General features: G+C 41.4%; 3 protein-coding genes across 4 annotated transcripts in view; 1 reads left to right on the top strand and 2 right to left on the bottom strand.

The window, feature by feature from the left end:
- AHCY (adenosylhomocysteinase) overlaps positions 1-6,788 on the top strand; it is a 14,946-nt gene extending 8,158 nt beyond the window's left edge. Inside the window, exons 5-10 of the mRNA XM_072631313.1 lie at positions 1,382-1,494; positions 2,467-2,674; positions 2,771-2,858; positions 3,164-3,281; positions 4,595-4,789; positions 6,556-6,788. Of these exons, the coding sequence (XP_072487414.1) occupies positions 1,382-1,494; positions 2,467-2,674; positions 2,771-2,858; positions 3,164-3,281; positions 4,595-4,789; positions 6,556-6,687 (854 nt within the window). The 3' untranslated portion in view covers positions 6,688-6,788. The remainder of the gene's footprint in view (positions 1-1,381; positions 1,495-2,466; positions 2,675-2,770; positions 2,859-3,163; positions 3,282-4,594; positions 4,790-6,555) is intronic.
- A 5,968-nt stretch (positions 6,789-12,756) lies between these two features.
- Positions 12,757-68,558, bottom strand: ASIP (agouti signaling protein). 2 transcript variants are annotated; one of them, XM_072631301.1, is made up of 4 exons: positions 68,481-68,558; positions 17,478-17,647; positions 16,247-16,308; positions 12,757-13,853 (listed from the first exon to the last, which is right to left on the bottom strand). In XM_072631301.1, the coding sequence occupies exons 2-4, from the start codon at positions 17,635-17,637 to the stop codon at positions 13,683-13,685; spliced, it is 393 nt and encodes a 130-aa protein (XP_072487402.1). In that variant the 5' UTR covers positions 17,638-17,647; positions 68,481-68,558; the 3' UTR covers positions 12,757-13,682. The 2 variants fall into 2 exon arrangements, with proteins under 2 accessions (XP_072487402.1, XP_072487403.1); XM_072631302.1 differs by lacking the exon at positions 68,481-68,558 and adding an exon at positions 67,145-67,910.
- Positions 37,169-38,435, bottom strand: LOC140518840 (COP9 signalosome complex subunit 5). Its single transcript, XM_072631300.1, has one exon. It carries the CDS (start codon positions 38,387-38,389, stop codon positions 37,385-37,387), a length of 1,005 nt encoding a protein of 334 aa, XP_072487401.1. The 5' UTR covers positions 38,390-38,435; the 3' UTR covers positions 37,169-37,384.
- Positions 68,559-71,548: the final 2,990 nt, after the last annotated feature.

Below are 71,548 nucleotides of genomic sequence, written 5' to 3'. Positions count from 1 at the left end.
TATTTTTTTTCCTGCAGAGTTTAGTATGGTCAGGCTTTGCCCACCTGGGGAGCAGGCTGGTCCAGGATGGTGAACTGATAGCTCGTAGCGGAGCACTGGGGGTACTTTCTCTAGGGAGCCTCCTCCAGCCCAGAATCATGTTCATGCTAAGCTTCCCCTGAGATTAGAGTGGGAGGGAGAAAGGGAGGAATCCTCCTACTGGCCTTGGGATCTTTTTTCTGGACATTGCTATTATCTCAAATTCTGAGGACCTAGAGGAGAGAGGGAGGAAAGACACCCCTCTTTCTGGCTCAACTTCAGTTTGGAGCCTGGGTCTCCATTCTGGAATAGGGGTCTCCCTTTTTTTCCGGAGTTTGTCCAGGAAGATTTGAAAGAGGAAATATCTAAGATATAGTCCAGTCTGGGATGCAATGGTAGGAACCCTATGTGTAGGAATGCTGGAATCCTGGATTCCTTTTCCCAGATAGCTCTGATACAGGCCCCTTTCCTCAGCCTCAGTACTGAGAGACTGGGTGAGGCCATATACAATAAAAATGATTCTTAGATTGAGGGACTAGGGAGAAAAATCTGATGACTTGGAGCTTAAGTAGGTATTTCTCCTGTTTCTGTCATCTGGGTCATATATCAGAGGTTTACTGCTTTTTGGGGCCAGAAAGTGTTCCAGCCCCAGGAGCCTGTACCTCACCCCATGTGCCTCACCACTACCTGAAAGTTCACTCTTAGAGTCATGTCTTTGGGTAAGACCTTATTCCCTGTTAATAAAGAGATACCCTGTGGAAAGGAAAAAGCATTAAGCCTTTGTTAAACTGATTGCTGCTGAGATGTAGGTGTGGGGGCAGGGAGAATGAGGTGAAAAGACAATGGATTTGGAATCTGGGTAGCAGGGGTCTAAGTCTTGACTGTGCCAATAATCTGTGTGACTCGTGGGCCTCAGTTTCCTCCTTTTTAAAACTAGGGTGCTGGACGAGATCATCTCAAAGCTCCCTCCCAGTCTCATTTCCAAAGTCTGAAAAAAATGAGAATATATGACTCCAAGCAGTGGTTTCCTGGCAGCATTGTGAATGGGGTAGCTGAAGGGGAGATAGAAGGGCCTGAGATTTCCTTCACCCACCCTAGTACCACCTGAAATGACTTCCCTTGGGGGAAAAAGTGGGAGGGTGGGGAAAGTAGTGTTGACTTACCTCACTGCTGGTCTTTTCCTTCTTCCCCTTCCCTCAGGGGTGTGCTATAATGGTGGGAGGACTGGAGGGAGTTCATTTTCCACCACCCTCCCAAGCTGCAGGCTATGAGCAAGGTGACACCTGTTAAATATTGAAGGGGTTTTAATTCAGAGGACTTGAAATGTAGGGGACTGGTTCTAATGGAGCATCCCTTGGCTCAGGTATCAGAGGCATCTCAGAGGAAACCACCACAGGCGTCCATAATTTATACAAGATGAAACTCAATGGAGTTCTGAAAGTGCCAGCTATCAATGTGAACGATTCTGTTACCAAGGTATTACTGTCCTCTTCTGAATTCCAGATCCCCTCTTCTCCAGGGCTTCAGCTGCCTCCCCTATAACTCCAGATTATAGCATTTGCCTGGCTCAGGTAACCACACTCACTGGGCAAGATATAGTTTACAGTGCCCTTCTGCGGTTTTCAGGGTGGTTACATGTACATATACACACATACACACATATTCACATAGTCACATGTACACATGTACATGTGTGTATGTATGTGTATGTATGTATATAATGCACTATATATTATATAATTCTATATTTATATTTATTCTCATTTGAGCCTCACAGACAGCCCTGTCGGCAGACCAGGTGAGGTGGTAGCCCCTAGGGACCAGCATGATGTAGTGGACATTGTGGGACTTGGAGTCCATGAGACTTGAATTTATATACAGGTTCCTACTCTGTCACATTCAGGTAAGTCACTTAACCACTATGGGCCTTAGTTCCTTGGGCTGGACTCAATGACTTCTAAGGTTCCTTCCAGCTCTGTCTATGATCTTACGATCCTGTGATTTGTTAGCTCTGTCAGCAGAGACAAGGCACATGAGCCCTATGTTTCCATATCTGTAAAATAGGGATCAAAATCCTTGTGCTTTCTGCCTCACAGCACTGTTGTGATGAAGTGTTTTGTAAATCTTGAAGTGCTTTAGGATGTATGTTGTTAGTTCTTGATGTTCTTATTTTACAGATGAGGAAATTAGACCTTCAGAGATTCATAGAGTCACAGAATGTTTGAGTTGGAAGGGACCTTAGAAATGAGGAAAACTGAGGCCCAGGAGGGACGGTGACTTACCAAAGGCCATATCATGTTAATAGTAAAACTGGAACTAGAATCTAGGGCTCCTGGATCTGGGGGGCAATAGGGAGTCATTCTGAGTTCTTGAGCTGGGAAGGAGCGCAGTGAAAGCTTCCTGGTGTCTGTGGGATGATTGCCTCCTCTTTTCTTTACCTCCCTTCAGAGCAAGTTTGACAACCTATATGGCTGCCGCGAGTCCCTCATTGATGGCATCAAACGAGCCACAGATGTGATGATTGCAGGCAAGGTGGCTGTGGTAGCAGGCTATGGGGATGTGGGCAAGGGCTGCGCTCAGGCCCTTCGGGGCTTTGGTGCCCGAGTCATCATCACAGAGATAGACCCCATCAATGCACTGCAGGCCTCTATGGAGGGTGAGTAAGAGGCCAGAACAGGCTATGAGGGTCATGACTTAAGGTCCTCAGGGGTGGTCACAGGACTGATGTCTGTATGTGTGTGTCTGTGCTCAGGCTATGAGGTGACTACCATGGATGAGGCCTGCAAAGAGGGAAACATCTTTGTCACCACCACAGGATGCGTGGACATCATCTTGGGCAGGTGGGGCCCAGCTCCTTGGGGGGGTGGGGAGGCCTCCATCTGTCCTCTCAGTGTCCTTGCCCGTCTCCTTGTACATTCCCCTGCCTCTTCCTGCTATACTCTGTATTTTACTTCTGGCCCAACACTTCTGTGTTCTTCCCTTACTACTCCCTCCCTTCCATCTGTCCTTCCTTGAGTCCTCAGGCTTCCCCTTAGCCTTGTTGTTCCTCTTCCCTTGCAGCCAAGAGTTCTTGCCTGCTTTGTTCCCTAGTTCCTGCTCCCCTCACCCTCACCCCCATGGCCCCTGTTTCGTACCTCCACCACAGGCACTTTGAGCAGATGAAGGACGACGCCATAGTATGTAACATTGGCCACTTTGACGTGGAAATAGATGTTAAGTGGCTGAATCAAAATTCTGTGGAGAAGGTGAACGTGAAACCTCAGGTGAGGACTCGTTGTTGAGGGCCTGGGTGTGGGGATTCAGCGGGTTCTTTTTATAGTCTCTGTGATCATAGATGGGTGAACCAGCTCTGGAGCGTCTGTAGGATTCTGGTCTAAGGCATGGCACAGTGGAGCTATCATGGGCTCTGGAGTCGAGGGTCTGAATTTGAGTCCCATTTCTGATATATTACTCCTTATGGTCTCCTGGGCAAGTCACTTGTTCTCCTTGGACCTCAGTTTCCTCATTTGTAAAATGAGAGCTTGGATCCAATGGCCCCTGAGATCTCTTCCAGCTCTAGACCTGGTATCCCATGACATTACACTCTGGAGAAAAGGGATGGAAGGACCCTCCCACAGCACTCTGGTTGGGGTAGGGGCAGGGGTGACCTTGGCTAGCATTAAGGGAACTGGGTTTGGATGGAGGCTGGGGGGAGGTTTCAGGTGGGATAAGAGTAGAGCTGTGTGTGTGTGCTGTGAAGCTTCTTTGCAAGCTCTCGTTTCCTGTTGGGGCATGTACAGAAATACACACAGCCACAGAGAATTACTTTCTCTGCCCTCTGGTCCACTTTAAAGAGACACAGACAGAAGGGGTCACAGTTCTTAATGGGTGCATTAGTTGAAGGAAGGGAGGCAAGGAGCACACAGTGTTGAGCCTGGTTGCTGACATTTATTAGAGCACATTTCTTCAACTGCTTTGAACAGTCACAGCCCCCAAGACCCCCTGGATCTTTCTTGGGTTGGAGTGGAACAGATCAATACCTTCTCCCATCCTCCAAAATCTGATACACAACTTTGCATATAGTGGTATGCATGTGCATACACGAGCAGTAGTCGAGGCAAACTGGTGATTATTAATGAATGGCAGAAATCCAGGGACCCACAGTACTTGGCTCTGCCCTCAGCCCACCCAAACTTCCCTCTGGCCTGGCACCATCCATTGGACTACCTCCTTTTTTTGTGGGGTAATTTTAGCCCTGGGGTATCTTGGCACTGGCCCTTACCACCTCTGCCTATCCTTGGGAGACTGAGCCAGGGTGAGGGAAGAAGGGAGAATGTGGCATTTATGTGGGCAGAGACAGGGCCAGAGTAGGAGGTACTTGGCTAGACAAGTGGCTAGATGGCCATTTGTTGACTAGTCTGTAGTTGGATTCTTATTTAAGTATGGTTAGGCTTAGATGATCTTTGGGGTCCTTTCTAGTCTTAAGTTCCTGTGATTTTCAGAGGGTAGAGGATCCAGAGGGATTGTTGGGGAGGGGAAGGAAGAGGGAGGTCCATTCCTGGCCTCCAGCTCTCCCCTCTCTTGCCCACTTGGCCAGGTGGACCGTTACAAGCTGAAGAATGGGCGGCGGATCATCCTGCTGGCAGAAGGCCGCCTAGTCAACCTGGGCTGTGCTATGGGCCATCCCAGCTTCGTGATGAGCAATTCTTTCAGCAACCAGGTGCTGGCGCAGATTGAGCTGTGGAGCCACCCGGACAAGTACCCTGTGGGAGTGCACTTCCTTCCCAAGAAGGTCAGTGGCTTCTGCTTCTCCCTCCCGTTGCCTTCTTGCTCAGTAGCTGCCAAGGTGGCTTGGGTGTGGATGGGCCCAGGGACACATCTGGACCACACTGAATAGCTTCCTGTCCCTTCTCTCATTGATCTTTCCCCTGTCATGTTTCTGAGCATCAAGATTTCCAAATTCTAGTCCTGACTTCTGTGGTGTAACCTTGACCTAATCCCTTCTTCTATATGGGTTTTAGTGTGCTCTTATTCACTGAGGAGGAGGCTACTCTGTGAGGAACAGATGAGATGAAAGTTAGGGAAGGCTAGTGATGAATGCACATGTCATGCAGATGCTTGCTCATAAAGAGAAACAGGCAAGATTATGGCCCAGGGCAGCCCCATGCTCAGGCTTCCCTGGGTGACTCTTTACTATGGATTGTTCTCCTGCCCCCAGCAAGATAATTCTGATGGAGCTGAAAGGGACCTTTGACACCCTGTGGTCTTCATCCACTGTCCTCCCTAGTGGGTATTCAAGCCCAGTGTTATAGAAGAGGAAACCAGGCTCAGATAGGGTGAGAGACTTACCTTAGGTCAAAAGGTAGGGGCAGATTTTGGAGAAGAGTGCAAAGCTCTTGGCCTACTTCAGGCCTTGGGATCTTTGTACCTCAAATCCTGAATTCAGCATGAATTTGTTAAGTGCCTGCAGTAGGCTTGGACTGGTGTATTTAATTAATTTGAATAATTTGGTTTTGAGAAAAGTCTTTTTGGTACTTGTCCCTGCCCAACCTTACCCTGAATGGAACCAGGCCAGCTGCCTTCTTGTCTGCAGCTAGCTGTCTCCTGTCCCTGGTTTGGCTGACTGCCCCCAGCAGCTTTTTCATTTTGGGTATTGGGAAGGCTTGTCTTCCCCTTTAATTTCTACCCAGTTCTCTGGAGAACAAGACTGTGTCTTTGAAGTAGTTGAGCCAGGCCTTTCTCAGTCAGCAAGCATTAGCCAGCACCTGTTCCATGCCTGGCATTGTGCTGGGTGCTATGTATGCATAAAGAAAAGAAAAAGAAACAGTTCCCTCTCCCAAGGAACTTATGCCCACCCCATGCCCATACATAAAAAGTATATGCAAAATATTTTTTTTTTTTTTGGTTGAGAGGGGCGAGCTAGGTAGCACAGTGGATATAGTGCTGGACCTGGAGTCAGAAAATACTGAGTTCAAACCCAGTCTTAAATATTTATTACCTATGTGACCCTGGGCAATTCACTTAACCCTGTTTGCCTCAGTTTCTTCATCTTTAAATGAGCTGGAGAAGGAAATGACAAACCACTCCATATCTTTGCCAAGAAAACCCCAAATAGGGTCATGAAGAGTTGAACACAACTAAAATGACTGAATGACAACAAATATAATGTAATATAAGGATGGAAATAATATAAAAAGAGGGAAAGGTAGGTTGAGCCAGGTTGCGAAGGGCTTTTAATGCTAAACTGAGGAATTTATGTTTGATTCTGATGAGCTGCTGAAGTTTTTATTGAATGGGCATGTGGCATGATCAGATCTGTCCTTTCACAGCAGTAGGGAGGGTGGAATGGAGAAAGGAGAGACTTGAGGCAAGGAGTCCTATTAGGAGACTACTGCAGTTGTCCAGGTAAGAGATGAGAAGAGGCTGGATTAGGGTGGTAGCTGTGTGGAGAGAAGGGGCTGGATCTCTTCCAGCCTAGTCAAGGAGCCCAAACTTTGGGCTCCCCAAACTTTGGGTTCTGGTACTTGGGGCTCACATTCTCTTGTTCTCCCCTTACAGTTGGATGAAGCTGTGGCTGAGGCCCACCTTGGCAAACTGAATGTGAAGCTAACCAAACTGACGGAAAAACAGTCCCAGTACCTGGGCCTCCCCAGAGAGGGCCCCTTCAAACCTGACCACTACCGGTACTGAGTCCTGCCCAGCTCAAAGACTCCACATGACCAACCACATTTTCTTGCCTTTCCAACCCTTCCTGCACAGAGTAATAAATAGTATCTAAGTTTGGTTGGGCATCTCTGCTGTGTCATCCTTGTATCTGCCAGCCATCCTGACTTTTATTTGGATCATATTTGTGTCTTAACATGGTACCAGGTGTTGGGCTTGGGGAGATGAGGAGGAGGAGGAAGCAACCAGTTCCCCCATGAGCCCAGCCTGGCATCCTTGCCCTGAACTGTGAAGAGACCAAGTTCTATATTATCCCCTATAACATGGGCCCCATAATCCTCTGTCCTTAGACCTCTGACTTGTAAATAGTTTGCACTATGGCAGTATATAGAATGTTAGCTCTGAAAAGGACATGGAAAATATCCATTATAACTTTATCCTCTTGTGGATGGAGAAACAGACTTGGAGAAGAAATGACATGCCATCTCATGCCCCATTAGTGGCAGAACCCAAGTCTCCTTACTTTTAGGTCAGTGTTTTCCACAGCCCACACAGTTATCGATGTGCTTGGTTTTCCCAGCCCTTGAAGTCAGCTTATCATTCAATCAGCAAACATTTATTAAATGCCTACTGTGCCAGATGCTGCTAAGCGCTGAGTATACAAAAAGAGGCTCGAGGAACTCATAGTCTGATGGAGGTGACAACGTGCTAATAAATACATACCAAACAAGCTATGTATGGGATAAATAGGAAATAATTAGCAGAGGGAAGGCAGTGGGATTATCCCTGCTTGCATCCTGTGTACTACCAGCTGGGTGCTGTGGCAGTTTGGGCTTGGGCAATTGAGAAAAGAGGGTGAGAGGTCAGTGCTGGGCATAGCTAGAGGTCAATGTAAGTGCAAATAAGCCATCAGAATAGCCTTTTATAAGCCAGAGTGAAGGTAGGCTCCTTGTCCTCTGTTTGAGGAAGCAGGGTGGGAGTTATCAAAGTAAGGCAGATTATCCCCTCCCTGTGATTAAAGTGAATTGGACTGAGCTTCCAAGTATCTGGGAAGTTGACTTTATTCTGAAACAGTTAACACTTCTGTTAAAGTATTCTAAAAGCTCTTTCCCCCATTTTTTTTTTTTTTGGGAGGGAAGCAGGGTTTAAGGTCAGATCCCTCCCTGATTTAATGTTCTATTTTTAAGGACCTTCCTGGCCCTGATCTCTCCTGTGATCGGGATGCCCAATTCATATTGAATTTCTCTCTGCTCCAACTCCTGAAATCATACTCAAGCAGGTCAGAAGTGGCAGCATTATCTGTGTGAGTGAAAGGGAAGGGAGGGAGCCCAGAACAAGTGGCAGATCTCTTTTGTTTTAGTTCATTTGAGTTGGTTCAGATACAAAAGCAACTGGATGCCACCAACTCGTGCTTTGGTGCGGCTGACCCCTCCCCCTTTAGTTTTCCCATGGGCTCCATAAGTGAGGTAGACTGGAAGGTCTGTTACACTCTTGATCTTGCATAAAGGGAGGGTTGGTCTAGGGGCCTTGCTAGCCCTCCCATTCTGTAGACTACCACTTAAGCCATCTCAAAGGCTACTCTGGCCTCTGGAGGGGAGTCTGCACCATCTAATCCTGGTCTTATCTTCCATAGTTGGGACAGGGGCTTCCCTTTTCTTATTAGTACAGGAGGAAAGCACTTTCTCAGCACTCAGTTCCAATGCTGGAAGGCTGGAGAAGGGGATGGTGAGGGGCAGTTTATTGTAAAGGACAGAGCACTAAATATGGAATATGGAGACCAGGATTTGAATCCCAGCTTTGATGCTGAAGGGCAGCCAGGTGGCCAGTAGAAAGAGTGCTGGGCCTGGAATTAGGAAGACCTGAGTTCAAATCCAACCTCAGACACTTAGCTGTGTGACCCTGGGCAAGTCACTTAAGCCTGTTGCCCTCAGTTTCCTCATCTGTAAAATGAGCTGGAGAAGGAAATGGCAAACCACTCCAGTATCTCTACTAAGAAAACCCCAAATGGGTTTTGTAAGACAAAGAGTCTGACAGGACTGAGATTGAAATGTGATCCTGAGATATTCCTAAAATTAACCATTCAAATGCCTTCTTCCCAGCTGAATTGTGAGGGCCACTTGAGAGGAGAGGAGGGCTGCATTGTGTGCCTATTGTCAATTGTGGGGTGAGGTATGCTGCCAAATCAGGTAAGGTGAGGAAAGAATTTTGCCCTCCCTATCCCATGGGGTCCCAGTCTCTTTGCACTTTGCACTAAGAAGGTCTAGGCTGTGTGCACCTTTTGCCAACCTGAATGATGGGAGTCCTGTGGGCAGTATCAATGCTGTGGGAATTCCAAGGGAAACACTGTGTGGCCCCAGAAGTAGGCCCAGAGGCTAGAATGCCTCGGTTCCTGGAAATTTTGTATTGGCTTGAGGTTGGAAGTGTAAGCTGAGTAAGCCTTTAGATGGGAGGACCAACCTGGCATCATTCAATGCCAACCTGCTAGGTGGCCCAGCCCCTCCCACTCATCTTTATCATCTAGGCTCAAATTTTTGGGATTCTAGGTGTACATAAAGGTTTACCTATAGCTGCTTGTTCCAAGGAGAGGATTCAGAAAAACAATTGCCTTTTTTCAAATGGGGCAATATCATTGTGTTAAAAAAAGACTTTAGAGGTCATCTAGTTAATTGCCTTCACAACAGAACTTCGAGGTGGAGAGGGGGATCATTTAATCCAATATTTTTCCTTCTATTCCCCCCCCCCCCTTTTTAACAGAAGGCTTTTAGAGGTAACATGATTAGCCTAAAGCAGTGACTCTCAAACTTTTTGCTCACAGCAAAGTCTTATTCTTTGTCATGAGAAATGGGAAAGTCAAGAAGCTCTTGAATGTACATGGGCTTTGCAAATCTAAGTTCCATCCAGTTCTCAAAGATTCTGGGAACTGCTGGCCTAAAGACAAAAAGAGGCAGGCTTCACACTTAGGTTGTAAGCACCCAGAGCTCCTTCCATTCCGTCACACTCACCCCTGCTCACACCTGTGCCTTTCCCTATGGCTAGAACCTGGAGATCTTGGCCCTAACCAGGACTGAAGTCAAGGGAATGGAAAAATCCCTGACTTCTCTTGGGAATCAGTAACCTGGGTTAGGCTGTTGGCCCTTCCATGGGTTTACAGTGTTAAGTTAGGTAGATCAATCACTTCCCATTGGGCTTCTCACTTCTTGTTGTTCCCATCTCAATAAAGTGATCACACCATGGCAATATAGGAAGAACCCTTCCCTCAACAACCCTGTGTGGCAGCTGTTGTCTCCATTTTGTGTGAGGCTACCATGACCAAGACATTTAACCTGAGCGTTAGCCAAATGCCTGCAACTTGCCAGGGCCCTTGCCTTGTGACTCCACATTTACCAGTGTTCTCAACAGTCAGGCTGTTGCTGTTTAGTGTGTGCAGAGCAGGAGTTTGGGCCCAAGGCTCCTAACCCCTAGGCCAAGGCTCTATCAATTTAGTTCACTTCAAGAATTTATTAAATGCCTACTATGTGCCAGGCACAGGTCTTGGCCATGGAAATACGCAGGGAGGAGTTGGTGTTTTCTCCTTCAGACAATTCTTTTGACTTTCACATCAACCCTGAAGAGATGCTCTAAATGTTATCCCCATTTTACAGATTGAGGAAACCGAGGCAGGTTACTCAACTCACTTGGCCTGAAGCAAAGACTGAGAAAAATAGTTACTTTGCAAAGGGTTGAACAGAAAGAAGCATTTGAAGGAGGCATCTCTTATCTGGGTTTTCCATCAGTGGGAAACTACTTTCTTCACTAGTGGATAAACCTAGGGAACAGACACTTGGGTTTGAGTTTGTGGCTTTCAGTGTCTCAGACAGATAACACCCAATGAGGTCTCCCCCTTCCCTTTGGGGAGTAGGTTTAGTGGCCACAGCACCAACTATATTCTCACTCCTAATGACATTTTGTCCACAGTGGTTCCCAGAACATGTAGTCCCAACCCTGGGGGCTGGCAGACTAAATGAGAACACCACAGAAGTTCTGGCTGTTGTCTGGTCTTTGTACTGTACAGAGGACATAGTGTATCTTGCATCTGGAAAATGTAAGGCAGATATGTTTTATTATTCTGCAAAGGAAGAAAATTATCTGGGGTGGGGGCGGGGGAGGAAGGGACTTGACCAGGTTTGCAATGTGTTCAAGTTACTGGCAGAGTGGGCACTGTAATCCAGGGCTCCTGATTCCCATCCAGTCTAGCCTTCCTCCAGCCTCGATCTGTTTTTTGTTTCTAACAGATTTTAGAATTGGAAGGAACCCCATCAACCATCTGGTGCAGGAGCTCTGAACTCTAGTAGCTTGCTTTTTGTGTCCCAGACCCCTTTGGCTATCTGCTGAGGCCTGTGAACCCTTCTCAAAGCAGCCTAGACTTCACTTTTAAGCATATAAATTAAAATACAGAGCATTGCAAAGAAAAGTAAAAACTACCGAATACAGTTATGAAGTCCAACCAATACCTAAAAGAACTTCCACTATGACAGACCCAGCACATCCATATTGCTTGAAGATTTCCCATAAGGGTAGAGCTTACTGCTTCCTAAGACAGTTCATTCCACTTTTTTCATAACCAATTGTTAGGAATTTTTCTTCATAAGACAGCCTAAATTTACTTCCTGGTATCTCCTATATGTTGCTCCTCTTTCTGTCCTTTGAGACCAAATAAAACAAATCTAATTAATCCATCTTGTATGTGATAGCCCTTCAAATATTTGAAGGCAAGCCTGAGCCTTTTCTTCAGGCCAAACATCAGTTCCTTCCATAGATCCTCAGATGACATGGACTTGAAGTGCCCTGCCATCTTGCCTGCCCACTTTTGGATGCTATCTAGTTTATCAATGGTCTTTTTAAAAAATGTGCTGCCCGCTATTGCACATCATACTCCAGGTGTTGTCTGGCTAATGCAGAAAAGGTAGCATGACTTATCACGCTATTTCTTCTGGGATCTCACCCCTGCCTTTTCATTCATTAGGAGATTTGGTTGTCAAATCTGGAGGGATTTGAAGAAAGATAGACAGGGAAACTGATAACGTTATGGTTTGAATACTGGCAATTCATCAGACTGCCAGAAATGAAAAGGAACTTGTGTGGTTAGTTCATAGTTAAAAGATTTTAAGCTGAAAGGGGATTTAAAGCTATCTGATCCAAGTCCCCACAGAGGAGGAAACTAAACACAAGAGTGGCTCATAGTCACATAGGTTGTAGGTGGCAGAGCTGGGGTTTGAACGTGGGTTTCCTAAATCGATAGCTAGCATTTTTTCCTACTACATGCTGTAGTTCTGGGTTATAAATGGCAGTCAGAATTTGAATTCAGCTCTCCTACATTCAGATCCAATGCTCTTCTCTAGTCCAAACTTTCCCATGATCAAGAATCCAGGTAAGCATTCCTAACATGATCATCCAGCCTTCAGTGATGAGCTAACTACCTTGTGAGTGAAACTAGTCCACTTATGGGCACCTTGAATAGCTGAGAAAAATTTCCTAAGGCAACATTGTGGGAGTTTTACCTTAACTGACTGCTTGGCTCTTGGACCAACAAACATTAGCTCTGTCTCCTTCTTTGACCAGATTTTTTTTAACAGATTTCATGGAACCATAGACTATCAGAGCTGGGACAAACCTTAGAAAGTATCTCCTTTAACCCTCCCCACCATACTTTTATTGTAAAGGCAGGGAAAGTCAGATTGCCATAATGGGGAGTTGCACTGATAATGCATTTTTGCTTATTGTTAATATAATTTTGCTTCTTAATGGGAAGATCTTCCCCACCCGTTCATGGACCTGCCCATTAAAGGGAGTTTGATTAAGGAAGATTTGTAGGAAGGCCCACATATTTTGTTAGTGAGGCCCTGGTTCTCAAGGCTTGTGATGCCTGGTTCTGAAAAATGTGTAAGTACTCTGAAGAGAGGTTTTACTTTGGGGCTAACTCTTCGGAAGTGTTTGTTTGGCCAGACAAGACTGCACAGACACTAAGGGCCCCCCCTTTTGTAACAGTGCTTACTGTTACAGGAATGACTTTGGATTCCAGTGGATGTCCCTAAACTCTATGGTTAGAGAGTCATTACATTGTCAGTTCAATATAACATTTATTGAAGGAGTGCTATGTATTGGGCATTATGAAAAATGCGTGTGAATAAGATGTAGCCCCTGCCCACAAGGAGCTCACAGTCTAGTAGTGAGATAAACTATATACACAGACAGAACAAGACAGGAAGTGATCCAGGCTGTAGAAGAAATACATTTCTGGGGACAGGAGACCACTTCCAGCTTGGGCAGGGGGTGGACGTGGTGGTGCATAGTATGGTTGAGGGAAATCAAGAAAGGCTTCCTGGAGGGGTGGGCAACCTCAGATGGGACTGGTGAAGGATGAAGAGGCTTTCTAGAGGGGTAAGAGGAAAGGTGTGGGGGGTAGGAAAATGTAGAAAATTGAGTGATTTACTTTGATTAGAGGATAGGAAAAGTGCTGGGGAGCCTCAGACATCTGGAAACTGGGGGATAGATGGGATAAGGCCTTGTAAGACATACTGAGGAGTTGGGACCTCTTCCTATGGGTGGTAGGGAGCTGTTCAGAAGGGGAATGAAATGATCATAAAGTGGGAATCCCACACAGCTCTTGAAACTATCAGCCATACACTTTAGTGGGAATGATAAGATGCCCAATCCTGAATACAAGAGTTTGGGAGGAGGGGGAATGAGGGTGAAAGGAACACAGGCACAAATCTTCAGGCCTGAAGCCAGATGTTGTTACTGTCACAATTTGGGGCAGGATTACTCCCGCTTTCCCAGCCTCTCAGATGAGGCTGAGAGAGTAGCTAAATCCAGGGCGGGAGCCACTTAGAAATGAGCACAGGGGAGGCATTACTGGGCTTCTGGCACTGTGGGATCCTACTTGAGCAGATCAGGATGAAACCGTGAGTGAAGCCTTGGAGGCCATTGGGAGGGGGATCCCCAGTCTCTCCCCTCCTGGGGCACTCAGAGGCTGGACCTGGAGTTTAGCAGCTGGGCCGGAATAGGCGGCAGAAGCAGACGCTGCGGAAGAAGCGGCAGTGGCAGATAGCGCATGGGTGGCAGCAGGGTGATGCCATGGGCTGGCAGTTGGCCCATGTGGCTACGCAGTTGGCTGGAGGTGGGGGCCGTGGATTCTTCTTCACCAGGGTCTTTTTCTGAGAATAGGGAGGTAACCAGTGATTTCAGAGTCCCACTTCTCCTCCGTTCCACTAAGCCTTGAGCTTACATTCTCCTGCTTCCCTTTAGGTAGCCTCCCTACCGTTTACCTCCACTATCCACCCACCACTACTCTTAACCCCAGTGTCTCCAGACTGGAGCTTCCCTGACTCAGCCTGGCTCTAACTGGTGATTTTTTCCAGTTAGCAGCCTAGGTCTTTGTTTTTATTTTTATTATATATCATTATCACTCTTATACAGAGTGCTTCCCTTATACTGTCCAAATGAAATAGATTTTACAAAAATTATTCCACCCTGTTCTCCAACTTTCCTCCCTTGAACAGAGAGGTCAGGTAATTTACTCAAGGTCAAACGGATAGTAAACAGTAGTCAGGACTTAACTGGCATCCTTGGGACTCCAAATCCAGAACTCTACTGTTTCTTTTCCCTCCCACCGTTTTCTTAGGTTAAAATCACAGACCATCAATGCCCTCCTTTGTTATAGATATGCAAGGGGAGACCCCCCCCCCAAAAGGAAGTCACATAAGAGGGGACTAGAACCCAGGTTTTTTAATTCCAGCCTGAGACAATTTACACCAGTCTAAACTACCCATAATGCATGGGGTTTAATAGGCACCTCAAAGCCTTATTCCAAAGAAATGACTTGGGAGGGAAATATTTTGGGAACCAGAGAACATTCTGGCATGCCTTGAACTGTATCACCTGGGTCTCTAAGGGCCTTTGAGATGTTCTCAGGAGCTGTAGGCTAAAGAAGTCATTAGTAGTAGGACTTCCAGACTTGGTGACAAAGGACCAAGATTCAAATCCTGCCTATCCTGTGATACCTTGGGCAAACTATGTAAGTTCTCTAGGCCTTAATTTCCCCATCTGTAAAGTGAAGGAGTCAGACAAGATGATCCCTATAATAAATTTAGATTCCTTCTGCTCCATTACTATTTTGGGTCCAGGACAGCCACTTTCATTGTGAGGAAAGTCACAGCTGTGAAATCAGTAGCTAACTGAGATTTTTCTTAAGACTCCTATTTAGATCAATGATGATAAGAAACCCAGAGAGGGTAAAAGAATTTATGATACCCATTCCATCTTGAAACTTCTTCTATTATCTTTGGAATGTAAATCCCACAAGCATATCTTTGTACTGTAAATCTCTCCTTTTCCTGTCAGAATCTTCTTCATGTCTCTGACGTAATTGGAGGCTATATAGATTTTCAGAAGTCTGTTTGGGGTTCAAAGGTATTTTCTGAAATCTGGTCCTATACTGAAACATAAAATAAACATTGGTTTTGCCTTCTAGGTCTGTGTGTGTTATTAAGTATGATTGGCAGCAATATTTTTCAGTGAATTATTGGATATTTCCATAATATCCTGTGACATATAAAAAGTTCAGAAGACATAGTTTCTGGGTAATCATTTTATTAATCATGCTAGCAATAATTAATAAAAGGGATCAGTGGCACTCTTGAACACCAAAGACCCCTCATGGAAACAACTCAACCCTTATATGTCCTTGGAAGAGTGTGTGTTTCTGGGGGTGGCAATCAACTTTGATTGGTTAATAATTATGAGAGAATGGATATTATGATGAGAGGTGGGCTTATTCTAATGAGGGTCTGGACTGATCATTCAATCTTGGCCAAAGAGACTTATCTATACTCACGTCACCCTGTCCAGAGTAATCTAGACAGAAGGGAGAACTCACTTTTCCCCAAACCTCTTTGAGTAAAACAAAATGGACTAGACTCCATCAGTTCACTGAGACTAAAATGTCTTTACCTTTTGAGCGGATCTGAGCTTTCCCTCTCATTATTAGCCCTGCACTTCAAAGTCTGCCCTCAGTAACCAGCCAGGGCTGATTTCTGAATAAGGAAGTAGAAAAGGGGGAAAACCTTAGTCTTAATTCAACAGTTGATTATTAATATAAGGGAGAAATAATCATTTCAACCCCTAAGATCTTTTCCATCTCTAAAGTAATAATATGTTTCTGAGTTGGAGGTGGAGAGCTGTTATTGTTTGACCCTAATATCGCAGAAAGAATTCTGGACAGAGCAAAGAAACCTTGAGAATATGAGTCTCATATCCAATGCTAAATGGCATTGTGATTTTAGGCAAGTTAATCTCTCTAATCCTCAGTTTTGTATCTGAAAAATGGTAGTGGTCATTCTGGTCTCCCTCCCCTAATCCCATGAAACCTTCCCCTCCCCCTCCTTCATCAGACTGTTGTGGGGATCCAAGGAAGCACTATGCAGAAAGGGTGTTGTAAATGTAGACTCTACACAAGTCAGTCCGTCGTGTTGTAGGGGTGGATGGACGTCTCCCTCTCCCACCTCTCCCCCTTCCATCCTTCTTTCCCCTCTGCTGAAGTCCCACCTACCTCAGAGGATTTCTTGGTTTCTATCTCTTTCCTGATGATCTTCTTGGATTTTTTGTTCAGCGCTTTAAAGGAAACATAATGGAGGATATGTTTGACAGACAGGGCCAGGGGTAGGAAGAGGGAGACCTCTGGGAAGGTGGCCTACTGGAGGCAGGGGTGGGGAGACATTCTGCTTTACCATTTCAGTGCCAGGGGACCTAAAGGAGGGTCAAAGATTGGGGTAAATGCATCACAAACAAAGAGGAGAAAGCCAGAAAACAGAGGAAGTCTAACAGGCTAGGCTGAGAAGAACTTTGTTCTTGCTCACTGGTGGTTTTCCTCCCCAGCCTCACAGGGCCAGAGGGAATTTCTTCAATTTCCCCTTTCCTCTCCTTGGGTTCTGGAACAATTGAGACCAAGAAGTTTGTGGAACACTCAAAACTGTTCCTGGGGAATGCCTCTCCTATTTCCTCAGCCTGTAGCACTATCTAGACCAAGAGTTCTTAACTTTTTGTGTGTCATGGACCCCTTTGGTAGTCTGGTGAAGCCTTTAAATCCTTTTCCAGTGTAATGTTTTTCAATACATAAAATAAAGTACAGGATTACAAAGAAAGCTAATTGTATTGAAATAAAGTTACTTTTCCTGCCACACTCTCTCATCCCCGGCTTTCAAGTTCATAGACCCATTGAAATACCATTGATCTAGACCCTGATTTTCAAGTAAAATCAAAGGCCTCACTACAGACCAGCTCTCATATACTGAACACTGACTATAGAAAGGAATTCGATTCGTCTGACTTTTCCCCAGATTTAATTATTATGGTTCTGTAGGGGACTTGAGGCTGGTAAGGGTCTGAAGGACAGGCAGGGGAGATAGTCATTTAGTAGAAGGGGCCAAAGGGCTTTCAGACCTGAAAAGGACTTTAGAGATAATTTAATTCCCTCCTCCTCATTTTAATAAAGAAGAATTCTAAAATGCTGAGAGTGGATTGCAGAAGAGCTTTCCTCAAGTTCACACAGGTGTTTGAGCTCCAGATCCCCAGACTGAATGGGTAGTGGCCCCCACTATCAAGAACAGCGAAGATCAGAACTTAAGAGAGGCAGCTGCATTTGGAGCAGAGCATTGGAAACCTCAGAGGAAAGAGGAATGAAATCCAAGAAAAAGGGCTCCTAGGCATGCCCCACCTACTCAGTCCCTATGTCAGAGACAAATTGCTCCCCACGCCCTCTGCTGGCCAGCCAGGCTACTCACCCACGATGGAGACTGAAGGAAAGTCAGGCAGGTTCATGGTAGAGTTTCTCCCCAGACCCCTGTCCTTACTCCACTTCTCTTCCTCCGCCAGGTGGCAGTAGACAGCCAGAAACCACAGGCAGGCCAGAAGGAAGGGAAAGAGCAGATGCTTAGCTGTCATCCTGGAACTTCTGAGCAGGACAGAAAACCAGAGGTCAAGAAGGGTTTGGGATGTCTGAGGGTTGGGGAGAAGGAGGAATGGAGGAGATCTGCCCAGGATGGTAACCCCATGAGCCATGAAGGGCCTCAGGCCTAAAACAGAGGAAGAGAGACACAGAGTGGGAGATAAGGAAAAAAGAGAAAAATTGTGGGGGAGACAAGAGGAGGCTGGGAGAGGAAAATGAAAGGATGGAGATGTGTTGAATTGACTTCTGCTTTGCAATATTCACTGCTAGGGACTGGGTAAGTCAGAGCAAGAAATACAAAGATATACCTACTATATCCCATCCAAAGGAAGCTCATAGTCTAGAAGGGAGATGGGGTGCCCATACAGATGACTATGTTACACAATATGTGCATTAAAAAGGACTAAAATAAATAAACCACTGTGGGCGGTGTGGGGAGGGGCAGTCAGTCACCAGGCAATAAGCATTGATTCATTGCTTACAATAGCAGGCACTTAATAAATGTTTATTGATTGATTGATTGATAATATGTGCCAAGCATTGTCTTAAACTGGGGATTCAAGGAAAGGAAAAGGCCTAGTTCCCTGCTTTCAAGGAGTTCACATTCTAAAGGAGGAAGCAACTTGCAAATCATATGAAAATACCAGATATAGACAATATAAAAGGGAAACTGTCTCAGAGAAGTCTTTCTAAAGGGTTTGATAAAGAAACACAGAGAGGATGGGATTCAAACTCACATGAATACAGAGGATTCCACCACCTTAAGCACTCAGCCATCTCATCACCAAGGTGGTGTATGCTGGGGCGTAAGGGGTGTTCTGGGAGGACTAGTACCTCTGGTGTGAGGGTTGCTGAGACCTTTTCTGTTTTTTTTAAAATTTTAATTAATTAATTTATTTTTAATGATCAACATTCACTTTGAAAAGATTTTGAATTTAAAATTCTCTTCTTCTGTCTTTCCTTCCCCTCCCCTTTCCCTGAGATGGTAATTTGATATAGGTTTTATATATATATATATATATATATATATATATATATATATATATATATATATATGTGTGTGTGTGTGTGTGTGTGTGTGTGTGTGTGTGTACATATACATATATGCAATCATATTATGAAAGAAAACACAGACCAAAAAACCCCACAAAAAATAAAGTGAAAATAGTATGCTACTATCTGCATTCATATGCCTTCAGTTCTTTCTGTGGAGGTGGACAGCATTTTTCATCATGAGTCCTTTGGAATTGTCTTAGATCATTGTATTGTTGAGAAGGTCCAAGTCATTCACAGTTGATCACATACAATATTACTGTTACAATGTTCTCCTGGTTCTGCTCACTTCACTCTGCATTGGTTCATGTAAGTTATTCCAGGTTTTTCTGAAATCAATCTGCTCGTCATTTCTCATAGCACAATAGTATTCCATTACAATTACATACCACAACCTGTTCAGCCATTCACCAATTGATGGACATCCCCTCAATTTCCAATTCTTTGCCACCACAGAAAGAGCTGCTATAAATATTTTTGTACAAATAGGTCCTTTTTCCTTTTAAAAAATTTTCTTGGGATATAGACTTAGTGGTATTGTTGGATCAAAGGGTGTGCGGCATAACCCTTTGGGCATAGTTCCAAATTGTTCTCCAGAATGGTTGGATCAGTTCACAACTCCACCAATAATGGAGTGACCCTATAGTGAATAATTAGTGACCCTATAGATGTGTTTCATCAATAGCATATAAACTCCACTTTTCATAGTAGCAAAAAACTGGGGAAAAAAAGAAGAAACCCATCAATTGGTGAACACCTAAACAATTTATGGGCATGAGCATAGAGGAATATTAGTACCTTGTAAGAAACAATGAATATGAAGAATACAGATAAATGTGGAAAGAACAGACGCAAAAGAGAATTAAGCAAGGCCAGGAAAAAAAATACACTACAGAAAAAAATGATTAAAATGTTGTAAACAGAAAGAGCAAAAAAGACAGAACTGACCAAGTTTGGCCTTGATGAAGAGATGAAAAAAAATGTATCTCCCTCCCTTCTTTGCCGAGGTGGGGAATGTACTAAGTGCTTTCTTTGTCCATTCATTCAGGAGTTCAGAGCACTGCATTTATTGTCAGACAGTGGATATGTCGGTTAGTTTTGCTGAACTACTTTTTTATTTCCTCCCTGTCTATTCTTTGTTGGGGGAGTGACTCTCTGGGTAGAGGAACAGGGAGGAATATATTTGTAAATGAAAGTGATATAAAAACTATGTTCTCGTGATATCAATACCTTTTTTTTCTTCAAGAAAATTCTTCAGGAAAAAGAATGTAAACTCTCAGAAGACAGGAGCTAGCTTTATTTATTTATTTTTTTTTTTGTATCCAAGGTGCCTAGCAATGTGTCTTTTGAAATTGTGGGTGATTAATAACAGCTTGTTGGAATAGGGTAGATTGGATGAGGTGCTGTTGATGGGCACTGTAGGAACTCAGAGTAGAGGGAGATCAAAGAGAATTGTAATATTCGGGGAAGGAAGAAGGCAGTAGAAACTGTGATGTCTAGATCCTGAAGGTTGGGTAAGGTTTGAATAAAGAAGGGGTGAGGGGAAGGATTATTAAAGTCAGTGGTGTTTAACTCAAATAGAAACAGGTGCCACTAAACTATATGTAAGGATCTCTGTGGGTAGCATATTGACTAAGAAAACTGCATATTAACATTATCTATGTTCTACTGTATTTTAAAGAACTTTGTTAAATATTTCCCAATTACATTTTAATCTGGTTCAGTGATCTGGAAAGTGTTGCCAGTCACAATATGACCCTTGGGCTTTGTGTTTGACATGTCTGATTTAAGTGATGTTTTGGTGCCATCCCTAACCTGTTGAGGTTGACACCATGCCCTCCTACATATTCATTCATTAAGTGCTTACTACTGATGCACTTCACTTTGCCCACCCAGAGGCTCCTATGACCTACACTTACTTGAGGTTGGATGGTCCTTATGGTCTCAAGTCAATTTTAATGTTGTTATGCTTCCACCATCAGTCCTACCCTTTCATTCCAGTCCTCTTGTTCCTACTCCCCGAACTGTTTCCTCCAGGCTCTTTCCTTTTATCTATCTTTTCTCTTCTCTTCCTATGCCTTTAGTGTGCCAGGCTACCCCCTCCTCAGGGTCTTTGGGTTGTTTATATGCACTTTGAATGCTGTTCTGAATTCCCAGAATCTCCATTTTATTTTCATTACTTCAGTCAACTCCATTGAGCTCATTTTGAGGAATATAATCTTATCTTTGGGAAGACAAGTGTATCTTGTGTGCAACAGAGGAGAGGGCTGGATTATATGGGCGTCAGCTTCCTTCCAGCTCTGGGTTTTTGAACCCCTGAGGTTAAAAGTGCTGAACCATGAATCAGGAAGACCTGAATTAAAATCTGTCTGCCCTTGGGCAAGTCACTTAACTGCTATTTGCCCAAGGTTTCTCAACTATAAAATGAGGATAATAATAGCACCTACCTACCAGCGTTGTTATGAGGATCAAATGAGATAATATTTGTAAAATCCTTAGCAGTGCACGGCACATAGTAGGTGGGTTATACATGCTTCCTTCCTTTTCTTTACTTCTTCCTTCCTATGACCTTAAGTCAAACAAGGCAGCCCTAGGTCTTGCGTGTGTGTGTGTGTGTATGTGTGTGTGTGTGTGTGTGGTGTCATCGTTGTGGCAGGGGGAAGGAGGCTTATGGACCTGGTCTGACAGTCAAATAGGTCTACATTTTTTTATAGTTCTTAGGGGCTTACAAAGACTTCCTTACCAGAGGTAAAAAGCACATGTATTATTATCCCATTTACAGCAGAAGACATTGAGAAGGGGAAACTGACCTCTTGCCCAAAGTTGTCTGGTCAGCATTTAGAACTCATCTCCTTTCTCACTGAGAATATCATTATTCCCTTTCACAAAAGTAGAGAGAGGACTCTTCCCATTTTCCTCTCTGGACGTAGGAGACTGTTCTCAGTGTCCCTGAATGTGATTAGTAGAAAGGCTGAGCTGGTGTACTTAGGAAGCAGGCATCTCTTAGGTGACGGAAGAAACAAAACCTGGGCCCTGGGAACTTGGCCAAAGGTGAAAAGTTCCAATATGGGGGAGGATACTCCCCTCACCTGTGAGATTTCCCAAGTTCCAACCCAGAACACAGGAGGGAGCTCTTTATAGAGAGCTCAGGCAGCTAGTGCTGGGGTTAATTCACTAGAAACATGGCTTCCCAGAATGCCCAGTAAGTGCACTTCCTTAGTACTGTATAGTGGGGTAGCATCACCTTGGGACTGCATGATGAAGGGGCCTTTTTTCCAGCTTCGGAGCAGGCAGTTATCTTCTGACTGCTTCCTGTCTGCCATGAAGACACTTATAGTTGACTGTGGAGCTGAAACTCCATGGATATAATAAAGGCTCAGGAAGAATCCTAGGGAAATCTCCTTCTCAGAAGTCATACAACTCCAAGGGCAACTACAGTGGTAAGAGTACTAGACTTGAAACCAGGAGACCTGGGGTTAAATCCTGGCTCTGACTCTTACTCATTGTGTGACCTTCCCCAAGATCCTTTTCCTCTCTAAGCCTCAGTTTCCCCATATGTAAAATGATAATAATTTACTGCTCACCTCACAGGGTTTATGTTATCACAGATGTAGAGCTAGAAGGACGGGGCCTTAGGAATCCAGTTCCCTCACTGGCTCCAGAGTTAGCGAACCTGGGTTCAAATCCCACCTCAGAAAAATGATACTCCATCTCTGGTCTCCTTTCCTGATAGCCTTTTCCCTTGCTGTTCTCTACACCTAGAATGCTCTTCTTTCTCCACTTACTGATTTCCTTCAAGACAGCTCAAATTCTACTTTCTGCAGGAGGCATTTCCTGGTCCCACAAGCCAAAAGTACCTTTTCTTTTGAGAATTACCTTCAATTTATGCTATTTACTACCTATGAATATAGTTGTTTGCATATTATCTCCTTCAGGTAGGCATATAGGTGATGCAGTGGATTGATTCCTGGAGTTAGGAAAAGTTGAGTTCAAATGCCACCTCAGATACTTACTGGTTGGTTGTGTGACCAAGGGCAAGTAATTTAACTTCTGTCTATCTTATTTTCTTCAACTGTAAAATAGGGATAATAATAGCACCTACTTCCTAGGATTTTTATAAGGACCAAAGGAAATAATGGTTGTAAGGTCCTTAACATAATGCACCTTATATAGTTACATAGCATATAGTTAGTGCTTTGTAAATGTTTATTATTAATGTTGTTGATGACGATGATGATCTTGTCCTGTGTGACTATAGGCACGTCACTTAATTTTCTTGGGCCTCTTTTTCTTTATATGTAAAATGAGGCACTGTTCATTTCACAATAGTCTAGGGGAGCAGAGATTTCCACTCTGCTCAGAAGGCACCTGCTGCTCTGGATTCTAACTTTGTTCATTCCAGATCTACTTTAGTGAAGTATATTCTTAATCATATGTAAATGAGGGAGAGGCAGGGGGAGCGATGTCTGGGGAGCTGACTTCAGAGTCAGGAAACCTGGGCAAAAGCCCCATCTCTGACACATACTGACTCTGTGACCCTGGACAAGCTACTGACCTCTCAGGCCTCAAGGCAGTTCCCTAAGACTCTCCATTGCAGAAAAGGTGCCAATTGGCTTCGGTAAAGGAAGTTAATCAATCACTGGGACCTTCCAACCCCTGTAGAATCATAGTTCTGTCCCTATAGGAGTGAGTAATCCTTTGGACAATGAGAAGTTGGGGAAGAGATTAGAAACTCATTGGAAAGGGAGGCCAAGTCATGAGAGATCTTTAAGTCATTATAATTATTCATATGAGATTGACATATGTGGATAGATCTTGGGTTTCAACATTGAAAGGAAAGGCCATGACATCCAGGCAGGAAGAAAGTGGAATTAAATGGTGAATAAGTGAAAGAGGCTGAAATATCTTAGTAGAGTATCCTTAGAGAGGGAGGATGGCACTAATGTATCTTCTGCCTTGTTCAGTCCATAGGCAGAATATTGTGCTTAGTTCATTTTAGGAAGCATATTGATAACCAGAGGGTCCCAAGGGTAATGAAGGACCTTAAGAGCATGACATATAAGGTTTGGTTGAAGAAACTGGGGATCTTTTTCCTGGAGAAAAGAAGACTTAAGGATGATGAGGACTCTTTTCAGATACGAAGTGCTGTGATATAGAAGAGGAATTAGCTCTGTTCTGTCTGACCTTAAAGGGCAGAATTGGAAGTGGTGTGTAGAAGTTGTAGGGAGATTTAGGCTTTATAAAAGGGAAAACTTTTTTTTTTTAAATAGGGAGAGTTCAAACATGGAATGAGCTGTCATGGGTTCCCAAGTGGAGGTGGACAATTACTTTTTAGGATGAAATGAAGTATTTAGATCTTTAAGGGACTTTATCTAACCTAGATCATATACTCTAACCCCTTCACTTTTATAAATTGGGACACTTGAGGGTCAGAGAAGGTCACACAGGTAGTAATCAACAGAGCTGGAGTTCAAAGCCAGACTTTCTGAATCCAAAGTCACTACTTTTCCCCTCAATGTCATGTATATTTTTTAAAACATCCTGCTTAAGTAAGGAATGGCCCAAATGATCTCCTAGTTTCCTTCCAGCTCTGAGATTCTGTCTTTTCATTCTATGAACACATATGGGTTGAAGATCCAGAGGGAAGCTAGAAAGAACTGGTGGAATTAGGTTAGTTCAAATCCTCTGATTTGTTCTCTACAGCCATCACCTGAGACACGCTTTGGTGATCACCTTCTATCCACACCTGTCCTCATTCTCAACAGTTCACTTTCTTTTGGGTGGCCTCTGCTCATTTCCATAGCCAAGAAGAGTAGCTAGAAGCCAGAAGGAGCAGTTTGTTACTGAATTCAAGAATCATTACAGTAGAAGAAAGGTAACAGATACTATGTAAGAGATTGTCTATAGAAAAGAACTATGAAAGAGGCACGAAAAGATCACGGAAGAGGCCTCAGAATCACAAAATGTCAGAACTGGAATGATCCCTTAAGATAAAAGGGTCCCTCACTTTCTAATCACCCTTATTTTACAAGGGGAGAAAATGAAGCCAAGTGAAAGGGGAGATACTTGTGATAAGGCCAATACTTGACTATTGGTCTTCTGATTCCCAGGCCAAGGCTCTTTTCACCACACTGCCTCACCTGTGTAACCTTTCCTTCTCTACCTACTCCCCTCTCTACCAACTCTCACAAGCACTGGTAATTTGCATCCATGGAGGGTAAAGACTATTATTCTCCTCAGGGTGTTGGAAGTAACTGTGAGGGGATAAAGAATATAGTACTGTTGCTCCAGGGTCCCTACCAGTATGCTTCTCCATTGATTAACAGTCTGTAGACTCAGTTAGGAAAAGGTATTTAGTAAGATGGTATAGTAAGAACATTGATATAAAGAACAATCCCCAGAGAAGTCTGGGGAACCCTTTCCCATAAATCTATACAGAATCCGTGGGGAGAATGGGAACAAACTTAAAGAACAAAGAAGTGGAGGCACCCACACACCCAGTGGGATTTGGTTACTGGAAGGGCTTTTTCACTTTGTGAAATCCTCATGAAGTTTATGCCCGACCCGTGGTAGTCTTCTGAGTTCGTATTGGACTGATTAGCCACAGTCAAACACACAGTAACTGGATTCCAACATCATGATGTCATTGGCCTTCTTTGAGTACAAAGGGCAAAACAACAAAGCCTGCTGTATTTACATTAATTGGGATGCAGGTTAAAACTACTACCCCTATACCTGTCAACACAAAATTTCTCATCCTTTGAATAAAGGATGAGAGATAGACACACATAAAAGGAGATTACATGTAGCTAAAAGTTTCTTTATTTATCTGAGACTCAAAAACAGCCAAAAAGAAATCCTGAGTGATCCAAATACACATTCTCATTGAGTCTAATCAAGGAGCAGACAATGAGTTGCTGAAGAATGGGACACAGGGTAATGATAAGAAAACCAAGTCACTAACAACTGATCACAGGAGCAGCAAGGTGTAAGAGAGAATAAAACAGCACAAGATTTGGTGCTAGAGGACCTGGGTCTTACCCTTCCCAGCTTCAATGAACCACTTTACTTCTCAAAGTCCAAGTTTCTTTCTCAGGAAGATGAGGGGATTACATGAAGTGATCTCAGAAGTCCTTCCCCTCCAGCTCCAAGTTGACAAGCTTAATTGTAAATTGAGAAACCTTAATGGTCTAATGAAGCAAGCATTGGACTTGGAGTCAGAAAAATTGGATTCAGATTCTGGTTTTCAAACTTTCTAGCTAGGGGACCTTGGGCAAATCATTCTACCTCTTTGTGCCTCAGTTTCCTCAAATGTAAAATGAGGGTTATATGATTCTAGGAACATAGATCTAGAGCTGGAAAGACCTCAAAATCCATCTAGTCTGATCTTTTCCTTTCATGGAGAAGAAAAACTGAGGCCCAGAGGGTTGTATCATGAAGTTAAGTGAGCATCAGAGACAATGTTACACTTTCTGCTTCATAGGATTGTTGTCTTCCTCTTCAGTCATTTTTCAGTTGTGTCCAACTCTTCATGACTCCATTTGGGGTTTTCTTGGCAGAGACACTGGAGGTGATAGGGTATATGCCCTAGAAACCCACTTCCTGACATCCTCCAACTTTCGCTGGAATTCTCCTTGAATTTTCCCACTTGGTCAAGTGTCTGGTATTCACCTGAGGCATCTACCCATTCCAGTAATCCTCTCAATTGGCCTTTCCATGTAGCCCACACCCAGTCTCCCAATTCTCAGTCCTCCATTTGCTCTCCAGATTGCCCCAAACTACTTCTTACCCTTGACTCTATCTAAGTCCCATTTTCCCTTGGCCATGTGGTCCAAATTCCTGGCATTCCTGGCCCTTCTCTATTACCTCCCAGTCACCCCAGACTACTTGGCCACTCCTATATCCTTCCCACTGTCTTGCTGTATATAAGATCCATCTTGGCCTCCATTGAGGTATTCAGATTCAATCTGGCCTGCTTGCCAATACAAGCACCCACAAATACTCAGATTCCTTGAGACTAGCCAGATTCAATCTGGTCAATATTGCGAATTTTTAGAATCACGCCCACCCTCTATCAGTATCTTAATAAATCTTGTCTTTGGCTGAAAGTAGGCTTGGGTTGAATTCATCTGGGAGGACTCATGTGTTGCTATTTTGGGGTCCCAGCACCCCTAAACCTCAAAAAGAGTGATACGCTGTTTCCTTCTCCAGCTCATTTTACAGATGAAGAAACTAAGGCAAGCAGGGTGAAGTGACTTGCCCAGGGTCACACAACTAAAGGCCAGATTTAAACTCAGAAAGATAAATCTTCCTGACTCCAGGCCTGACACTCTGTGCCACCTACCTGCCCAGGATTGTTTTCAGGGAAGGAGTTGATAAACATTAAGATGCTATAGAAAGGTAATGCTATCATCATCATTAACAAACTAAAGTAAACACAACTAGAGTTGGTAGGTACCTCAGATAATTTTCTCTAATGACAATTTCTTCCTTTTACAGATGAGGCCCAGAGAAAGTGAAGTGACTTGCCCAAGGTCACACAGGTAGTAACTGACAGTTAACTGTGATTTGAACCCAAATTCTCTGACTCCAGAGCCAGTCCAATGCTCTTACCAGGTAGAGAGGTGGCCTGACTTAACATAGAGCTTTGATCTTTGAGTCAGGAAGACCTAGGTTGAAGTCCCCCTCCTGCCACTATCTGTGTGACCCCAGGGAAGGCCACTAATTTCTCTGTGCCTCAGTTTCCTTATCTTTAAAATGGAAAAGTTTCCAGCTCTAAATTTATAATCCTATGATCCACACTGGGGAAAATAAAAACAACCCCAATACTTTCAAAGAAAATCTAGTTTGAAATGATCATTGTTTGCTATGCTTCTCCCACAGACAGATGTGCCAAAAGCTACCCTGTAGCAACAGCCAAACTGCTAAACCTCACTCCACAGGAGTCCCTGGAAATCTTAAACCAAAAGTGCTTTCCCCCAAACCTCTTAAAAGGGGATAAAATGTGACTGATCAATTGGAGGGCAGGGAGCTGCTGCTGCTGCTTGGGAGACTCCTTGCTCCTTCCTTGAGAGAATCACTGGATCTCAGAGTAAGAAGGGATTTCAGAGCATATCTGGTCTCACCTGTACCTGAATAAGAAATAACCTCGGTAAACAGCCTTCATTTGTGAAGATGTCTCTTGAGGAACTAGAAGTAAAGTGGCAGCCTCATATGTCCAGGCAGAAGATGGCAAAAAACATGCCCTTCCTTCATATTTTCCTTTGAAACTGAAGGGCAACATGTCACTATTCTGAGGCTTGGACAGGAGTGATGGAAGAAGAGGACTCTCAAAAGCATGGAAAGGCAGATGGTGCTCCATTCATTCTGGAGGCAAAGTAAAGTCCCTGATGTTGAAGTCCCCCAGCTCCTCTGGGAGCCTTGAGGACCTCAGTCCTTCTATTGGTTGGAGACAAGGCTGAATGGAAGCTTAGCAGCAGGTTAGAAGAGAAAGAACAGGAAGAGCAGAAGAAAGTTTTTTCAAACATCTCTTAGTCTGTGGGGCAGAACTCCCTGGGGGTCTGTGTTAGGGAATAGACCAGCAGTCCATTGGCAGGACACTTGGGCTAAGTAGGTCCTCTGTGCCCCATATGCTTCCTGGAGAGCCACTCAAAGAGGCACAACCGAGTTTTGCAGTTGGAAGAGAAGCCCAGAAGAAAGAGGTTTGTCTCTGTGTATCTGTCTCCGTCCTTTTCTGTTTCTGTGTTTCTGACTCTCTCTCTCTCTCTCTCTCTCTCTCTCTCTCTCTCTCTCTCTCTCTCTCTCTCTCTCCTCTATATCTCTGTCCCTGACTCTGTTTGTGTTTCCATTTCTGTCTCTGTTTCTGTGTCTCTGAGTGCCTCTATCTTTGTGTGTCTCTCTGTCTCTGTGTTTATATCTCTCTATTTGTGTTTCTCTTTCTCTTTTCTATGTCTCTGCCTCTGTTTATGTTTCTTTCCATTTCTGTCTCTGTTTCTATGTCTCTCACTGTCTCTATCTTTGTGTGTGTGTCTCTGTTTATATCGCTCTATTTCTGTTTCTCTCTCTCTGACTGTCTCTCTCTCTCTGAATGTTCTCTATACCTCTGTCTCTGTCTCTTTGTTTCTGTCCTTCTACGTTTATGTCTCTCCGTTTCTGTCGTCTTCTGTCTGTCTCTGTTTCTGTGTCTCTGACTGTCTCTAATTTTGTGTGTGTGCCTATGTTTGTCTGTCTATTTCTGTTCCTGTCTTTTTCTGCTTCTGTGTCTCTTGCTAGCATTCTCTTTCTCCCCTCTTTCTCTCTTTGTCTCTTTCTCTCTGTTTATGTATCTCTCTTTCTGTCCCTGTTTCTGTTTCTATCTGTTTTGTGTCCCTGAGTGTCTCTATCTTTGTCTGTCTGCACGTCTCTCTGGGTATGTCTCTCTGTCTCTCTCTCTGTCTCTGTCTCTTTGTCTCTGTCCCTTTATATTTATGTCTCTCTGTTTCTGTCTGTATGTTTCTGTGTCTCTCTCTCCATCTCTGTCTCTGTGTGTGTGTCTAAGTTTATGTCTCTCTGTTTCTGTTTCTGTGTCTCTGATTATCTCTCTCTCTCTCTCCCTCTCTCCTCTGTTTCTTTATCACTCCTTATGTTTATGTCTCTCTGTTTCTGCCCCTGTCTATTTCTGTTTCTGTCTCTGGTTCTGTGTCTCTTACTGTCTCTAACTTCGTCTCTCTCTTTCTTTCTATGTTTATGTCTCTATTTCTGTCTGTCTCTCTGAGTTTCTCTCTCTGTTTCTGTCACTCTATTTCCCTCTCTTTCTATTTGTCTGTTTTTTGCTCTGTCTCAGTCTTTCTCTCATCACAAGTCAGAACTAGATGCAAACCTCACAAGGACAAAGAGGACAGGGGACAGAGGACAGGGGATGGGGATAAAGGACAGGGGATGGGGTCCTTCCCTGAAGGTAGATAGAACAAAAGAAGAGAATAGTTTCCCTCCTACTTACAGTACCAAGGACTACGTCACTCTCTGGACCTCTGGCCTGCAGGAGCTCTGCTTCTTCCCTGTCTTTGTGGCTGTGATCCAAGTTATAGTTTGGGGATAGAGCTGGGAACTTTCTCAGAGACCCCCCCCAGTTTACTGCGTCTATCCTTCCCTCTTTCTTTTTCCTCTGTTTCCCTCCCTCTCTCCCTCCTTCCCTCTCTGGCAAAAGTCTAGCTTCCTATAGCCAGCCTGATAGCCACAAGTCTTGAGGTTTAGCCTTGCTATGTTCCCTCCCAGGCTTGGGAGCTGAATTAGGAGCTGGGGACAGTGGTGGGTTTGGGGGGAAGTGGTTACAATGGATCCTCCCCTACCCCAATGTCGTTATTGTGGGTTTATTGGAATCAGGTCTGAAACAGAATGGATGGAACCTTCCTTCTCCTGACAAATTAGCATGGAAAAACCAAGGCTAAAGAGCCCATTCTGTCTGGGGAATACAGACTGGGCATCAGGCAACAAATTTGCTGAAATTGACCATGACTGATTTGTGAAATCTCTTTGGTGACTTTGAATGGAGGTTCATAATTTATTGATTTCAGCTGTAAACCTTTGCTGGTGGGCAAGTCAGTTAACAGACAGAAGGGCAAAAGGTCATCCAGACCCAACTGTAGACTCCCAGAGCAACTGGGTTGGTGCTCTCCATCATGATTTTCTCCTTATTCAGTTTCTTCCCCAAGATTGTGCAAGTTTTTATTTATGACTGTGAAACATAATTTTTGCTACAGTTTTAGGAATGAAAATTTTAAGGCCCTGCCCAATGGAACAGCTTTCTGCATGTTTAAATTATGCTACTTTCTATTTGTGTGACCGTGGATAAATCTTTGACCTGAGTCCATTTCTTCTTCTGTAAAATTTGGGAGTGGGGGTGGAATCATTCCTCTCTAAAGTCCCTTTAAGCTTATCCCTTTTGAAGGTGCAAACTCTACTTTTGTTCCAAATTCTATTTATGGATTAATTCCTCATTGGCGCTGATGACAAAAACAATAACCTTGTAGAATTCTAAAATATGAAAGCTAGAAAGACTCTTAGAGGTCATTTGATCCAATCCTCTTGGATTGGATTGGATCCAACATGGAGTTGGGGTGGGGAACGGCAATTGGAGGGGAACTGAAGTCTAAAAAGGGGAAAAGATTCATGGTTACACAGCAAGTCCATGATAAAGCTGGGACTAAATAAAGATCCAGAATTAGCAGTTTCTTTAGTAGCTTTCATTACTTTTTGAGGGATGAAATCATTATTAAGGCAAGCCAATAAATTATTTACTAGAAGAGATATCTGAATAATTGCAGTCCCCATAATAACAACTATAACGTGTCTGGATTGAGATTTGATTCCCAAACTTTTATTGACTCTATTTGCCCGAGTGGTCTGTAGAATTCTTCCTCAGCAATATTACTTCTGTCTTTTCCTCTGCTGACTATGATTCATCTTTCCTTTATGCATCTTCCTTCTGGTTCCTGAAATTCCTCATTATTATGCATTCTTAATAGTCAAGGCAACTCTTCCTCCCCTCTCCCTGCCCCTCAACTATTCCATTTCTGAATAAGCTATACTTTTTTTTTTGGAGGCAATCAGGGTTAAGTGACTTGCCTAGGATCATATAGCTAGTCAGTGTCTGGGGCTGCATTTGAACTGAGGTCCTTCTGACTCCAGGTCCAGAGTTCTATCTACTGCACCACCTAGCTGCCCCATAAGTTATATTTCTAAGGAACCATAGTCCAGTCATGGGTCCCTTACCATCATTTCCTATATGTGTGTGTGTGTGTGTGTGTGTGTGTATGTATATATGTGTATATGTCTATACGTATGTGTGTATATACACACACATTTATATACATACATTTCATCTTGCTTGTGTAACCCTTGTTTCAAATGAATCATCTTTCCCAAATTACTACACTTGTTACCCATACTTTGTACATTTGTGTAGTTTATAATCTTCAGCAATGGTTTCTATATCATTTCTTAAAAACATGTTATCCTTGGCTACTTGCTGTCCCTCTTCCTACAAATCCATTCAATCACCAAATCTTGTTTCTACCTCCTACAATATCCAACCCTTTCTCTCTCTTCACAATGCTACCACTTTAGCATGTGGTGGCCTTGTGAGGCCTTCATGTTATGGCACAGTATTCAGTACATACTAGGTGCTTACTAAATATTGATTGATTGATTGATTATTGATTGTTTTTCCCTTGAAAACCTGACCTACTACCTATTGCCTCAACCACTCTGTCAGACACAAAACTGGCAAGTTCAGCCAGCCCCAGACCTTGATCAAGCTGGGTCAGCAGTGCCCTGGCAGCCCTCCTTGAGCTGTATTTCTTGAGGAAGAGAGCATAGATGGTAAAATTCTATCTGCTCCACCTACAACTAGAGCAGAAGAAAGAATCAAAGAGGGGACAAGTAAGTTTGGAGCTGGCTGAGCTTGCCAGTATCCATGTCTGAGGGAGCAGGGGCAACAGTTGAGGCAACATGACAGACCTCTTAGTCACAGATTCCCTATGACTATTCACTCTCAAGGTTATCAAGGAGAATTAAGGCTTCTTTTTAAAAAATGCAAAGCAGCTTCTGGCTAAAATGGTTGCCTAAGGGGAAATAGGTTGCTCAGCTGCTACACATCTATTCCAGCTGGTGCAGCTAGATAGTGCGGTGGATAGAACACCAGTGCAGGAGTCAGGAGGATCTGAGTTCAAATTTCACCTCAGACACTTGACACTCACTAGCTGTGTGACCTTGGGCAAGTCACTTAACCCCAATTGCCTCATCCTGGGTCATCTTCAGTCATCCTGATGAATATCTGGTCACTGGACCCAGATGGCTCAGGAGAAGTGAGGCTGGTGACCTGCACAGCCCTCCCTCACTCAAAACAAAGTCAAGTGCAAGTCATGTCATTATTTCTCTGATGGCATGGTCTTCTTCCACAACAAAGGACAAACACTCATCTATTCCAGAAAAATTCTTGGATCTGGAGGCAGCAAGAGCAGAGGACTCCCCTGAGAAAGTCCCAGGATGGTGAGAAAACCCCAGGGTTGAGACCTTCTTTAGAAGCAGCAACAGGCAATGGCTAGTGCAGTGTTCTTAGACCAGAACTGTCCAGGCCTAGTGGCTCTGAAGACTATAATACTCAGGCACTCTGGCAGGAAATATCAGAAGGAACAAGAGATCTGAAACTCAATGATCCAGTTTAAGAATCTAGAGGATTCAGGATAAGAAAAAGCAGTGCCAACTGCCTCACCCAAAAACTGGAACAAGGGCTAGACCCTGGCATGAAGTCCCAATTCAGGGAGAAATCAATGAAAAACATCAGCCAGTTGCTATCTAACTCTACAGAAACTGCAGGCAGAAAATCAAAGGAAAAAAGTATGGATTTTCCATAAGAGTTACAAGAATACCTAGAAGGAATGAAGCAAGACATAAAAAATGAAATAGAGACTTTGGAGATCAAAGTTGGAAGAAGAATCAGCTTAGAAGAGGTACGTGGTAAACCTTCTTCAAGAAATGGATTCCTAAAAACTAAAACAAGACCAAATGGAATTGAATCCATTAGATAGCAAGAAATATTAGAATAAAATCAAAATATTAAAAAAAGAAGAAAGTGTAAAATATTTGATATAAAAAATAACTGACCTGGAAAACAGGTCATGAAGAGATAATCTAAGAATCATTGGACTACCTCAAAACCATGATTTGAAAAAAAAAAAAAGGCCTGGGTACTATGTTTCAAGAAATCATAAGTAGAAACCCTCTAGATCTATTAGAACTAGAGGACAAAGTAAAGATGGAAAGATCCCACTGATACAACTAAAGGAAAAGTCCCATGAATGTCAGCCAAAATTTAGAACTCTTATATTAAAGGAAAAATATTGCAAGTGTCCAGGAAGAAACAGTTCAAGTACCAAGAAACCACAGTCAGAATCATAAAAGATCAGGCAGTTTCTCATAAAAGTGAAAAGACATCTTGGATCACAATATTCCAAAAGGCAAAAGATAAATGATTATAGCCAAGAACAACTTACTCTAGTATAATACTCTAGTGGGGAGGGGGGAGGCAAGAGGAGTGGACTTTAATAGAATAATTTTCAAAAATTTCTGATAAAAAAACCAGAGATAAGTAGGAACTTTGAAATAGAAACAAAAGAATCTAGATAAACCTAGAAAGGTAAATTTATTTGAGTAAGTGGAGGGAGCTATATGATGATGTGCTAACATTCTAATAAGCTAGGGAGAAGCAACAAGTATCAGGAACTTAATGTTAGGAGGCAGAGCCAACATGGCAGAGTGAGAGTCAGCATTTTTGCTTAGCTATTCCAACACACCTCCTCCACAACAACCTAGAAAATATGCCAGACCAAATTCTGATCGGGAAAGTCAAGAAAAGATCACAGTAAGCCATTTTTCTAGCCCAGGGCAGCTTAGGAAGATGGAGAGGTCTCTCTGCATAGCATAGTGGCAGTGGTAATAGCTGTGGGACTAGGAGCATTCCAGCACCTAGGAATGGAAAGGAAATTGAAATAGAGAACCACGATAGGAAGAACTGAGGTAGAAAGAGATCTGAGCTAGGTGGAGGAAGAGGTGCCATCTGATAGCTTTCTCACCAATTACTTAGTTCTATCTAGGTCATAGATCCAGGGTAGAAAGGAGTGACTGTGACTGAGAATGAGACCCTGCTGAGTTCTAAGCACAAAAATGATTCCAGAAACTGAGCTATGTGGTTCTGAGAATAGGAAAATAATGATGACTCAATTTTAACCTTTAGAACAGCACGTAAGCCTACAGTAGAAAAACCAGGGCAGGAAACTAAGACCAAAGGGGAGCCAATAGTTCAGTCACTCTGAATCTTCAAAACCTCACAGCAGGCTAACAGTGACAGAGTCCAGCAACAATCTACTGAAATTTAACTACACACAAACTAACAGACCCAAACCAGGTCAAGAATCTGCAGAGCTCAGACTATAAGGGTTATGAATGACCATGTATCCCTCCTCTCATCAGAAGTGAGCAGAGCCCAATAATAATCTAACTTCCAAAGTCAAGTAGTAGGCTGGAAGAATGAACCAACAAACCAAAAAGAAACCCAACCAGAAAAAACTACTATATAGATTGGAAAGTTCAAACACAAACAGAAGACATCAATGCCCAATACAAGCCCAACAAAAATTCCTATAAGAATTAAAGCAAGAACCAAAGATTTTTTTAAAAGATAGCAAAAACTGGTTTGAAAAGTAAAATGAGTATTAGAAAGAAAAATGGATAAAAAAATGAGAGCTATTCACAAAAAGTTATGAAAAGAGACTTAACAGCTCAGTAAAAGAGGTGCTGAAGAAAGTAATTCCTTAAAAATTAGATTTGGCCAAATGGACACTAATGATCCAATGAGACATCAATAGATAAAACAAAGTCAAGAGACTGAAAAAAACAAAATATGAAACATCTGACAGGAATAACAACTGACCTGGAAAATAGATCATGGAAAGATAATTTAAGAATCATTTGTATAATGATCCAAGACAATTCCAAAGGACCATGATGAAAAATGCCATCTACCTCCAGAAAAAGAACTTATGAAATCTGAATGCAGATTAAAGCTTACTATTTTTTCATTTTCTGTATTTTTTCGTGATTTTTCCCTCTTTTCGTCTGTGTCTTCTTTCACAATATAACTAACATAGTAATATGTTTTGCATGACTGAGCATGCATAACCTTTATTAAATTGCTTATTGTCTCAGTCAGGTGGAGGTGAGGAAAGGAGATAGAAAATTTGGAACTCAACATTTAAAAAATTAATGTTAAAAATTATCTTTACATATAACTGGGAAAAAGTAAATTTTTTTTTTAAAAAAGAATAATTTATATGCCTGAAAGTGAGGAACAAAAAAGAACCTTGACATATTTCAAGAAATTATAAAGGAAAATTGACCAAATATCTTCAAACCAAAGGGCCAAGAAATAGAGTCCACTAGTCATTTCCTGAAAGAAGTCCTAAAATAAAAACTCCCTGGAATATTGTAGCGAAAGTCTAGAATTCCTATATCAAGAAGAAAATATTGCAAGCAGTCAAAGAGAAATAATTTGAGTAACAAGGAATCACAATCAGAATCACATAAGATTTAACAGTAACTACCATTAAGATATGAAGGACTTGGAATATAACATTCCAGAAGGCAAAGGTTCTAGGATTCCATGGAGAGCAACCTATTCAGCAAAACTAAGTATAATCCTGCTCGAGAAAAAGGGATATTTAATGAAATAGAAGACATGTAAAGCATTCCTAATGAAAATTTAATATTCAAACATAGAACTCAAGAGAAGTATAAGAAGATAAATAGGACTGAGAAATTATAAGGTAGTAAAAGAGGCTAAACTGTTTACATTATTATATAGGGAGATGATATATGCAACCCTTTAAAACTTTGCCATCACCAATATATCTGGCGGCATCTAATTAGACAGAAAGCCTAGGTGTGATTTCTGTTATGTTTAAATGCTTTTAAATGTAGAATGAAAGGGTGGGGAAGAGAAATTACCCGGGAGATGGAGGAAGGGAGAGGAAGAATGGGGAAAATGATTTCATATAAATGGATCATGCAAAGAAGAGTTATACAATGGAGAGGGAGGTGAGGAAATGAGCAACACTTGGACTTCACTTTCATCTAAGCTGGCTCAAAGAGGAAAGAATACACATACACACAATTGGGTAAAGAAATGTATCTTTTGTAACATGAAAGGAGAAGGAAAGGGTTTAAGAAAAGGGAGGGAAGGATAAAAAAGGGAGTAGACTAAAGCAGGCAGTGTTCAGAAACAAAACAGACCCTTAAAGAGGGGACAGGGTCAAAAAGAGAAGAACTTAAATGGATGTGAATGAGAATTGGATAAACTCACCCATAAAATGAAAGAGGGTATCAGAATGGATTAGAAACCCTAATCCAACATGTTGTTTATAAGAAACACACTTGAAATAGAAAGATATGGAACATCTAGGTGGTGCAGTGAATAGTGCACTGGCCCTGAAGTCAGAAGGATCTGAATTCAAATCTGGCCACAGATACTTACTAACTATGGAATGATGGGCAACTCAGTTATACTTGTTAGCTTCGAAAGAAAGAAAGAAAGAAAGAAAGAAAGAAAGAAAGAAAAAGAACGATATACACAGAGTTGAAATAAGAGGCTGGTACAGACTCTGTTGTGCTTCAACTGAAGAAAAAAAAGGTGTGGCAACCATAATCTCAGACAGAGCAAAAGCAAAAATAGGCCTAATTAAAGGACACAAATAGGAAAGATATATTTTCTTAAAGGTACTATAGACAATGAATACATATCAATATTGAACATACCAATATACCAAATGGCATGACATCTAAATTCTTTTTTTTTTTTTTTTTTTTTTTTTTTTTTTTTTCATTTTAAAGACACTTTTATTATAGCTCAGTGATCAGTATAAATAACTAAAAGCCAATATCTAAGTGACAATTCTTTAGTTCTTCTTAAGAAGTTTTCCAAAGCAATCTGCAATATTTTTAATACAACTAACAGAATTTCAAAGCACTTTGCTCTGCAAATCAGAATTTTGGTGACCAATTTTAAAGTGTTAACTTGAGTATTTTTCTCATACTAGCTGTCAAACAAAAGAAATACCTCTAAGAAGGCAGAAATGAGTAACTACTTGATGGTATTCTTTAAGAAATATTAATTTGGTTGAAAAGTTTATCCTTAATAACCTGAGACATCAATCCATGGATAGCTTCTATGGTGGTCTTACAGCTGTCTCTTGTTGCTTTAGCAAGTTTGTCTTCTGACTTTCGGTCATGTGTTTCTAAACCCAACATGAAGCTCCCTCGTCCAAGTTGGGCTTCTGACTGTTCTAGTTTTTCAGATAAATCAAAGACTTGTCCAGTGGTATAGTCTGCATTCGTAAGTAAGCTAGAAGAACTCAGAGTATTTACCCAATATTTGTTCCACAGAAGTTCAAGCAATTTGCGATCCAAAGATGATTTAAAGTAAGAGACTTCTAAAGCATAGTACTGTTTGCAATGTACTCCAAAGTCTTCTATTTTATTAAGTGGAATAGTCTGATACTCAGAAGGACCTTCATCTGGTGGTTTATAGCCCTTTGGGTACGTCCTAAAGGCACCAAGATTCACCTTTCCTGCAGATATTGTTCTTGTTGGATCAATAACTACTGCTACAAATGGTTCTTGAAACTGCTGATTGAGCATCTGGGTGCTAACATCAATCCCAGAGAGCCAACAACCATAGCCAGGGTGACTGTGATACCAGCCAATTGCATTTTCAAGTCGACCCACCTGTTTTGCGTTTTCTATATATGCTGCCATATATTCATATGCAGCAGCTTGGGCATTAACTCGAGTTTCAGTGCCCTCTACTGGTAAAGCAAAACTGTCCATAATGATCATAGTTTCACCATCCACTTTCCCAAGCATCAAACCCATCACTTCCAAGTTGCCTCCCGATCGAGCATGCATCACCATTTTCAGTAGGGCTAAGGCTGAGATCTTGCAGTACTTAAAGTAATGGTGGTCCTTAGTCCAGGGCTTGGCCGCCAGGATTTCCTGCTGCTGCTTCTTGTCGTACTTGTAGATCTCGTCGATGCTCTGGGCCTCCTGCATGTTGTTGGCCAGTTCCCAGCTCTTCTGGGCCATGCCGCTCCCCGAAGCCGCCATCGCCGCGGAGACGCCGCCGGCCCTGCCCGCGCCCCCGCCCCCTCAGCCCCCATGACATCTAAATTCTTAAAGGAAAGGTTAAATGAGTTACAGGAGGAAATAGTAAAACTATAATAACAGAGCACCTCAATTTATCTCTCTCAGACCTGAACAAATCTAACTATAAAATGAACAAAAATTTCATTTTAAAAAACATTTTAAAATTTATTTTCCCCCAGTTACATGTAAAAATAATTTTAACATTCGTTTTTAAAACTTTTGAGTTCTCTTCCTCCCTTCCCCTTCACTGAGAAAGTAAGCATTTTGATATGTTATGCATGCACAATCATGCAAAACATATTTCCATATTAGTTAGAACAAAAAGTTCTTAACAAAACATAATACCAACTCTTCTTAAAAATACAAAAAAACCACATTTCCTAAATGATAAGTTGTATCTATCTAAAACAAAGAACATGTACCATCTGTACAGGGGATAAGCTAGAAGCCTTTCCATTATGATGAGGGATGAAGCAAGAATGTACATAATCATCATTACTATTCAATGTTATATTAGAAATGTTATCTAGAACAATAAGACAGGAAGAGCTATTGGAGGAATAAGCATAGGTAATGAGAAAACAAAACTATCTTTCTTTGAAGATGATATTATAGTTTACTTGAAGAATCCTAGAGAGTCAACTAAAAACTAATAAAAACAATAAACAACTTCAACAAATTTGCAGGACATAAAATAAATCCACATCAACCCTAACATTTATGTATATTACCAACAAAACCCAATAGAAAGAGATAGAAAAAGAAATTCCATTTAAAATAACTACCAACAGTGTAAAATACTTGGAAGTCTACCTGCCAAAACTACACATATAAATTATAAAATTCTCTTCCCACAAAGAAAGACAGATATAAATAACTGGAATAATTTTAATTGCTCATGAGTAGGCTAAGGAAATGTAATAAAGATGGCAATGCTACCTAAATTAATTTACTTATTGGGTGCCATAGCAATCAAATTATCAAACAATTATTTTATAAAGCTGGAAAAATCATAACAAAATTCTTCTGGAGGAAAAAAAGGTCAAGAATATCAAGGCAGTTAATGAAAAGAAAAAGAAAGGAAGAAAGGGGCTCTAAGCAGTCTCATATCAACTTATACTACAAAGCTATAATTGTCAAAATAATTTGGTACTGGATAAGAAATAAAGACGTTTATCAGTAGAACAGGTACACAACACAATCTACAGACACAAGTGAGCATGGTATCCTAGTACTGATAAATCCAAATATCTCAGATATTGGGGCAAGAACTCACTATTTTTAAAAAGAACTGAAAAAATTAGAAATTAGTTTGGGACAAAATAGACAGACCAATATATCACACCATGTAACCAGGATAAGATCAATATAGGTATATAACTTACACATAAAGGATGATATCATAAGCAAATCAAGGGAGCATGGAAGAAATTATCTTTCAGATCTGTGGCTAGGGGGAGAGTTCATCACCAAACAAGAGATAGGTTCACAATAAGTAAAATATATATTTTGATTATATAGAATTTAAAAGTTTGCACAAACAAAACCAACGTAATCAAAATTAGAAGAAAAACAGGAAAATGGAGGAGGGATGTTTGCAGCAAGTTTCTCTGATGAAGGTATCATTTATACAATATTAAGAAACTGAGTCAAATTTATAACCATAAGCTCTCTTCCCCAATGAATATGTCAAAGATATGAACAAGCAGTTTTTGGAGGAAGAATTCCAGTAGCCATGTGAAAAAAAATCGATAAATCACTAATAAATAGAGAAATGCACATTGAAATAACTGAGTCATCACCTCACACCCATCAGATTGACTAAGATGAAAAAAAGAAAAATGACAAATACTAGAGGGGATATGGGAAAACAGTACACCAATGCACAGTTGGTGGAATTGTGAATTAGTACAACTGTTCTAGAAAGCAACTTGGAACTATGCCCAAAAAATGATTAAAATGTCCATACCCTTTTACTCAGTCATACTGCTAGTAGACATATACACCAAAGAGATCAAAGAAAGAAGAAAAAGACCCATATGTACAAAATTATTTCTAGTAGTTTGTGTGTGTGTGTGTGTGTGTGTGTGTGTGTGTGTGTGTGTGTATGGCAGCAAGGAACTAGAAACTGAGGGGATGCTCATCAAGTGGGGGAATGGCTACACAAGTTATGGTATATGAATGTGATGCAATACTATTGTGCTGTAAGAAATTATGAAAGGGATGATTTCAGAAAAACCTGGGAAAACTTATCTGAACTGATACAAGGTAAAGTGAGCAGAAACAGAACAATTCATACAATGACAGCAATATTGTAAATATAATCAACTCTGAAAGACTTACTAACTGATTAACACAATTGCCAACGACAATTCCAAAGGACTCATGATGAAACATGATATCCACCTCCAGAAAGAAAACCTATGGACTTAGGGGGCAGGTAGAAACATATTTTCTTATATTTCTTTCTTTTTCTTTCCTCTACCTGCACCTGTAATATAGCTAATGCAGAATTTGTTTTGCATCTCAATACATATTTGTAAGGAGGTCTCTTTTTCCTGTCTTTTCAACAGGCATGTAGTAAGGGAGAGAGATAATTTGTAGCTGAAGATAAAATACAATTGAATTTTTTTCTTTTCTTTTTTCTTTTTAACTTCATTTAAAAAGATTTTGGGCTCCAAATTTTCTTCTTCCTTTCCACCTCCCCATTCACTGAGGAGACAAACAATATGATATCAATTATACATGTGAATATGTATAATATACATTATACATATATACATATATATATTCCATATATATAGAATATATATTTCCATATAGCCATGTTGGAAAGAAAAACAAAAAAGCAACAAAAAATAAAGAATGTGAAAAAAGATATGATTCAGTCTGGACTCAGAGTTCATCAGTTCTCTCTCTGGAGGTTCATAGCATTTTTCATCATGGGTCCTTTGGAACTGTCTTGGATCATTGTCTTGATCAGAGTAGCTTAGTCTTTCACAGTTGATCATCATTACAATGGTGCTGTTATTATGTACAATGATCTCCTAGTTCTGCTCACTTCACTAAAATTGAATTTTTTAAAAAAAACTTAATATCTTCAAAGAGTATTCAGAAATTTAAATAAGAAAAACAAAAGTCTTACGGACTGAAGAGGAGAAAGAATAAAAGGAAGAATATACTGATGCAGAAAGGAGGAAAAAGGGGGTGGAATTTGCTATTTCTTATAATTGGAGCATGTGAGAAGAATATATAGACCTGGAGGAAGGGGTGAGGAAAGTGAGCATCAGATCAATCTCATTGTTACCTGAAACAAAGAAGGGTTGAACACACACACAGGAATATCTGGATGTATAGAAATCCATTAAACTCAACAGGGAAATAATCAGGGGTAAGGAAGGCTAGGGTTAAGAGGGAAGAAATAGTAACAAGCAAAACAGATTTTCTGATTATAAAGGGGAAATTAAATGGGGAGGGATAAAATCAAAGAACTAGAATCTAAGGGAGTGCTTTAGGTTGTCTCTTAGATAATTGTGAAATGGCTGAACAAATTGTAGTATACTAATGTAATGGAATATAGTTCCATAAGAAATGACAGAAGAGAAAATTTCAAAGAATCCTTGGTAGTTTAAATTGATGTTCCTGGAAGAACCAGGAGAAGAATTTCTACAAGGAAAATATAATTGTGAGAAAAACAACTTTGAAAGTCTTAAGAACTCTGATCAAAGTAATGACCAACAATGTCTCCAGAAGAGCTATGTGTGATAAAATATGTTATCTACCTCCTGACAGAGAGATGATGGACAAAAGGTACAGAGACATATACTTTTGGACATGAATACTGTATATATTCATTTTACTTGACTATTCTTACATGTTAAAAAAGGTTTATTTCTCCTTTCTTTCTCTTGGTTAATAGAGAAGAGGAAGGCAAACAATGATCATACTATAAAAAGATCATTATAATATTTTTCATACAGAAAAAAGTGAAAAAGCAAATAATTAGGACAGTTTTTAAAGTAATGTGTAGAATTTAGTATATATTTTTGAAAAAGCAAGCAGTGTGAAATGGAAATTCATGTTTTCATGTAGAATTCTTTTTTTTATGTTTTACTATGTATATGGAAATGCTTTCTTCTTTTGATATTAAGTTCAGAACAAAAAAAATTCTAAACCATTAAGGAGGAAAAAAAATGAAAGTAAAAAACCAGAGGAATCCCCAAAGTCAGAAGAATCATATAGTAAAGGAAGTGACAGAGAAATTTATAATGAAGCAGTGATTGAACCAAACACCAATTCCTTTCAGGAAATGGGAGATGAAATTGTAGAGATGACAGATGAAGTGACAAATTAAATTAATGAAAAGAAGGTGGCAGCCATCGATGCTCTAGATAAAGCCTTCAAGGTATTCATAAAAAGCTAGAAAGATTTATATGAACTGATGCAAAGTGAAGTGAGTTGAAGCAAAAAAACATTGTATGCAGTAATAACAGTATTATAAGATGATCAGCTGTGATTGACTTAGCTCTACAATGATCCAAGACAATTCCAAAAGACTCATGATAGAAAACGCTATCCATTTCTAGTGGAAGAACTGATGGAATCTGAATGCAGATCAAAGCAAACTATTTTCACTTTTATTTTTGCATATGTTTTTGTTCTGTTACTTCTATCACAACATGACTAATATGGAAATATATTTTACATGATGGGACATATATAATATATAACAAATTGCCTACCTTGGGAAGGGGACAGGGGAGGGAGGGAGAAAATTTGGAATTCATTTTTTTCCTGCACTTGACAGTATTTTATTTTTTACAGTTACATGTAAAGGTAGTTTTCAACATTTACTTTTAAGATTTTGAGTTTAAAATGTTTTTCTCCCTCCCTCCCTTCTCTCCCCCTTCTCCAAGATGGGAAGCAATATGATATAGGCTATACATGTACAATCATGTTAACCATATTTCCACCTTAGTCATGTTGTGAAAGAAGAGTCAGAACAAAAGGGGAAAACCATGAAAAAAAACCCAAAACAACAAAAAAAGAGAAAATAGTATTCAGATTTCATAGTTCTTTCTCTGGATGTGGATAGTATCTTTCATCATGAGTCTTTTGGATGTGTGACCCTTTAACTGAATCCAAACTTCACAGAACAAATTCCTTAATAAAAGAATTTGTTCCATAAAACTTAAACTCAGTCAAAAGGCTGCACCCAAGGACCTAGAAGGTGTGTGGCCTCAAGGCTGCAGGTTCCCCACTCGTGTCTTAGATCATTGTATTGCTGAGAAGAACTAAGTCTACCAGATTTGATCATCACACAAGGTTGCTGTTAACTGTGTACAGTGTTATCCTGGTTCTGCTCACTTCATCCATCATCAGTTCATGTAAGTCTTTCCAAGTTTTTCTAAAATCTGTCTGTTTATTATTCCTTATAGTACAATAGTATTGCTGGTTCCAGGAGCCAAGATGGTGGAGTGATCAGTAATTGCTATCTCCCTCCCCTTGTTGACCTTGAAGAGCCCAGAGAATATCTCCCTGGGAAAAACCCTGGAACAGTGGAGCAGCAGAAGGGGTAAATAGTCTCTTAGCCTGTGAGGCTAGAAAAGTCACTAAGGAAGGTCCCTCTTGCTGTGGCTGAAGAGGACCAGTGCAGGACCAGAGCTATCCCAGATAACCCTACCTTAGCAAAGCAGGAGAAGATCCTGAACCCCAGTGGGGTGAAGCCTGAACTGCCAACACCAGTACCCCAGGTGTGCCTCAGCACCCCAGGGGAATCAGGAAAACACTAGTTCAGACAGCATCACCAACCGCTGAGCCTGCCTATGCTCTAGCTCAGCAGAGGAGACCTCCTGTGGCCAGACCACCCCTCCCCCACACTTAACAAGCTAGCTTCAAGGTAACTGCGGGGAAACCCAAAAAGACCTCACCTGGCCTCTGCTTTCCAACACCAGCTAGTTCAGCATCAGATAAGCTGCAGCATTTTAGCTTCTAGCTGAAAAACACCAGAGGCCACAACACACAAAGCCTCAAGTTTTAAGCACAAGAACTGTAGGACAGAGCCCCCTCTGCCCCAGACACAGAGATCTACTTTAAAAACCAGGAAAAGTGTGATCATCATGAGTAAGAAGCAAAGCAGAAAAGAAAAGACCATAGAATCTTTCTATCGGGACAATGACCAAAACACAAATACCAAGGAGCTCAGCATTGAGATTGTACTCCCATCTGAAACTTCAGAAAGGAATATGAACTGGTCTGAAGCACAAAGAGCCTTCTTGGAAGAGCTCAGGAAAGATTTTAAAAGCCGAATTAGAGAAATAGAAGAAAAACTGACCAATGACTTTAAAAATATGAAAAAAAATCACAGAAGAATTTAAAAGGACAGTTGGACAAATGGAAAAGGAAGTACAAAACCTAACTGGAGAAAATAACTCCTTCAAAGGAACAATTAGACAGATGGAAAAGGAGATATAAAAGTTAACTGAAGAAGACAATTTCATAAAAATTAGAATCAGGCAAGTAGAAGCTAATGAATCTATGAGGCATCAAGAATCAGTCAAATAGAATCTAAAGAATGAAAAGACAAAAGACAATGTAAAATATCTAATTGGAAAAACAACTGACCTGGAAAATAGATCTAGGAGAGAAAAATCTAAGGATTATTGGTCTACCAGAAAGCCATGATGAAAAAAAAGAGCCTGGACAATATCATCCAAGAAATCATCAAGGAAAATTGCCCAGAAGTCCTAGATCCAGAGGGAAAATTAGTCATCGAAAGAATCCACCATGCACCTCCTGAAAGGAACCCCAAACTAAAAATACCAAGGAATATCATTGCCAAATAGTACAATAGTATTCTGTTGTAGTCACATACTACAACTTGTTCAGCCATTGCTCAGTTAATGGGCATCCCCTCAATGTCTAATTCTGTGCTACTACAAAAAGAGCTGTTATAAATATTTTTGCCCATGTGGTTTCTTTTCCATTTTTTATGATCTCTTTAGGATACACTCCTAGTAGTGGTATTGCTAGATCATAGGGCATGCACAGTTTCATAGCCTTTTGGGAATAGTTCCAAATTGCTCTCGAGAATGGTGGTTCTATTCACAACTCCAACAATGCATTAGTGTCCCAATTTTCCCATATCTTCTTCAACATTTCTCATTTTTCTTTTTTGTCGTATTATGCATGTTTCCTCAGAGTTGTTTTAATTTGCACTTCTCTAATCAATAGTGATTTAGAGCATTTTTCATATGACTATAGATAACTTTAATTCCTTCTTCTGAAAACTGCCTGAAACTCAAAATTTTATTAAAAAAATATTAAATTGTCTTTGAATATAGTTGGAAAAAATAAAATACTGTTTAAAAGAAAAAAAGAATTACTCGTAGAGGCAATTAAACTGAGTCCCCATTTGAACCTTTTATTTGACAAGAAAGTCAGTATCTTTATAAAAGTTTAGGTGCCAAATGCTGCTATAAAAAATTGCAATGGCACAATTGAAACAAATCCTCACTCAGTTCATACTTACAAGTAGCAAAAGAAAAACACAGACATATAGGCCTTTGGGAGAAAGCAGCCTATGACAGAAGCATGGCATGTAACCTGGACTATGCTGAAGATACCAGTGCTATGTTGAAAGAAACTCATCCAGAAGATTACTGAACATCAGCAAAAAAAAAAAAAAAGTGTACATAGGAAGGAAGCATGAGGAATGAGAGATAAAAAGTATAGAAAGGAGGAAGAGAGAGCTCAAAGACAGGAAAAGGGGTGGTGAAATTTGAGGAGTCACTTTGGCTCCTTCCCAGATTTTCCTGGAAGCATGTCTAGGAACTTTTCTGGAGGTCTGCCTAGTATGGAAGGGGCCATGCTTTGAATATCAGGACTTGAAGGAATGCCAGGGTTCAAAGAACTGAGTGCTTGTAGTCACAAGAGATCCAGAAGTTATGACAGAATTCTAAAATATGGTCCAGAAGCCAGAGAGCTTATCAAGGTACTAGAGCAACCTAAAGGATTCAATGAAGAGCCCAGTGAAAAATCAGAACCTAGTGAGGAGTTAAATCATCCTGGACTGGCTTACACAGCTAAATGATGGATTTGATGAAGTTCCTAGTGAAGATCAGTTTGGAGACACTAGATGAATTTACTGACGACAAGCTTTGGATCATAGGACAGTATCTTTGTTTTGAATATTTGATCAGTAAGAGCAGGGACTCTCTAGTAAATAAGGACCATAAGAGGGAGAAAAGAAAGACAAAAGGTGGCCACTGACATCAACCCTGCTTAAAGGACTAAGTACCATGTCCCTGTTATGCTAGTCATTAACAGCAAAGAATGTCAGATTGCTATGACATTCCACTAGACACTTCCTTCCAGTGAGACATTGACCATTATTTGCTACAACATTCATACATTCATTCATTCATTCATTCATTCATTCAATAAAGGTTTGTATTTGAAGCCATGTGATGGGCATAAGGGAGATAAAAAGTTCAGATAAGACACACTGCCTGCCATTAAAAAGCTTGGAGGGAGTGCAAAAGAGGGTGATAAGACCAAACATACAAACCCAAATAACTATAATTTGCAACATTGTGTGATATAAGGGTACAAAACAGAGGACTATGTGGGAGATATGGCTATTATTGACAAAGGAACAATTGGCAAAAACTACCTGAGGAGGAGGCATTTGACTTGGACTGTAAAGGATGGGTAACAATTCAGCAGTCAAATAGGAGGAAGGAAGGCATGATGGGCAAAGGAAATAGTTGATTTTGGGGGTCTGGTAATTCAACCAGTGCTGAATCCACCTACCTGTGCCATCTCCCAGTGACCATCCCTCCACAAAGGTTACAAAGAGGGCATGAGAGACTTTTCAGAAAAAGTCCAGGCACATTAAGTTAAGTTACCTCTAAGAGGTAACACCACATTTTCCGTGGTCTTTAATTAAAGTTTTTTTCCCTGATGTCTTTTGTTATTATATCACCTTCATTTCCCAATATATTCTCATCCCCACTCAGAGTTACCCCTCATAACACAGAATCAAAAAGAAAAAGCAACAAATCAGCAGAACTAACCCACAAAGCATCCAAGGCTGAGATTATATGGAATATTTCAATGGCCTTCACTATGGCAAGGCAGTCCTTTCCCACCATCCTAATCACTTCACTATTTAACTCACTACAGTGACTTTTCCAAACCTTTTAAAATGTCCTCAAATGATCTCAAATGGTTTCTCTTCTCTCTACCTTTAGTGAAGAACTTTGCCTCATATTTATTTCACTGAAAAAAGTGAGACCATTCATTGAACACTCCCTCTTCTTCCCTATTTTTCATCTTATATCATCCAGATGTCTCTGTCACCATCTCCTCCAGCCCATCTCACAGAAGGAGGTTCCCTTTCCCCTTGCTAAGGCAAACCCATCTACAAACACAAGTGATCCTACTCTATCAAATCTTCTCCAGCAGACTGTCCTCTCTATCATCCCCACTCACACTTATTTTCAATCTCTCCTCTCTACTGGTTGCTTTCCTATTTTGTACAAACATATCCAAGTCTCTCCTATCCTCAAAAACACTCATGATCTGTTCATCCCCCCCAGTTATCATCTTCTCTCTCTTTTATGGTTATACTCCATGAGAAGGCCATCTCTAATCAATATTTCTACTTCCTTTCCTCTTACTTTCTTCTTAAATCTCTGCAGTCTTATTTCCAGCCTTATCACTCAACTGAAACTGCTCTCCAAAGTTACCAGTCATTTCCAAATTGCCAAATTTAAAAGCCTTGTAAAAACCCTCATTCTTTTTGACTTTGCAGCCTTTGATAGTGTCAATCTCCTTCTCTGCTCCCCTCTCCTTTCCTCCTCTCCTCTCCTCTCTCTCTTCTCCTCTCTTCTCCCTTCTGGTGATCTCATCAGCTCCCATAGATTGAATTATTGTTTCTATGGTGATGATTCTCACACTTATTCATCCTGGCCAAACCTTTCTCCTAGCCTCCAGACTCTCATCTCCAACTGCCTATGAACATCTTAAACTGGATATATCATAAGCATTTTAAACATATTCAGAAATGAATCCATTACCTTCCCCACCCCCTCTAAATCCTCCTTCTTCTAGCTTCGCTATTACTGTCAAGGGTACCACCATCCTCTCATTTGCTCCATCCTGAAACCAGGGTGTTGCCCTGAACTTTTTACATTCTTTCACTACTCACTCCTACTCATGTTCCATCTGTTTCCAAGTTCTGTCAAGTTTACCTTGGTAACATCTCTCTCATATAAACTTTCTTTGGTTCTCTGATACTGCCTCCACCCTGGTGCAGGATCTCATCTCCTCACACCTGGACTATTGCAGTAGACTGCTGGTTGATCTCTCTGCCACAAATGTCTCCCCATTCTAGACAATTTTCCACTAGACTCTCAAGTGAATCTTACTAAAGCACAGATCTGAACATGTTACCCAACACTACCTTGCCATTCAATAAAATCCAGTGGTTCCCTATCATCTCCAGGAACAAGTTTACTGTACTTTGTTTGACATTTGAAGCCCTCCACAACATGGTCCCCTTCTATCTTTCCAATCTTCTCACTCTCCTCCAAATATCCCGTGATCCAGTAATGCTGACTTTCTTACTATTCCTCAAATAGTCCACTATATCTCCTAACTCCCAGCATTTCCACTGGCTGTCCCCCATATCTAGAATTCTCTCCTCTGCTCTTCTTCTTTTCCTGGTTTCCTTCATATCCCAGCTAAAATTCTACTTTCTGCAGGAGGCCTTTTCCAATCTCCCTTAATTTGGATGCCTTCCTTCTAAAATGATCTCTAGTATAGCTTGCATGTAGTTTGTCTGCCCATAACCGTCTGCACATTGTCCTCACTCACTGGACTGTGAGCTTCTCAAGGAATCAGCACAGTACCTGACACAGGTTGACACAACATTCAGTTTTGGATTTTTGTTCTTTCCATGGGCATTATTGTAGTCATCATGATGACTGTATTCCTATTTTGGCTGGCTTCATTTTGCATCCATTAATAGGCCTTCTCTCGTGAATCTGTATTTTTCATATTCAAAAAGTCAGTGATAGTCATTGCACTCATATCACAATCTGTTTAGCTTTTTAGCCCAATTTTGTTTCCAGTTCTCTTTTCCTAGAAAAAAAGTCATGTCTTCATTCTTGCAGTGCTTTGTTTATACCCTGTTTCTTAATGGATCAATCAGCAAGCACTGATTAATCACTCACTATAGACTAAGCACTAGGAACTAAACATGAAGACTATAAAGAACATTGCTTGACTTCAGGGAGCTTACATTTCATCAGATACACTTCTTAACTTTTATTTCATATTGTGATTATTCATATTGTTTCTATATCACATGCATGTATATGTTATATACTGAAAGCTCAGTAAAAGAAGAAAACTAGTCTTAACCATCTTTCATCTGCCTTAGTGCCAAACAAAGGGAGGGCTCTGAAGGCCATAAGGGTTTACTAAAAGTTTATTGACTTAAGTTGAATGTTTTCCTCAGGGTCTCCCCACCTCATTAAAATTTTGTGCTTCTTGTCTCAATGTTGTACTTTCCTTAGCCTGCATAGACCAACAAGTCTTTATTGTATCCTTCTGGTGTGTCCTTGTTCAGTTGTTTTTTCAGCCATGTCCAACTCTTCATGACCCCATTTTTGGAGAATTTCTTTTTGGGCAAAGATATTGAAGGGGTTTGCCATTTCCTTCTCCAGCTCATTTTATATATGAGAAAAACAGGTGAACAGGGTTAAGTGACTTGCCCAGGGTCACATACCTAGTAAGTGTCTGAGGCCAGATTTGAACTTAGGAAGATAAGTCTTCCTGACTCCACACCCTGCTCTCTATTCATTGGTCCACCTAGCTGTCCAACCTTATCTAGATCCTATGGGGAAAACAAGAAGAGGACAAGTATGGTTCCTGACCTCAAAGAACTCTTATCCATGATCCTGGGTTGGGAGAAGAAGATATTTTCTCTTGAAGAAACAAAAGCAGAGAGTTAGCATAATATGTAAGAGGTTTTAAGCAAAACTATTCCAATGGTAGGACTGAAATGCTGGTCTCTCAATATCCACACTTCTCCCACATTTCTGAGTTCCTTTTCATTCTCATTCTTTCTGCTGGTTCTTCTTGGAATCCTTTTCATCCATTTCTTTCTCCATCTTCTTCTTGAACTCTTTCTTCACTGACTTCCTTTCTCCCCTACCTCAGTGACTGTACCCTTTGTATGAACTCCAGAGGTGCCACAGTATGTCTTCACAGGAAGAAATTGTACAGAACAGATTTGCTTAACATGCTTGGGTTTCCTCTGGGACTCAGGGTTTCTGTGGGTTCCTAGAGAATGGGAGTGAGCATTCTATTTCCCATTAGGGAAGTCCTTTGGAGTGTGTGGGGTGGTCCATAGTGAGGAGACATAGATCTGCCACGAAGACCATCTGACAGGCAGCTCTGCCACAGTCATTTCCTCATTTTCACAGAACTAACCAGCTCCTAAGTTGTTGAAAGATTCAGTATTGCCTAGTGAATAATGGGAAATATTATTGGCACTATGTTTACTGAGTGTTTTGAACTCATGAACTCAAGAGGAGAATTTGGCTTCTAGGCAAGGTATCAGGCCTTAGAACCTGAAAATAGGAGCATAATTTTCTACTTCTACAGCATGCTAGAAAGAGTCTTGATGCATGTAAGTCCATGGATATTCTTTTAACCTGAAAGAAGTGGAAGGAATACTGGCTGTGAATCATGACTGCCATTTACCATCTGTGGGATCTTAGGCAAGTTCCTTCCCCATTTGGGGCCTCAGTTTTCTTTTCTGTAAAATGAAAAGTTTGGACTAAATGACATATGTACATTTCAATGCAACCTTTATTAATCACTATGTGCCAGGCACTGTGCTCAGTCTTCGGGATACAAAGAAAGTCCAAAATAGTCCCTTTCCCTAAGAGCCTCAGATTCTGGTGGAGGAGACAATATGTAAATAATTAGGTACGTACAAGATATATTCAGAGTAGATGAAAGGCAATCTGAATGAGGATATTACTAGTAGCTGTGGGTAGGGCAGGGGCTGGAAGTCTTCCTGAAGGAGATGGGTTAGGGTCTTGAGTCTTGAAGGAAGCCAGGGAAGCTAAGAGGTGGAGGTATAAAGGGAAAGCCAGGCATGGGGGATACAGCCAATACAAAGGTATGGAGACAGAAGATGGCATTTTGTGTGAAGAAATAAAAAGGCAGTAAAGCAAGTAAAAAGTAAAAAGGAGGTAAGTAAAAAGTAAATTAAGTAAAAAGGAAGGAAGGAAATGAATATTTACTAACACCTACTATGTGTCAGGCATTGTACTATAAGTTTTAAAAACATTGTCTCATTTGATCTTCATGATAACTCTGGGAAGTAGGTGCTATTATTATCTCCATTTTACAGCTGAGGAAACTGAGGCAGACAGAGGTTAAGTGACTTGCCTGAGGTCACACAGTTAGTGTCTGATGCCAGATTTGAATTCAGGTCTTTCTGACTCCAGAAAAGGCCCAGGTCTCTATCTACTCTATTGCCTTAGCTGCCTCTATCAGAGGATAGAAAGCTATTGTTGCTAGATTTCAGAGTGTATAGAAGGGAGTAAAGTAAAAAGACTGAAAATGTAGGAAGTAGCCCATTTATTAAGAGTTTTAAATACCAAACAGAATGTTGTATTTGATTCTCGAGTAATAGGGAGGAGGTAGTGACATGGTCAGACCTATGCCTTAGAAAAGCAGCTGAGTGGAGGATAGGTAAGTGAATATATCCACAGTTTTCAAAACTTCTCCATTTGTTGTAACTGATGGTTCCACATATGGATTGTGTGGTGGTGGCTGATGGAGCACCTGTGGATTTGCTGGGGTTTTTTGTATTTAAATGTATGTATTTAAGTTTTTGCCATTCATTTCCACAAAATTTTGGGTTCCAAATTTTCTCCCCATTTCTCCCCTCCCCCCACCCCAAAATGCCAAGCATTGTAATTACCCCTATCACCAATCTGCCCTCCTTTCTAACATCCCTCCCTTCCCTTATCCCCATCTTCTCTTTTGTCCTGTAGGGCAAGATAAGTTTCTATACCCCATTACCTGTATTTCTTATTTCCTAGTTGTACCCAAGAACAATACTCAACCATTGTTCCTAAAACTTTGAGTTCCAACTTCTCTTCCTCCCTCCCTCCCCACCCATCCCCTTTGGAAAGGCAAACAATTCAACATAGGCCATATCTATGTAGTTTTGCAAATGATCTCCATAATAGTCAAATTACGTAAGACTAACTATATTTCCCTCCATCCTATCCTGCCCCCCATTTCTTCTATTCTCTCTTCTGATCATGTCCCTCCCCAAGAGTGTTCACTTCTAATTGCTTCCTCCTCCCACTGCCCTCCTTTCCATCATCCCCCCCACCCTGCTTATCCCCTTCTCTCCCACTTTCCTGTATTGTAAGATAGGTTTTCATACCAAAATGAGTGTGCATTTTATTCCTTCCTTTAGTCGAATATGATGAGAGGAAGCTTCATGTTTTTCTCTCACCTCCCTTCTTTTTCCCTCCTCTGAAAAGTCTTTTACTTGCCTCTTTTATCCCTTTCTCCTTCAAATATATTTCTCTCTCACCTCTTAATTTTGTTTTTTTTTTAAGATATGATCCCATCCTATTCAATTCACCCTGTGCGCTCTCTCTCTCTCTCTCTCTCTCTCTCTCTCTCTCTCTCTCTCTCTCTGAGTGTGTGTGTGTGTGTGTGTGTGTGTAATCCCACCAACTATTCAGGTACTGAAAAAAGTTTCAAGAGTTAGAAATGTTGTCTTTCCATGTAGGAATGCAAACAGTTCAACTTTAGTAAGTCCCTTATGATTTCTCTTTACTGTTTACCTTTTCATGCTTCTCTTGATTTTGTGTTTGAAAGTCAAATTTTCTTTTCAGCTTTGGTCTTTTCATCAAGAATGTTTGAAAGTCTTCTATTTCATTGAAAGGCCATTTTTTCCCCCTGAAGTATTATACTCAGTTTTGCTGGGTAAGTGATTCTTGGTTTTAGTCCTAGTTCCTTTGACTTCTGGAATATCCTATTCCACGCCCTTCGATCCCTTAATGTAGAAGCTGCTAGATCTTGTGTTATCCTGATTGTATTTCCACAATACTTGAATTGTTTCTTTCTAGCTGTTTGTAATATTTTCTCCTTGACCTGGAAACTCTGGAATTTGGCCACAATGTTCCTAGGAGTTTCTCTTTTTGGATCTCTTTCAGGAGGCGATCGATGGATTTTTTCAATATTTATTTTGCCCCCTGATTCTAGAATGTCAGGGCAGTTTTCCTTGATAATTTCATGAAAGATCATGTCTAGGCTCTTTTTTTGATCATGGCTTTCAGGTAGTCCCATAATTTTTAAATTGTCTCTCCTGGATCTATTTTCCAGGTCAGTTGGTTTTCCAATGAGATATTTCACATTCTTCCACTTTTTCATTCTTTTGGTTTTGTTTTGTGATTTCTTGGTTTCTCATAAAGTCATTAGCCTCCATCTGTTCCATTCTAATTTTGAAAGAACTATTTTCTTCAGTGAGCTTTTGAACTTCCTTTCCTATTTGACTAATTCTACTTTTTAAAGCATTCTTCTCCTCATTGGCTTTTTGAACCTCTTTTACCAGTTGAGTTAGCCTGTTTTTAAAGGTGGTATTTTTTTCAGCATTTTTTTGGGGTCTCCTTTAGCAAGGTGTTGACCTGCTTTTTATGCTTTTCTTGCGTCTTTCTCATTTCTCTTCCCAATTTTTCCTCCACCTCTCTTACTTGATTTTCAAAATTCTTTTTGAGCTCTTCCATGGCCTGAGCCCATTGAATATTTATTTTGGATGTTTGGGATACAGAAGCCTTGACTTTTATGTCTTTCTCTGATGGTAAACATTGTTTTTCCTCATCTGAAAGGATGGGAGAAGATATCTGTTCACTTAGAAAGTAACCTTCTATAGTTTTATTTTTTCCCCCTTTTTGGGCATTTTCCCAACCAGTTACTTGAATTTTGGGTCCTTTGTCAAGAGTAGGGTATACTCTGGGAATCTGTAAGATCTCAGTTCCTCCAGGGTGGCACAATCAAGAATGTACACTGGTCTGGGAGCAGGAAGAGATTTTTGTGCCCAGAATCTTAGCAGAATTTCCTCTCCACAGCCACATGGCCTCCAGTTCCACTGCCATTCAACATGAGGTAAAGATCAGCTCCCTCAGGGCCTCTACACAGGGCTGAGGTAATAATCAGCTCCTTGGTGCCCCCAGGGTTTTTACAATGCAACAAGGGATGCGGGTTGCTGTTGGGGCTGCTGTGGGAACTGCTGCCACCTGCCTGATGTGGCCTCTGTGGCCGCTGCCTGAGGCCAGAGCTATGGGAAGGCCCTTCTCCCTTCCTGGCCAGCTGAAAAAACCGTATCACTGACCTTTGGCCCCTGTGGGTTGAGGGATCTGTGAACCGCTGCTGCTGTGACTGGAGATTCTGCCCCTAAGGGCTGTTTGTGAGCCACACACCACACAGCCTAGGTTAGGCTGTGCTCTGCTCCACGTCCAATGCAACAGACGTTTCCCGTTGGCCTTTCAGGTCACCCTCGGCTGGAAATCTCCTCCACTCTGTTGTTTTCCACTTCTGCTGCTTCAAAATTTGTTGAGAGCCCCTCTCTACAGGTATTTTATGCTATGTGGGGAGAGCCAGCATATGTGTGTCTTTCTACTCCATCATCTTGAGGTCCCCCCCAACTGTGGTTTTTTTTTGGTGTTAATTATTAGGCCAACATTAGCACAGTCAGCAGAGAATTGATCCATACGTTGTTGCATCTCAGCTTCAGAGGCTGCATTGAGTGCACAATCATCTGCAAACAGAAAATCATGCACCAACACTTCCTCCACTTTGGTCTTGGCTTGTAACCTTTACAAATGAAAGAACTTACCATCCACATGGTAGTTGAACTTGATGCTGTGTTCATTCTCATTGAAAGCATTTGTCAACATGGCTGAAAACATCATGCTAAAAAGCATGGGAGCAAGCACACAGCCCTGTTTCACTCCACTGATGATTGGAAACGCACGAGAGCTTTGTCCTATTCAGAACCCAGGCAAACATGCCATCATGAAATTGATGTACAATATTGATGAATTTCTCTGGGTAACCAAAGTTTGACATCATTTTCCATAAGCCCTCATGACTGATGATGTCAAAGGCTTTGGTCAGATCTACAAACATTGTGTACAGACCTCTGTTCTGCTCCTGACATTTCTCCTGGAGTTGTCGGGCAGCAATCACCATATCGACCATTCCTCAGCCCTTTCTGAAGCTACACAGGCTTTCAGGTATATGCTCATCTTTCAGGTGAAGGATTAGACTATTAAGGAGGACTCTAGGAAGAATTTTGCCAGCAATGACTAAGAGAGAGCTCCCTCTGTGATTGTTGCAGGACAATCTATTCCCTTTACCCTTATAGAGATGGACAATGGAGCATCCTTGAACTCCTGGGGATAACCTCCTCTTGCCATATGACCTGGAAAATTTCAGTCCCAGGTTTAGGGCACCAGTGGAAATTAATCTGAGTGCCAAAAGGAACTTTAAGTCAGAGTGATGTCTCAGACAGATTTTGTCCTTGGTGATCAAGAAGTTGTGACTAAAAAGAATAGATTTAAATGTAAAGGCACTAGTTAGCTGGAGTGGTTCTGTGTTTCAAGTGCTTGTTTCTTGGGTGAGAAATCTCCTTCTGCATGGGAAGTACCCATTACAACCAAGAGTTAGAAACAGATACATCTTCCCAGGGGAAAAAATGTGTTAAGAATTTTCTTCATTCCCTGCCTCTTTCCCGCCACCCCCATTAGTCAAAGAATGAGTATATTAGGTCTTTGATTTTTTTTTAAGACCTGTAGTAAAAAATCTTTCTGTTTTAAATTAAAAGATCAAAAATCTATGAGGAATTACAGAGGCTGTCAAGTTAAAACTCCTTATTTTACATATGAAGAAAGTGAGGTTTAAGTGATTCGAGCTAAGAGGTTAAGTGAATTTCCTAAGGTAGAAAGCTCTAGGGGTGGGATCTGAATCTAGGCCTTCTGAAAGCAGAGTCAGATCTCTTTCCATTATATCTTGCTTCCAGGAAGAAGCTACTCTTCTTTTTTCTTTTTTTAAAGTTAAAGTTTAGTCCTCAACATTCACTTCCATAAGTTTTAAATTTTCTCTGCCTCTCTCTCCTCTTTCCTCCCCAAGATGGCATGCAATCTGATACAGAGAGCCTACTCTTCTTATGAAGGAAAAAGGACTTTATCTAAAGCCAGAAGCTGAAAATGGAGAGGTTCCATAACTTCATACTCAGTGGAGTCACATCTGGCAGTGACCACAGGACCAGTGGAATACCAGCAAAGAAGAATTATTCCTAAGTACTATTTTGCATTTAACCCTTACACCCATCCTATGACATAGGTAGCATAAATATTATCTTCACTTTACAAATGAGAAAACTAAGGCTTAAAGAAATGAAATGACCTGTCCAGAATCACTCAGTTAATCAGAGATTAAATAGCTTGCTAGATCTTGAAGGGACCTTAGAAATTATCCTATTCCTTCACTTTACACATGAGAGACACTGAAGCCCAGAGAAATTAAGTGAATTGCCCAATGTATCAGAGCTAGAATTTAAACCCAGGTCTACTGACTCCAACTCCTCAGGGCTTAACAGAAATACACAGAACAGCTCTGTGTTCTTCAGGTAAAGCTCAGCATCCCGTGTTTCTCTGGGTAGCAACTTCTTGGAATCTCTGTCCCTTTTGCTGACCTCTAGGTTCTCAGTTTTTCTCCATTGCTCTAAGAACTGAGAGACCCCTTCTTGGGTGGGAAATCTCATTGGGGAACAATCTAGAATGCAGACCAAGCCAACAGAGGCTAAGACTTTCCAAGTCACACAGCTCTCAAAAGTTTTTCAATAAAGCCTCCTCAGAAGCCTCAGAGACAGTAGTCTCTGAAGCCTTGCATAGTTGCTTGGCTGTCTCCACTGATTTTCTGAAACATGCCCACTTTGCCAGACTTATGGGCTGGGTCCTCACTGTCCTGTGCTTTTCTATTCCCCAGCATCCTTTAGGGTAATGGATGTCTCTGCCTCATTCCTATGCCTCAATAACTATTCTTAAAAGAATTCTATAAACATTTAAGCCTTCAGAATCCATTAATAAGCCATTACTCAGGACAAAAACATCTCCTCTATGGTTGTTAAAGTAGGATGATCCTCCCCACACTGGGAAACTTGTGAAATTGCAAGTGGGGTAGATCTATAGGCCTGCCCTGCTTCCCACAAACTGAACAGCAAGACCTCCTACATCAGCCTTGAAGAGTATTCATCCAGCCAGCCTGGGATTCTGTCTCTAATGAAGGCACCAGAGAATCATGGGATTGGGAGAGGCACAGATTCTCCTCCAAGACGTTGTTTATCAATGCTAGGGCTGGGCTAGAGGCCTGTTGTTCCCTGAAGGTCTCTGGGGCCCATCTGTGAGCCAGGCTCTGAAAGCAGCCAGGCTGGGGCTTCTGGGAGTGACAGTCTCTCATCCTTAGACATTCATCCTTGCCCTGTGTAAACCAATGACAGATGCCTCTCATTTCCCTTCCAATTCCTCCTCCCCCTCCCTAGCCTTATCCCTCTGACCCCAGACCTTTTTCTTAGCTCAGGAGGTTCTTTTTACCTGTAATTATATACTTAATTACTTCAATATGCCAAGCAGTCATGATTCTATCAGTGTGAATCTTCCCTTTACCATGCAGCTCATCCCTCCCCTCCTCCACATACAACTTAGTAGAGGCTTGTTAGTATTTTCAAGTTCTCCAATTTCTCCATACTATGCTAATTTGTGTAAAGTTATATGTCTTCTCCCAGGTAGAATGTAAAACCCCATTTGATTCAGAAATCCCACTGCTAGGTGACTATCCCAAGGAGATCAAATATAAAAAGAAAGGGTATCCTACGAACCACAATTTTTATAGTAGCACTTTTCCATAGAATCACTGACTTGTAGATTTAGACCTGGAAGGGAACTCAGTCCATCTGGTCAAGTCTCTCACAGATCAGGAAACTTAGAAGTGACTTATCCAAGGTGACAAAAGCAGTAAGAGTTAAAAACAAGATGTTTGTAGTAGCAAAGTACTGGAAACACAATAGATTCCCAGCAACTAAGGAATGTCTAAACAAACAATGCTGCAAGGATATAATGGAATATTGTTGCACTACAAGAAACAATGAATATGAAGAATATAGAGAAGCAAGGGGAGATTTGTATATAATGTGAAAAAAGCAAAATAGGGGTGAGGGAAAACCAGATAAAGACTATGACAATGTAAATGTTAAAAGAAAGGAAAAACGAAACAACCCTGTTTGATTAAAATAATGTTCAGCCTTGAAGAAGAGTTAAGAAAATACACCTCCTTACATTTTTTATAAAGCAGCGATAGCTAGGTGGTGCAGTGGCTAGAGCATTGGGCTTGGAACACAAGATTTATCTTCATGAGTTCAAATCTGGCCTCCTCCATTTAATAGCCATGTGACTTGGGCAAGTCACTTAACCCTGTTTGCCTCAGTTCCTCGTCTATAAAAGGATCTAGAGAAAGAAATGGTAAACCACTCCAGTATCTTGCCAAGAAAATCTCGAAGAGTGTTCCTCCAGCCAGCCCAGCTTTCTAATGAAGGCACCAAAGGATCATGGGATGGGGAGAGGCACAGATTCTTCTCCAAGAGGTCCATGGGGTCATGAAAAGTTGGATATAACTGAACAATAATGACAATCACTAAAAGACTGGCTTAGAGGTGATGAATTTTTTTTTTTTAGGAGTGATTGCATAGCTCCATGAATAGAATGCTGGACCTAGAGCCAAGAAGACTTGAGTTCAAATCAGTTTTCAAGACACTTACTGGCTTTGTTGACCCTGGGCAAGTCACTTACCCTCTGTTTGCCTTAATCCACTGGAGAAGAAAATGGTGAACCTCTCTGATATCTTTGACAAGAAATCCCCAATGACTTCATGGCCCATAGGGTCACAAAGAGTCAGACAGGGTTGAACAACTGAACTACTCTTGGGAGAGGAGATATATTTGGAAATGAAGTAAATGATATAAAGTAAGTGAGAAATATTTTAAGAATTAGAATACTTGAAGGGCTTCATTTAGTTAGTGTCTGAGGCTGGATTTGAATTCGGGTCTTTCTGACTCCAGGTCCTAAGGTCTATGCACTGCACTACACTGGCAAGTTATCAGTGTCTATTTGCTTACTTCCAAGGATGGGAAATTCATGACTTATGGAGACAAATGATTCTCTTTTTGGGCAGTGGATTTGGTGACTTGTATCTCTTGGGTAAGAATTTAATAGAGGGTTAGTGACTAGACCTATGATTTCATTGGTATAGGCAACTCCCAGCAGAGGAGACTTCCTTTACTAAAGAAGGTTGGGAGGCAGAGCCAAGATGGCAGAGTAAAGGCAGGGACTCAACCTGAGCTCTCCCCAAAACCTTTCCAAATACCTTTCAATAATGACTTTAAACAAATTCTAGAGTGGCAGAACCTACGAAAATAGGGAAACAGTTTTCTAGCCCAAGACAACTTCAAAGGTTGGCAGGAAAGATCTGTTGCATCAGGGTAAGAAAAGTGCAGTCCAGCGTAGGCCACTCCAAAGCAGAGTGAGTCCCAGCAAACCAGACTTTCTAACATTACTGATGAAAACACCAGAGTTAAATAGAAAATTTGTCTTTCAAATACAAGCTGCAAAAGAAGCATAAAAAGGAAAACAAAAAAGAGATATCATAAGGTATTTGATAAGGTTAAACTGTTTATATTCATACATGGGAAAATGATATTTATAACTCCTAAAAACTTTCTCATTATTAGGACCGTTGGGGGATTACTTGTATTCTTTAAATTTGACTCAGTTCTCCGTATATTTTAGAAATGAGACCTCATTTTAATTCTTCTATGCAACATGACTAATGTGAAAATGTGTTTAATAAGAATGTATATGTAGAACCCGTATAAGATTGCATGCCATCTTGGGGAGGGAGGGGAGAGAGAGGGGGAGAAAATTTAAGACTTATGGGAGTGATTGTTGAAAACTGAAAACAAATTAATTAAAAAAAAGAAAAATATAGAAATAAAAGTCATTCCTCAATTGACAAATGTTCAAAGAATATGAAAAGTCAGTTTTCAGACAAAGCAATCAAAGCCATGTATAGTCATATGAAAAATACTCTAAATCACTATTAATGAGAGAAATGCAAATTAAAACAACTCCAAGCTACTCCTTCACACCTGTCATATTGGCTAATACGACAGAAAAGGAAAATGACAACTGTTAGATGGGTTGTGGGAAAATTAAAACACTAATGTACTATTGGTGAAGTTGTATACTGATTCAACCATTCTGGAGAGCAATTTGGAATTATGTCTGAAGAGTTATAAAACCATGCATACCCTTTGACAAAGAATTACCACTACTAGGTCTGTGTCCTGAAGAGAAAAAAAACAAGAAGGAAAAGGACTTATATGTACAAAAATATTTATAGCAGTTCTTTTGGTGGTGACAAAGAATTGGAAATTGAAGGGATTTCCATCAATTGGGGAATGGCTGAACAAGTTACTGTATATGATTGTAATGGAATACTATTATGCTTTAAGAAATAATGAGCAGGATGCTCTCAGAAAAACTTGAAAAGATTTACATGAATTGATGCAAAGTTAAATGAGCAGAACCAGAACATTGTACACAGTAACAGCAATATTGTATGATGACCTACTATGAATAACTTAGCTATTCTCAGCAATACAATGATCCAAAACAATTCTGCAGGACTTATGATGAAAAGTGCTGTCCATCTCCAAAGAAAGAACTGGTAGAGCCTGAATGCACATCAAAGATACTTTTTCTTTATTTTTCTTGGGGTTTTTTTTTGGTCTGCATTTTCTTTCACAGAATGACTTAGAAGGAAATGTGTTTTGCATGACTACACATGTATAACCTATGTCAAATTGTTTGCCTTCTCAAGGTGGGGAGAGAGGAGGGAGGGAGAGAATTTGAAACTTAAAATTTTGGAGTGAAAAGAATGTTAAAATTGTTTTTACATGTACTTCAGAAAAAATAAAATATTAAGTAAGATTAGAAAAAAAGTATTGGCCAAGAAATGACTAATAAATAAGTTGGGATCTTCTCTGCAACTCAGGTTATTAGAGAGCTGCCTGATACTCTGAGAGATTAAGTGACTTCCAAGGTCACATAGTCATTAAGTGTTAAAGGCAAGACTTGAATCCACATCTTCCTGAATCGCTATCCATAATGCCATATGTCCCCCTTACTATAATTGTTAGAAAATATTTCATTGCGTTAAGCCAAGACAAATCCTATCTCTCTTCCAAAGTAACAGCCTTCAAAATCCTTGAAGAGAGTTGTCATGTCCTCCTCAAGTGTTTTCTCAAGCCCAAACCTCCTTTGTTCCTTCAATCAACGAACAGTTAATGATGCTTCATTAATTACTATTGTGCCAAGTACTAAGGTAGATTTCAACCATTCCTCTTATGATCTAGTTTCTAGTGTTTTCACCTTACTGATTTTCCTCCTCTGGATATACTCTAGTTTGTCAGTGTCCATTCAAAAATGTTGCCACCAGAACTGGGCACCACAATCTCAGTGGGGTTCTCCTATATTGCCCTCCCATGATAATGCGATGTCACTACTCCTTTACCAATGCAACTGGAAGACACCAAGGCCTTCTGGCTGCCATATCACCCAATGGATTCATCTTGAGTTTGCAGACCCTAAGGGCCTTTTGTGTGTTCTCTTTTCTCTTCATGTGTCTCCCATACTCTTCCTTCTCTTCTCTCCTTGTCTCTTTCTTTGGCATTTGCATAAGGACTGAGAGGATAGCTAGCACTTTGTCTGTTACAATGGAGAAAAGGACTTTCCCTAGTCTTTTCTTAGCTTGGCTGCCCTTCCCTAGGAAACTCTGAATGTTTATGTGTGCATTCATGGGGGTTTGTGTCTATATGCACATATGTCTGCCAGTCTCAAGAGCTTTTTGGCATCACACATCTGGTTTAAGAAACTTTCGGAAATTTTAGCTTAAAATTAGCTTAAGAGTCAGTAATGGGATGAAACCTCCTCCCCCATTTTCCCTATTAGACTGATTAGAGAAGGAACTGCCTGGGGGCCATGCCAGTGGCTTTAAGACCTATTAAAGGAAGTAAATCAGAAGAGAAAGGAGGAGGGGCTCCAGGTGCTACTGGCCTATAAAATCCACATGTGGCAGGGGAAACTCTACATTCCCTTCCTGGAGTATAATGAGAAATAGGAATGGGTGTCATTTTTGTCTAACTAGGTAGGGGAAGAGTGTGGATTTTGTGTGGCTTTTTCACTTTTTTTCTCCAATGGAAAGTTTATAAGCTTTAAACAGTGTGTCCTGCTTGTGGGCTGCTTTCTTCCCTTTTGGGAATATGGATGGACAGTGTGGTTTTTCTTCTTTAATGACACATAAACAAAATCTCTATGACAGCAATTTCCATCCCTCTCAAGAGTCTCCATTTATCTTTTGGGTTGTCAGCAAATTCTCAAAATATTTTCCAAAACAAAATTAATTTAAACTTAATTAGTTCATTTGAACTTAGGGGGAAAAACCAAAAACATGTACCATAAAACACGTTTAGAATAATCATTTTGCTAGAGCACTCTGTGGTATACACAGCACTGTTTCTCACCATGCTCCAATAAGGTAGGAGTCATTTTCCTCTTTTTAAGTGACTTGTCCAACACTGGCAGTGTTGAAGGAGGGCTAGATTTAGAGGCATAACTCAGAGCTAGTCCTAACTATGTTACTTTCTAGGAAGTTAAAACAAATTGGGAGTCACCACATGAGCTGTTTCTACTCCCACAAAGGTGATGATTCCAGGATACTACCCCTTTTGCCCCCATAACAGCCCTACATGGTAGGTAGGGCTAGTGCTATTACCTCCATTTGACATCTGAGATAGAGTAATTGACTGACTTGCCCAAGGGGACATATTGAATCAATTTCAGAGCTCTGGCTGGAACTCACTGCTGTGATTTACCTGACTGCTGTTGCTGATTCCTGTCCCTTGGGTGATCATCTTTGTGTTGCTGAGGGCTACTTGTGTTAATCTGAAGCTAACATAGCAGTTGGTGGTACAGTGGTAGAAAGGACTGGGCCTGGAGTCAGAAAGACCTGTGTTCAAATCCAGTTTCTGACACTTACTGTCTGTGTAACCCTGGACAAGTCACTTAACCTCTGTTGGCTTCAGTTTCCTCAACTGTAAAATGGGGATGATATTAGCACCTACCTCCCAGGATAGCTGTGAGGATTAAATGAGGTAATGTTTGTAAAAAGTGCTTAGCACAGTGCCTGGAACATAGTAGGCACTATATAAAAGCTTATTCCTTTCCCTTCCCATTCTTCTTCTTCCTGTTCATTAATGACATCATGAAGAGAATTAGAAACTTTTAAATGAGGCATTCTTCACCTTCTTTGTGTCCTGGACCTCTATAGAGGTACAGTGAAGCCTATGTACCCCTTCTCAGAAAATAGTTTTAAAATATATAAATTAAAATACGTGATTAGAAAAGAAATCAATTCTATTAAAATACTGTTATCAAAATCTCTCTTTTTTTAAAAAGTTCATAGATCCCAGGCTAAGAACCATTACTCAGATGTTTGTTTCCTTAATGAACTGGTTTAAGCTGATATCTGGTCACTCATCACTCTGCAATACTGGAGCAAGTGTCAAGTGGCAGTACCTCGGGGCATAATCACTTCAAAATTGTCAAGTTTTGCTTTCAACAAAAGAAAACAATCATTGTGTATTGAACCGAGCCTTGAGAACAGATCAGACTGAGGTTCCTTCTTTATCCTATGGGTTTTTGTTGCTGCTGTTGTTTTAAACAAGTGAAACAAGTTTTTGACTTTTTATGCCTCCAACCAAGCAATGGGGGTCAGAACATGCTCTGCACCTACTCATTTTATGGAGCATCTTGAATGGGTACTTTTGCTTGCTCCCAACTAATCTTCTTAAAAAGAGTTACTGTAGAGACAAAAGTCTGAGTGTGAATTTAGGTGGGTCATAGCTCCAGCCTAAATGGTAAAGAGCCATGAGAGCAGGAATTGTGGTCATGACGATTATAATTTGGGGTAGCAAGGGGTAAACTGACTACTCCTTAAGGAAAACTGACAGAGTTGCAGGAATTCTGGAATGAAGGGAAGTGGCAGTTGTCAGCTGGGGGCTCGTGCCTACCTCCCTCCCTAACCTGTCCTCATCCTAGAATTCTTGAAGCTGCTTGCCCTGCGACTTCTTTTCCACCCCTTCCACCTATGAACTCTCTGGAAAGCAACATTACCCAAGGTTACTCTTGAGACTACCCTTGAATGAGTGAGAGAGAGATTTCCATACAGATCATGGACAAGGATGAGAAGAAGAAGATCCTAGATTTAGAGCTAAAGAGGACCTCAGAGGCCATCTGATCTGCCTCCCTCATTTCATACATGAGGAAATTGATGGGCAAAGAGTGTGAGTAATTTGCTCAAGGATACATGGATATTAAATGGAGGAGGGGAAGGATTTGGACCCAGGTCCTTTGACTCAAGAACTCAGCACTGTTTCCTCTCTACTATGTTGCTTCTTGACACTGAATAGAGCTTTGAAGATGGTTTTACCAGTTTCCTTCTATGGTCTAGAACCTTCTCAATGCCCATGAAAGGTTTTGAATGTAGGATGAACTGATTTCCCTGTCCTCAGAGAAATCTATTTTCCTCCATGACACGGTGATAAGTGGTGACAAAATCCTTGAACTAGGAACCAGAAAACCTGGATCCTGGTACTGGCTCTCACTAGTTGTCATTCATTCTCTGCAAGCCTCCAAACCTGTTTCCTCATCTATAAAATGGGGATAATTTATCTCTGACTTCTCTGTCTTACAGATCCATTGTGAGGATCCGATGACAATATGTAAATGTGAGTTATATGTATTCCTGGCAAATTGATGTTTTCTCCCTCCTTGAGTTCAAGATCTCTGTCTATTCACTTCCTAAGCTATATCTTCTACTTCTCTAAAAAATTTTGTCCCTCCTAAATTGGTCTCCTAACCGTCTCCCCCTTTTATCTAGCACTGGCAACTGGCTCCCTCATTCCCCTTACTGAGGTATACCTGCCTGTGACTAATTAGAATTCATACCTTTTCCAAGATAGGTTTGGAAAGAAATGAAAAAGGAGACACTGCTACTTCTTTATGGGTTTCCTATTATTCCATAAATCCTAGGACTACATCAATTTTAGGAAAAATAATATCAACCCAAGTCATAGCAACTATGATTGTAACCACTGCTCTGGCAGCTCATTGCCACTTAGGAAGCATTTTTCTTGCATTCTGTTTAGATAGGCATTCTGGAACCCTGTCACCACACAGCAAAATAGCTAGTCCAGTCATACTCACAATTTTGGGTCACATAATTCTTTATTTTCCCAGAATTGGAGAGTTCCACAAGGAGAGACATTCTGGTAGTTTGGCTTTTGAATCTCTCGATGATATACGATAAAGATGAAGCTCCTCTTCTTTCAAGGTCCCTCCCTCTCTCCACCCTACTCCCCATCTTGGACGCTGAAATCGCTGAAGACTTTGCCGACAGCCTACAGACTTCTAGTTTGGCTGCCTCAGCAGAGGCCTCCTTCTTGGATTTGCCCCCACAGAATTCCAAGTGACCAAGGGAAAAAGATAGAAGTTGCCAGCCCCAAAGTTCCCTGTATTACCTTGGTATGGGGTTTTCCTCATATGAAGACAATACATACAAAGTCCCATTAAGAACTCCCGTCAAAGAGACGCAATCAAGCCAGCTCCTTTCTTCCCTACAGAGATCCTGTGGCTTCAGGAAGAGATGACCCAGATATGTGCTACCTATGGTAAGGACCTGATTCTATTCTATTATTATCCCAGAAGGCTTTCCTAAGACAAGTCTCTCCCTCTGGAAGAAGCTGAATTCCTATGGGATTCCAAGCAAGTCTCTTTCCATTTTTCCCTTTTTGGAAATCCAACTCATATCATATCATCAGTGCCACCATTAGCTCAGTGTCACTTGGTGATTGTTCTCTTTTCATAGTGAAATCCAGCCCTGTGACAAAGTTGTGAGCAAATGTCCAAATGTCCTTAGCATCAAACAAATTTGTTGTGGTGCTCCTTATCTACCTGTCTACCACATGTGAACCACAGCTGGATTCTCTTACCACAGCTTTAGAGCTTATACATCTTGAAAAATTCTTCCTGATTCTGGAAGTCTGTGGTGTTAGCCTTCTATTGAATACCGATAGGTTAATTCTCTAGGGGTTAAGATACTAGCCCAAGAGATCACAGGAGCACATAGATTTAAAGCTGAACGGGACCTGAGAAATCATCTAGTCCAAGCTTTTTCTTTCACAGATATGTAAACAGAGGCTCAGAGAGGCTGTTTTTTTCCAAATTGTATAGATAAGTAAGTGGCAAAGCTGGGATTTTGGCCCAGGTCCTCTGTAAATCATTTTTAAGGAATAACCCTAAAAATTTTCATTTGGGAGGAAAGAAACCAAGGCAAGAAAAAAGCAATCGTGGGATTTGGGTCACAAAGTAGCAACAACTAAAGCAGATTCTTTATAACATTAGGCACCCCAATGATTCCTCACTTAGGACTCACCTCTCCTCTTGCCAAATGCACCCTGTCCCCCAAACAGTGAGTGGATGTCCTCTTGAGCTAAATGGGAAGGTATCCAAACCAAAAGAAGGGTTTCCAGAACAGTTCTTGAAATCAAAATGTCTTCTCTAGATCAGGGGGTGGTCCGCGTTAAAATATGCAAAATTGCATTAGCTTGTTCTTAGGGCTCCTAAAAGTCTGGATTGGTTTTTATCCCCCATGCCAAATTTGCATCAAGGTTCAAAACCATCAAAACGTGTTTTTAAAAGGATCCATTGGCCATACAAAAGCCCCATAAGATGATGTCGATATTTTCTCTAGAAAATGGGCAGTAGCAATGAAGGCAGCAGCTCTCCAGTCTCTCCCCTGCCCAACTGGTTCTTGAGCTAACTTTTTAAGAATCGCTGGTCCAAATACACAAATACACGGCCGAAAACCACAAGGTTCTTAGATGTTGCGTTTGAGTGGATAGAAGAGTAGGTTTGCTTTCTTCCCTGGGCTCTGCACTCCCAGCTACCATTAGCTTCCTGGCTAGTAACTGATTACTTCCAACTGGCAATCCCCTCCAACTGACCCCCAGGTCCTGAGTCAGCTGCTGACCCAGGAGTTTAGTGGAAAGACTGTGAGTATTCTCAGGTTTCTCTCTGGAGAAACTAGTGTTCAGGTGTGGGTGAGAAGGGACCGACTGGAGGTCAGGATGCAGCTAGGGCTCAGGGAGATCTGTTTTCCCTCATCCTATCTAGAATTAACCCCAGCAGAGTCTGAGCCTGGGAACAGCTCTGTGAACAGACTTAATAACCCCTTGTTAGCCACTCAGTCCAGGCAAATTGCTAACTGCTGGGTTTCTCACAAGACAAAAGGGGAAAAGTCCTCTTACATTTCTAGGAGAGCGACTCAAAAGTAGTGGATTGGTGGCCAACACCACATCCCCGCATCTTCCTGGGCAGATTCACAAAGAGCTAGATTTGACTGCATAGCCAACAAATGACTTAGATGTTGCAATGATTTTAATATGCCCGCTGGCCTCTTATGCCGATTTCCCCAAACCTTGTGTACCTAGCTGGATTCCTATGGTTGTCTTAGGGGCCAGATGATAAATGTGCCTCGTGATCCCTAGGAGGCAGATGCTACCTAAAGGAATCAGGCATCAGCTTCCAACATTTGACGCAGTGAGGTGTAGGTCTGTGCTTTGAAAAGGGGAAGGTGGTCTTCCCACCTTGTTGAATAAGGTGAAAACCACAAATTTGCTCTTTGACTAAGATGAAGGGCAGACTGAAGGAGGGGGAGGATGCACAGTTTAGGAAGAAAACCCAACATCTGGATGGTATTTGCTACATACCTTTCTGGGAGTCCTTGGTTCCTGAACTTCGTTGCTAATGAGCTTCCCTTCCTGGTCTGCAGAGGCTCAGTGTCTCCAGCTGGCCAGTAAATGATACTGCTGCCAGCCCCTGTGAGCTGGCTTATATGGGTTGGCGGGATCTCTGGCTGGACCTCTAGGGGGGGCAGCGCGCATTTTCATACATACTTCTGAATATGCGCACACATATGCTTAAATTAGGTCAAATGTGTAAAGGGCTTGTGATTAGAAAGTGCTATATGGATTTGGTACTTGGAGATTCTTTGAGCCATATGAACAGGGCAGGCTCTTGATTAGATAGAGGCAAGCCATAATAGTTATACCATCCTCACCCACAGAGGCTCTCTGTCTCTAGGGGCTTCTCCTGGGCCCTGAAGACTCTTGGCAGTGCTGCCCATCACACTTTCAAATCAGGTCTTTTAGTCAGGCAAGGTCAGCAAATAGGCATAGCGACAAAGAGAAACTTCCCTCTGGATTCAGAGAAGGGACGGTGAGATCACAGATTCTGAGGGCCATTGGATTTGGAAGGACCATCAGAAACCATCTAGTCCATCGCTTCCATTTTACAGATGAGGAAGCAGAGGCTCAGGGAGATTAATCGGCTTGTCTAAAGTCACACAGACCGTGTATGAAAGAACTGAGGTTCAGATTCAGGTACTTTGTTTGTAATCCCTGGGGCTCTTTCCACTAAAGCATGGAGTCCAGGGCTACCTCATCCAAACCAGGGAGGTCACCTCCTGGAATCAAGGCCTTGCCTGGATTTGAGATAGTGACTTCATACCTACAATGGAAAAGTGCTTCTGTCTATCCTTGGACAAGGCTACCTGGATACCCTCAGCAGAGGTCAGTCCTATATCCCAAAGCTACCTTAGTGCAGTCCCCTGGAAAACATAGGAATAATAAAAATTATGATTCCTATTTTTATGGCAGTTTAAGGATCACAAAAGTACTTTCTTTACAACAGACATTTGAGATAATCAGTATAATTTTCTCTATTTTCCATATGAGGAAAATGAAGGGTAAGCTAGGTGACAGGCCCAGCTAGAACTGAAACTCAGTTCTCCTGACATCAAGTTTAACAGTTTTTTCAGTACACTGGTCCTCCTATGTGATGTGGGGAAAACACCAAGGCAGGAATTGGAAACAGAACAAAAATATGGTCCTCATCACAAACTACTCATATGACTCTGGACAAGCTATTTCCCTTCTTGTATCCTCATTTTTTATCTGTTCAATAAGGATTGGAAGATAAAAGGAGTAAGAGCTGGAAGGGATGTTAGATAGGTTTGAGCCATGATAATTATATGTACGTACCCATAATCCAAAGCCTGCATTTTACAGATGAGGAACTGAAGCAAATAGGGTTGTGACTTGCCCAAGGTCACACAGCTAGTAAGTATCTGAATTTGAACTCAGGAAGATTAGTCTGCCTGACTCTGGACCCTGTACCACTGGGCTACCTAGCTGCCTCATTTTACAGTTGGGGAAACTGAAGCAAACAGAGGTTAAAGTGTTGGCCCAGGGTCATATAGTTAACAGGGCTGAATTTGAACTCAGATCCTTCTGACTCCAGGTCTAGCTCTCTATCCATAATACAATTGCCTCAACATCCAGATCCCAGCTCAGCTCCCAGACTATTTATGGCAGCCCAGATAGTCCCTCCTAGGAAGAAAAGTGTCTGCTTCTAATAACCCTGCAAACAAGAGTGAATAGTTTCTTACTCCACAGAGATCCTCATTCTCCCTCCCTTCCTCTATCCCTTTCTTCCCACTTCCTGCCAGTCTTCCATAATTTTTCATCCATAAAATGAGGGAATTGGCTCAAATGACCTCTGAGGTCCCTTCCAGTTCTATGATGATGATCCTACGATTCCTCCTCTCAGTACTTACATACTTCCCAGCAAGGAGACGGAAGTATAGAGTCCTCTGTTAAGCAATTATCCCTGGTTCAGGGATGAGTTCCCTAGTTGAGGGACCCTAACCTAATTTGTGGTGACTAGCAAGTAACATTTCCCGTACTCCTACTGGGTCTTATGCAAAATAAGTTGCTTTGGGATTAAGGTAATTGAGCAAGTCTATGACCTGGGGCCAGTTCATTGTCTCCCTTGTCCTTTTTATACTTAGCTGTTCCTTGGAACCTCCAAATCCCTTAAAGTGTGGAATACTTCATTTATTTAAGATCCTGAAGGACCCCTCACCCTTGCATCTCTGCCTTAGCTGAAACCTGCCACTTTCCCTGGAATACATTGTTTATTTTACAAAGGACAAAGTAAAAAGGAAATAAAGGCAAACACTCTAGTACGAAGATTCCTGCCATCTCCTGGCCCTGCTGACATTTCTCTCCTAGATCTCTAGCTGTAGGAGGTTGGAAAGGCAGGGAACCATGTTCTCACATCCATCAACCTCTTCTGGAAAAGGAACAGCTGGGGGAAAGTTTTCCCTTCCTGTTCCAGGAACAGGGATGAAAAAGGGAAATCAGGCATCTTATTCTCTTAATAAATGTTTGTGGAGAGAGAGCCCTTGTCCTGCCTCGATACTGACATAAGGGCTCCTGCCCTTGAACATCTGGTTCAGGGAGCTAAGGGCCAGGATAGATAGCTGACAAGTACTAATAGCCTTCTGGAGACCAAGCAACATTAACTCTGGGGGCGATGACCCCTTTTTCTCCAGTTACTGTAACTTTCGGGTTGGCTGAGTCCAGCTCTGGTGTTTCTTCACTTCATGTCCCTTCAGAATACCATCTACTTCAGCAGCTATTGCCTGGGCCTAATTGTAGGTCTAGGAATTTAAGCCCCCATATCCCATCCTTCTTGTCTGGCATTCCCTCTTTGGAAAGGGGTGTGTGTGTGTGTGTGACTATTAAATTTAAGTACAGCTCAGAAGCGATGCTGAGTAGTAAACAGAGCACTGACCTCAAATTCAGGAGGACCTAGGTTTGTCTGCTACATGTCACTTAACTCTCACGGTTCTAAGCTACTCTCTAGCCTAAGACCATAAATTGCAGAGAAGGTGTGGCTTCTAGGGATCTAAACTAGGGAAATCACAGATCCA

This window comes from Notamacropus eugenii, chromosome 1, assembly GCF_028372415.1.
Source record: "Notamacropus eugenii isolate mMacEug1 chromosome 1, mMacEug1.pri_v2, whole genome shotgun sequence".
Classification (NCBI taxonomy): Eukaryota; Metazoa; Chordata; class Mammalia; order Diprotodontia; family Macropodidae; genus Notamacropus; species Notamacropus eugenii.
This window is presented reverse-complemented; position numbering and strand designations above follow the sequence as displayed.

Excerpts from the sequence above, each read along its gene's own strand:
- ASIP (XM_072631301.1), bottom strand. The coding sequence starts at position 17,637 with ATGACAGCTAAGCATCTGCTCTTTCCCTTCCTTCTGGCCTGCCTGTGG. Across the intron at positions 16,309-17,477 it reads TCCTTCAGTCTCCATCGTGG|CGCTGAACAAAAAATCCAAG; the intron begins GTGAGTAGCCTG and ends TTTCCTTTAAAG. Across the intron at positions 13,854-16,246 it reads AAACCAAGAAATCCTCTGAG|AAAAAGACCCTGGTGAAGAA; the intron begins GTAGGTGGGACT and ends CCCTATTCTCAG.
- LOC140518840 (XM_072631300.1), bottom strand. The coding sequence starts at position 38,389 with ATGGCGGCTTCGGGGAGCGGCATGGCCCAGAAGAGCTGGGAACTGGCC.